General features: G+C 37.6%; 3 protein-coding genes across 3 annotated transcripts; 1 reads left to right on the top strand and 2 right to left on the bottom strand.

The window, feature by feature from the left end:
• Positions 1–23,968: 23,968 nt before the first annotated feature.
• Positions 23,969–29,233, top strand: LOC107819009 (uncharacterized). The gene is made up of 6 exons (XM_016645087.2): positions 23,969–25,060; positions 25,611–25,675; positions 25,748–25,870; positions 27,083–27,820; positions 27,985–28,201; positions 28,298–29,233. Exons 1-6 carry the CDS (start codon positions 24,766–24,768, stop codon positions 28,879–28,881), a joined length of 2,022 nt encoding a protein of 673 aa, XP_016500573.2. The 5' UTR covers positions 23,969–24,765; the 3' UTR covers positions 28,882–29,233.
• Positions 29,234–29,345: 112 nt separating this feature from the next.
• On the bottom strand, positions 29,346–31,906 carry LOC107819011 (pectinesterase QRT1-like). Its single transcript, XM_016645088.2, has 5 exons — positions 31,461–31,906; positions 30,208–30,403; positions 29,928–30,131; positions 29,611–29,846; positions 29,346–29,516 (listed from the first exon to the last, which is right to left on the bottom strand). The coding sequence occupies exons 1-5, from the start codon at positions 31,733–31,735 to the stop codon at positions 29,369–29,371; spliced, it is 1,059 nt and encodes a 352-aa protein (XP_016500574.1). The 5' UTR covers positions 31,736–31,906; the 3' UTR covers positions 29,346–29,368.
• Positions 31,907–34,015: 2,109 nt separating this feature from the next.
• On the bottom strand, positions 34,016–41,550 carry LOC107824925 (pectinesterase QRT1-like). The gene is made up of 5 exons (XM_075223120.1): positions 41,040–41,550; positions 40,356–40,452; positions 39,943–40,146; positions 39,607–39,854; positions 34,016–34,276 (listed from the first exon to the last, which is right to left on the bottom strand). The coding sequence occupies exons 1-5, from the start codon at positions 41,321–41,323 to the stop codon at positions 34,129–34,131; spliced, it is 981 nt and encodes a 326-aa protein (XP_075079221.1). The 5' UTR covers positions 41,324–41,550; the 3' UTR covers positions 34,016–34,128.
• Positions 41,551–72,089: the final 30,539 nt, after the last annotated feature.

Genomic DNA, 72,089 nt, shown 5'->3' on the forward strand with positions numbered 1-72,089 from the left:
AAGCCTGGAGAAATCCTTCAGGAGCATGCATGGTTTAGGCAACCAAGTCAGCATTGCATACAAAGATTTGTGCCCTTTCCCTGATGTTCAGTTGCCTGCGGGGTTTAAAATGCCGAAGTTTGACTTGTATGAGGGGCACGGTGACCCAGTAGCCCATCTGCGTGGCTTTTGTAGCAAAATGAGAGGTGCTGGGGGAAAGGATGAATTGTTGATAGCATATTTCGGTCAAAGCTTGAGCGGGTCCGCGCTAGAATGGTACACGAGACAGGACCCCGGCCGATGGTATACATGGGATGATTTGGCACAAGCATTCATTGGCCATTTTCAGTATAACCTTGAGATAGTCCCCGATCGTCTGTCATTGTTGAAGCTGGAAAAGAAGCCCGGGGAAAGTTTTAGAGAGTTTGGTTACTGCTGGAGGGAACAAGCAGCAAGGGTTGATCCTCCAATGAGGGAGAGTGAAATGGTAGATTACTTCTTGCAAACATTGGAGCCTACCTATTTTGGTCATCTAGTGACATCTGTCGGAAAGTCGTTTAATGAAGTGGTAAAGATGGGAGCCATGATTGAAGAGGGATTGAAGTCTAACAAAACCTTGAGCTACTCGGCATTGAAATAAACCACCGAGGCCATCCAAAGCGGTACTGGTGGTGTGCTCAGAAAGAAGAAGAAGGAAGAAGTTGCTATGGTTGAAACTAGTACTTGGTCCAGGCCCAATAACCCTTCACCCTACTACAACCAACCCAGACCCCACCATCTAAATTATCTATATACCCCATATGGCCCACCACAACATTACTACCCACCACAAGAACCACACTTTTCTGTTCACCACGCCCAGACGTATACTCAATCCCCGACGCACCCGCAATGGCGTGCACCGGTTCTCCAAAACACATATCCACCTCCACAAAACACCTACCCACCTCCCAGGGCTAGTAGACCAGGAACTGGCTTTCGCCCAAACCAAGCTTTTAGAAATGAGAAGGCCCCGAAACAAAAAACATTTACTCTGTTGGGAGAATCTTACACCTCTCTTTTCCACAGATTGAAACAGTTGGGAATGTTGACCCCAATTGAGCCCAAAGTACCAAATCCCCCTCCCAGAAACCTGGACCATTCTGTTAGCTGTGAGTATTGCTCAAGGATGTCGGGACATGATACTGAGAAGTGTTGGAAATTGAAGAACGCGGTGCAAGAACTTATTGATAATCGCCGTATTGAGGTACAGGCTCCGGAGGCGCCAAACATTAACCAAAACCCGTTGCCAGCACATCATGAGACTAACATGATTGAACTGATACATAAGGGAGCAGAGCCTAAAAAACCCTCACAGACGGTCATGGTGATCCATTCTACGGAAGCCAAGGTCAAAGAAAAGACAGTTAGCGCGAGGCCAGCGGTTCAGCTAAAAGCGATAAAAGATAAGCCAGTGTTGGTAATGGGAAAAGGACCATTTGTTGCTACAAAAAAGCCAGAGCCAGTCAAGTTAATGGTACCGGGGTCATCATCTGCACCCGTAGTTGTCGTGAAAGGGGCCTACATAGAACCAGTTGTCATAAAACCGGTAGTCCAATTACCCGTGGTTGATAGCAAAGCCATACCGTGGAAATATGACAAGGTAGTGGTGACATACAAAGGAAAGGAAATTGAGGAAGAGAGTTGTGAAGCACAAGGACTAACTCGGTCGGGACGTTGTTTTTCTCCCGAAGAGTTGAGAAAGGCTAGGGGTGCTAAAAACAATCCGGTGCTAGTCAAAAAGGCTGTGACGGAAGAAGAGGCAGAAGAATTTCTGAAAAAGATGAAAGTGCAAGATTATTCCATTGTTGAACAATTGAGAAAAACACCGGCCCAGATCTCGTTGTTGTCATTATTGATCCATTCTAACGAGCATTGCCGAGCTTTGATGAAGATATTGAATGAAGCTCATGTGCCCGACAAAATTTCAGTGAACCATCTAGAGACAATTGCCAACAAAATCTTTGAGGTAAACAGGGTAACAGTTTTTGATGATGAATTGCCTGTGGAAGGCACAGAACACAATAAAGCTCTCTACTTGATGGTCAAGTGTGGAGATTCAATGGTTACTCGGGCGTTGATCGATAACGGGTCAAGTGCTAATATTTGTACGTTTTCCACATTGAACAAGTTGAATATTGATGATGATAGAATCCGCAAAAATAGTATTTGTGTTCGAGGGTTCGACGGAGGGGGAACAAACACAGTGGGGGATATTATACTCGAATTGACTATTGGCCCAGTCGACTTCACTATGGAATTTCAGGTGTTGGATGCTACAGTGTCCTACAATCTTTTGTTGGGTCGACCATGGATCCACGGGGCCAAAGCAGTGCCTTCCACACTGCACCAAATGGTCAAGTTCGAGTGGGACAGACAAGAAATCGTGTTATATGGGGAAGATCCCACATGCGCCATGAATGATGCCATTGTGCCCTTTATAGAAACTGAAGATGATAAGGGACCATGGGTTTATCAGGTCTTCGACACGGTCCCGGTGAACAGAGTGTCCGAGGGTAAACATCCCATGTCCCAGGGTGGCAGCTGCGACCGTCATGGTAGTATCAGAAATGTTGAGTAATGGGTTCGTGCCAGGAAAAGGTCTGGGGGCTGAGCTTCAGGGCATTGTGCAACCTGTTTCTCTGCCCAAAAATCTGGATACCTTCAGACTGGGGTTCAAACCAACAGTGGCAGATATTAGAAAGGCTCGTAAATTGAAAAAGAAAGCTTGGGTTCTTCCCAAACCGATTCCACGCTTGTCCAGGTCCTTCGTCAGGCCGGGTAGCAAGAAGTAGTCATTGGCAAAGGTGTTGGGTCTACTGATTGGTGCATAGGGGAACTTGGATAAGGTGTTCGAGAGGGTATTTTTTGAAGTGAACATGGTTGAGGCCAGGGAAGGGTCAAGCAGAGCAGATATACAGTACATCGGACCACATGCTAACATCAACAATTGGGAAGCTACTCCTCTTCCAATTCGGAGGGAGTCGTGGTAGTGGGTTTTGTTTTCCTTTTGTCACCTGGATTATTCCAGGGTTTGTAATTCAGTTGCTATGTTCCGTCCGTTTGGATGAGTTAAAACCCTGTTATCTTTACATTCAATGAAATGCAATTTTCTTCTTTCTTCATTCCTAATGTTGTTTCCATTTTTTCTTTTCTTTTTGTACAATTCTTTTTATGCTGATATCAATGATATGACATGCATGAGGAATCTTCGGCCCAGTTTTAAAAGCCAATCTAGCTCAGAAATAATAATACAAGAAATCGAGTGTGATGATGGGGTGGATTGTAACGACGATGAGGCTTATGAGGAAATTAGTAAAGAATTAAGTCACTTTGAAGAAAAACCCAAACCTAACCTAAATGACACAGAAGCAGTTAATCTAGGGGACCAAGACAATGTGCGGGAAACTAAAATAAGTGTTCATTTGGAGCCACAACTCAAGGAGGAGATAATTAAAGTATTGTTCGAGTATAAGGATGTTTTTGCATGGTCGTATGATGATATGCCGAGACTAAGTACCGATTTAGTGGTTCATAAATTACCCACTGATCCGGCACTCCCTCCTGTCAAGCAGAAGTTGAGAAAGTTCAAAACGGACATAAGTGTGAAGATCAAAGAAGAGATTACCAAGCAGTTTGAGGCAAAGGTCATTCGGATTACACGGTATCCCACTTGGTTAGCTAATGTTGTGCCTGTGCCGAAGAAAGATGGCAAGACCAGAGTGTGTGTCGATTATCGAGATCTTAACAAGGCGAGTCCAAAAGACAATTTCCCACTGCCCAACATCCATATACTGATTGACAATTGTGCCAAACATGATATTGGTTCTTTTGTGGATTGTTACGCGGGTTATCATCAAATTCTAATGGACGAGGAAGATGCAGAAAAAACAGCATTCATCACGCCATGGGGAACGTATTGTTATCGGGTCATGCTGTTCGGTTTGAAAAATGCTGGGGCAACTTATATGAGGGCCATGACAACAATATTCCATGATATGATACACAAAGAAATCGAGGTGTACGTGGATGATGTGATCGTGAAGTCTAGACGGCAGTCCGACCATGTCAGAGATTTGAGAAAGTTCTTTCAAAGGCTTCGCAGGTACAATCTTAAGCTCAATCCTGCAAAGTGTGCTTTTGGGGTGCCATCTGGGAAGCTGTTGGGGTTTATAGTTAGCCGGCGGTGTATTGAATTAGACCCGTCGAAGATCAAAGCTATTCAGGAATTGCCACCTCCAAGAAACAAAACTGAGATGATGAGTTTGTTAGGAAGATTGAACTATATCAGTAGGTTCATTGCTTAGCTCACGACAACTTGTGAGTCGATTTTCAAACTGTTGAAGAAAGACGCTGCGGTCAAATGGACTGATGAATGTCAGGAGGCTTTTGATAAGATAAAGGGGTATTTGTCGAACCCACCCGTGTTGGTCCCGCCAGAACCAGGGAGGCCTTTGATTCTATATCTGACGGTTTTGGGTAATTCATTCGGCTGTGTACTGGGGCAGCATGATGTTACGGGTAGAAAGGAACAGGCTATCTACTATCTCAGCAAGAAGTTCACATTTTATGAGGTTAAGTATACTCATCTGGAGAGGACATGTTGCGCCCTAACTTGGGTAGCACAGAAGTTGAAACATTATTTGTCATCCTACAACACTTACCTCATATCTCGCTTGGACCTACTGAAGTATATTTTTTAGAAGCCTATGCCCACAGGGAGACTTGCAAAGTGGCAGATCCTGCTTACAGAGTTTGACATTATCTATGTGACACGGACTGCAATGAAAGCACAGGCACTAGCCGATCATTTGGCTGAGAACCCCATCGATAAAGATTACGAACCTTTGAAAACTTATTTCCCTGATGAAGAGGTGATGCACATTGACAAATTGGAACAAGTTGAGAAGCCGGGATGGAAACTTTTCTTTGATGGAGCTGCAAATATGAAAGGCGTGGGAATAGGAGCGATACTAATTTCTGAAACAGGTCAGCATTACCTTGTTACAGCTCGACTTCGTTTCTACTGTATGAACAACATGGCAGAATATGAGGCGTGTATATTGGGATTGAGATTAGCTGTAGATATGGGTGTACGGGAAATCTTGGTCATAGATGACTCGTACCTACTAGTACACCAAATTCAAGGAGAATGGGAAACACGAGATTTAAAGCTTATACCGTATCGGCAATGTCTGCATGAGCTTTGTCAGCGGTTTCAGGCTATAGAGTTTAGGCACATTCCAAGGATTCATAATGAGGTTGTCGACGCTTTGGCTACTTTGGCGTCAATGTTGCATCATCCAGACAGGGCTTATGTTGATCCATTGCAGATTCAGGTCCGTGATCAACATGCTTACTGTAATATGATAGAAGAGGAAATCGACGGTGAGCCGTGGTTCCATGATATCAAAGAGTACATCACGATGGGAGTATATCTGGTACAGGCCACCGGTGATCAGAAAAGAATAATTCGGCGATTGGCAGGCGGATTTTTCTTTAGTGGAGGAGTGTTGTACAAAAGAACTCCAGACCTCGGTTTGTTGAGATGCATGGACGCAAGACAGGCCACATCTATCATGACTGAGGTACATTCCGGAGTTTTTGGACCGTATATGAGTGGGTATGTTCTGGCAAAAAAGATTCTCCGAGTAGATTATTATTGGCTCACTATGGAGCGGGATTGTATCAGTTTTGTGCGTAAATGTCATCAGTGACAAGTGCATGGAGATTTGATTCATTCTCCACCATCAGAACTACATACGATGTCTGCACCATGACCTTTTGTTGCATAGGGCATGGATGTTATTGGGACAATTGATCCAGCAGCATCAAATGGACACAGGTTTATTCTGGTAGCTATAGACTATTTTACCAAATGGGTGGAAGCTAAGACGTTCAAGTCTGTGACTAAGAAAGTTGTGGTCGACTTCGTGCACTCAAATATCATCTGTCGGTTTGGGATTCCAAAGGTAATCATCACGGATAATGGGGATAATCTTAATAGTCATTTGATGAAGGAGACATGTGAGCAGTTTAAGATTACCCATAGGCATTCTACTCCATACCGTCCCAAGGCAAATGGTGCGGTTGAAGCAGCCAATAAGAATATAAAGAAAATACTCTGGAATATGGTTGAAGGGTCTAGACAGTGGCATGAGAAATTACCTTTTGCATTATTAGGGTACCGCACCACCGTTCGTACCTCGGTGGGGGCGACTCCTTATTCATTAGTGTATGGCACCGAGGCAGTAATACTTGCAGAGGTGGAAATCCCGTCTCTGCGAATCGTTGCGGAGGCTGAGATCGATGATGATGAATGGGTGAAAAGCCGTCTTGAGCAGTTGAGCTTGATTGACGAGAAGAGATTGGCATCAGTGTGTCATGGTCAACTGTACCAACGAAGAATGGCAAGAGCATACAACAAGAAAGTGCGTCCAAGGAAATTCGAAGTCGGACAGTTAGTACTGAGGCGGATTTTGCCTCATTGGGCTGAAGCAAAAGGAAAATTTGCCCCAAACTGGCAGGGACCATTTGTAGTAACCAGAGTGTTGTCTAACGGTGCATTGTATTTGACAGATGTAGAAGGGAAATGTATAGAAATGGCCATCAATTCCGATGCGGTCAAGAGATATTATGTATGATTTGTTTATTTTTGAATGTATCTGTTTGTATTTGTCATATCTTAAAGATCGAAATGACGAAGGCGTTTTGTTCTGCTATTCAAACACTTTTATCCCTTGTCATCCCCTTTGAGCCTTACTTATTTTTCATACCCCTCTTTCGGAATCAATGGCACTATCAAGGAACACAGGTGTCGAACATAAAAGAAAGAAAAGAAAAGCAAAGGAAAAAGAAAAGAAAAGGAAAAAAAAGGAAAAAAAAGAAAGAAGAAGGAAAAAAAAAGAAAAAAGAAAAAATGAAAAGTAAAGGAAAAGAGAAAGAGAAGAAAAGAAAAAGAAAGAAAGAAAAGGAAAGAAAAAACACACAACAACAAAGGTAATTATGATATAGTGAACTACGTTTGACTTGATCCCGAAAGGGTACGTAGGCAGCCTTACTCCGAGGTTCAGTCATACCAAAATAAAAATCCAAAAAAATCCCCAAGCAAGAAACTGGGGCAGAAGTTGTGATTGTTGTGAAAAGTTGGATTCCGAAAGTTGTAATTTGAATCCATTTGAATTGTTTTGAGCCTTTAATACCTTTCTTTCTAACCCAATCTAAAAGCCTACATTACGGTCCAATGAAAAACCTTCTGATCAATTTTTGAGAAATGTCAAGTCGAGCAGGTAGCGGTAATTCGTGGCAATGGAAACACTCTGGTTCAAGCAAGAAGAACAAAAGATAAAAATGAGAGAGTCTTATGGGTGAAAACCCTCACGGGCACCGTAAGGCGACGGGAGCTGAGAGAGAATAAAATAAGAGAGTCTTAGTGGTGAAAAACTCCACGGGCACCTCAAGGCGAAAGTGAGTTGAGAAATGGCAAACTGAGAAAGGTCTGTTGATGGAAACCGTTTCATGGTATCGCAGGAAAACAAGGTTAAGGTCTGGGTAATTCAAACACTTGATGGAAGTTTTGGGCAATGAGGTATGGCAACTGAGAGTTGTTTAGTTGGATCGGTTGGGCCGATTAGTCCGAAATGCATGTCATGACCATTGGTGTCAGCTGTTCCGGTCAGATAAGTTTCTTTTCTTTACTTCATTTTTAGTAGTCATCAGGCTTTGGATTCTTCTTATCCTTAACCCGTAAAACCATTGCATTTTATTTTCTTTTGGGGGTTTTGTTCGTCTAAATGTTCTAATGTCAGTTATGTTCAAAAGCTAGTGGGAAAGGACTTCAAGGCTCACTACCAGCTTCCAAAATTGTGAAGCACAACGTGGTCATAGCATGTCAAAAAAAACATGATGTCAAGTGGAATACAGGGAATTAACGGAAGTTTCATCGGTGGAATGATTGTGAAATGTTGTGGGAAATGCAAAGGTTCAAACAAAAGGGTCAGAAAAGTGAAATAACATCATGGGTGTAAAACATTTGGGTCGCCAGAGGTTGGGGAATTTAAAAGTTGGTCAGAAAGTCAAGCGGTTCAGGGTCAGTGCGTGGAAGTCAGTCAACACAAAGCAATGCAGGGAAGGATTTTTCAGCAAGAATGCCATCAACTAACCACCATTTTAAACTAACGGAATTTTCTTTGATTGAAACAGGGGCAGAAAGTTAGTTGTCGAGGAGGAATTCTCCGTGAGGGGAGAGCAGGTATTAACCCAGTTTAATCGCAAGTGTGACATGGTTAAAATACAAGAAAATGAAGAGTAGCATAGAGAGATGTAAGTTGTTTCAGGTCTGCATTTTAGAGCAAATTATACAGTGTTGAGGTGGGGAGCCCGCCCCTATAACAGAGGAATACATCTCAGTCTGTAACTTTTAAAAGCATGCAAGTTTTAGTTCTTAACCCTTGTTAGTAGGTGGTAACAAGCCCTAGTTTCTCCAAACTGGGGCAGAAAGTTTTCTTGGTTCGTTTATTTTTGTGAAATCAGGAACCCGCCTGGATAATAAAAGAATACATTTCAAGCTCAGAAGTTAGGAGTTCGCCTGGAGAATAGAGACATTTCAAATTCAGAAATCAGGAGTTCGCCTAGAGAATAGAGACATACAATTCAAATTTTAAGCAATCAGGAGCCCGCTTGAAGAACAGAGGTGATACAATTCGAATTTTAGTTATCAATCAATTTCTTGTCTAATTTGAAATCAGGAGTCTGCCTGGAGAACAGAGACATTCAATTTCAAAGTTCAGGAGTCAGGAGTCCGCCTGGAGAATAGAGACATACAATTCAAAATTTAAGCAATCAGGAGTCCGTCTGGAAAATAGAGACATACAATTCAAATTTTAAGCAATCAGGAGCCCGCATGAAAAACGGAGGTGATACAATTCAAGTTTTACTTTCCCATCAATCCCTTTGTTTATTTTGAAGTCAGGAACCCGCCTGGAGAACAGAGGTACAGAATTCAAAATTCAGAAGTCAGGAGTCCGCCTGGAGAACAGAGACATACAATTCAAATTTTAAGCAATCAGGAGCCCGCCTGAAGAACAGAGGTGATACAATTTGAATTTTAGTTTTCAATCAATCTCTTGTCTAATTTGAAATCAGGAGTCCGCCTGGAGAATAGGGACATACAGTTCAAGTTTCGAAAATCAGGAGTCCGCCTGTATAACAGAGAGGAATGCATTCAAATTCAAGTTCAGCAGTCAGGAGCCGGCCTGGATAACAGAGGAATACATTCAAGTCCAAGATTGTTCAAGTTCAGAAATTTGGAAGAGAGGGAACAACATCTCAGTTAACAGTTTGAAATGACAACAAGGAATTTCACCTGGAGAACACAAGACAACAAGGCAACAAGGAAGTACAAGAGCAAGTTTGAAGAATCTAGATAGGACTTTTGTAGTTCATAGAGCATAGCTAGTTTAGCTTCTTTTATCTTTAGCGTGGTGTAATAAGGGAGGTCAGCAAGCAGTAACAGCAGCAAGCGCAGTAAAATCACAGCTCCTGGTAGTCCCAGCTACCAGACATTCCCGAACTACACTAACCTGATTCCTGTTTAGCCCAGGATATGTAGGCAACCACTGAAGCATGGTGCGGTCAAACTTTTCCAAAATGCTTCACACGGAATTTTCAAACGGGCAAAATCGCTCGTATTTGCTCACTTGTCTTTGCACGAAAACTCTTCGTGTTTTCGAGCAAAGAGGGGCAGCTGTGAGCACGTGATATTTTTCCTATATATGAATAATTCCCAAAAATTCAAACAAAATAATTTTTCCTTTATTTTTACAATATTTGTGAATTTTGGTGTCATTTTGGGTTAATTGTTTGCATTTTATTTGTGCATTTTTATTCATATGAAAATACAAAAATACGCATTTGCATTGAGGATTTAATTTCATATTTTAGTGATTAATTGGTAATTTAAAGTTGTTTCATATAAAGAAAGTGTCAAAAAAAAATAATTTTTTGCGCACTTTTTAATTTGTAGAAATTGTTTTAATTTTAGTTTTACAAAATAGAATTTAGTTCATTTTGGAAAACCAAGTAATAATTTTAGTATTAATCTAGTCCATAAATTTTATTTGTCATTTTAAAACAAAAAATATAAAAATTACAAAGTAAGGAAAAGGGAAAAAATAAAGCAAGAGGGAACAATTGATTTAAAAGAAAGGACAAAGAAGAGGGTTGTCTCTATTAAAAGCCAATTGGGCTCAGTTGTGACCAAATTCCCAGCCCAAACCCACTCAGCCGGCCCAAGTCTCTTCCCTTTAACCCGGTCCGCCCTCGTCAGAACCCAAACGACGTCGTTTTGGGGAGTGATCTCAACCGTTGGTTTTTGATCAGACGGTTGAGATCATCCTATGATGTTTGGTATTAATATGTCCGAACGATCCTCCCCACCCCCTCAATCGTCTCTCTCACACGCTCTCACCTCAGAGACGAGGTCACCGACTCCGTCCTAAGTCGCCGCCGGAAATCGCCCTACGGCGGCGTTCGAGCTCCAAATACACCCAAAATTTCACCATATACACCTCTCCTCCTCCCCTTCCTATATCCAAGCTCAATTTCTTTCGAATCACAAATCATCTCCTCGAATCTTAGATCGAAATCCGGTCAAAAACCCTAACTCATCCAATCTGGCTCAAAATCATACCACACCATCCCCAGACTTCCCTCAACCCAAATCCATGACCATCTTCCTTCGAATCTCGGTGAAGCGGCTCGAATTTCAAATCTAAGAGTTTCCGGCCAAAACCTTAACCCCAAATCTTTGTGATTTTGGACCGTAATATCCTTAATCATGTGTTCTCTTGTAAAAACACATGGTTAGGGATGTTGCGTGTCAAAAATCTGGAAAGATTCAAACGGCAGTGGTTGACCGGAGTTTTCTCTCCGTCGGTGAGTTTCTCTCCAACTTTCTAAGCTCGATTTCCATTAGTGTAGCCTAACAGTCTCTTCTTCTTCTCTATTTGATTTGATCGATTGTGGAAATTGTCCATGGTTAATTCTGATTTTTACTTCTTTTAGTCTAATTTTATTAGGTTAAATTAGTTCGTGTTTCTATGCTTTATCAGTTTAGTCGTTTCAATTAACAGTAGGACCTAGGCTCTGAATCATCGTTAGTTTAATTAGTCAGTTGGATTAGTAGTTTATTGATCGTACTTTAGTGTCATTCATGAATAATAGGATTTATTAGTTGAATGCAGTGGTATTAATGTTAATTCAATGCTTGTATGGATTTTTGTTCTGATTTTTCCAGGCCTTTGTTCTGTTCTTCTCTTTTGTCTGTTTCTTGCTTATGGATTGATGATTCTGTGATTAGTTGTTAGCTTAGACTATTCTCATTATTGATGATTACTTTTGTGTGATTATTGGCTTGGTAGAGTGTGTATTAGGATTAATTGGTAGTATGATTCAGCTTGAATATTTTGCATTAGAGGTGAACCTGGTTGGTTATAGCTGAACAAAATCTTTTGTTTTGGCTAACTTTAATTAAATTCTAGCCAGGGTAAGGGATTGGGATCAATCGATTCCAGTCTGCAATTTTCGGACTATTGGAAGGGCATTTTAGGGATGGAAAAGGGTAGTTTCTTTAGGAATAGTAATTTCAAAACAGGGGTAAAGGTAGTAAAGGAATTGCCTAGCTAAAAGAGCACCTTAGGGCCTTCTAGAAGGGTAATTTAGTGTAGATGGTAGCACTATAGAGGTATTTGCTTGCTTAGCAAGTCAAAAATAGAGGGACTAAACTGAAAATAAGGAAGGGCTAATTTGTAAAGTCAAAAATCTGATAGAACCCCATTTGTGTCTATAAAAGGGCATGTTCAATGCCTTCATAAAAAAGTTTGGATCTCTAAAAATTCCTCCCAAAAATACTCCTCTAGCCTCACAGATCTGAAATTCAAAATTTCAGATCCAAAACCCCTTTAGCTTAGCTTTCTTCAAAGGAAAAAAAACAATAGAAACCCTTCAAAAATCCAAAAAAGGTACTGTTCCATTAGACAATTCAGGTTAATTTTGACTTTTAGTTGTTGATCTCCATTCTTCTAGTTCAATACTTGGATTTTGAAACTTCAAATGTTCTCTTGTTTGATTTCGAGCAATTTTGGGTCTGTTTAAACTGGTTTTGGATGAGTTTTGGATTTGCTGAAGTATTCTAGTGCATTTCGAGCTTGTTTGAGTGCATTTCAAGTGGTTTTTGGGTTAATTTGTTAATTTATGTCTGATTGTTGAATATTTCTGGATTTCTGAATCCATTCCTAGGCTGCTCGTCGTTCTATACTGCTATAAATTGTTATTGTTGTTGCTGCTCATCTATTTGCCTTAGCTTGACCTCTTCTCCTTCACTTTTTATTCGAATTCCAGGTAAAAACTCGAGACTGACTTAATGTAATTCCTTCATGAAATGGAAATGAAGTTGTTGTTGATCTTCATTGAAGCTTTCACTGAAAGTATCTGAGCCCTTTTCCCTTTTAGTTTAATTGATTTGAGGCCACAAATACCATAATGGGAGGCTTGGGCCCAAGGACAATATCAGAGGACCAAACTTGGACAAACGCGAAGGCCACACTCTTTTGTTGCCTAGACCAAATGCAGAAGCCTAAAAATGCTGAAGGTCTGAACTATGTGGAAGCCTGGGACCTTAAAAAAAATAGTAGCTTAAATAATACTAATCAATTAGGACTTTTATTTTATTATTAGAGACAAATAAAGTAGAGAATCATAGTTGCTTTTAGGTTTGCCCTTTAAATAATAAATGAGATAAGCCCCGTCAAACAAAATACATAAATTGTGGGGCCCTCAATAAATATTTGTGATAAAAACCTTAAATTTTGGGAGGGTTGTATAGAGAATTTCACAGCCTTCCCCAAAATAATAATACGTTAGAATCTTTAGGCACGATTTAATTAAATTACTTTCTTAAATTCGGGTGCGCATTGATGCGGCCCAAATCCAAATCTCGACGAAGTCGAAAGGTGTCGACAACCACGGGTGTATTGATTGCGACATGGTTCGAAACGTGTTTTCACGACGTCACAATTTTTTTAGAATAAACAATGATAAAAAGCGGTTTACGAATAAAAGGCACATAAGCTAGCATGTATTAAAGTCGGATAAAATCAAGTGCAACAGTTAAACGACCGTGCTAGAACCACGGAACCCGGGAATGCCTAACACCTTCTCCCAGGTTAACAGAATTCCTTACTCGGATTTCTGGTTCACAGACTGTAACAGAGTCATAAATTTCCTCGGTTCGGGATTCAACCGGTGACTTGGGACACCATCAATATCCCAAGTGGCGACTCTGAAATAATTAATAATTAAATCCCGATCCGATTGTCCTTTAATTGGAAAAACTCCTTTACGCGCCCTTATAGGGTGTAGTAATGAAAAGGAGGTGTGACAGTGTCTGTTTGGGATTCCGAGTCTGGGAATAGCTCCGTATGGTGATTCTGGAGTTGGGAGCGCGATCAGAAGTGAATTCGGATGTCCGGAAGTCATTTTGAAGTCATTTGACTAAATATAGAAATTTGAAGGTTTTTGAGAAAATTCGACCGGAAGTGAAAATTTTGATATCGGGGTCGGAATGCGATTCCAAAAGTTGGTGCAAGTCCGTAATGTCGAATGTGACCTATGTCCAAAATTTGAAGTCATTCGGACTAGTTTTGGTAAGGTTTGAGACACTTAGTCTCTTTTAAGGAAGCTTAAGTTGGAAAAGTCAACAAGATATTGACTTATGTGTTAGAGGGCTCGAAATGCGAATTTTATGGTTCGGATAGCTTCATTAGGTGATTTGGGACTTAGGAGTGTGTCCGGAATATTTTTGTGATGACCGGTGTAGAATGATGCTTGAATTGGCAAAGTTAGTATTTTGGAGAATTCCGGTTGATAGGTGAGATTTTTATCCGAGGGTCGGAATGAAATTCCGAGAGTTGTTGTAGCTTCGTTATGTCATTTTGGACTTGTCTGCAAAATTTGAGGTCATTCGGACGTGGTTTGGTTGGGTTTTTGATCAAAAATGGAATTTGGAAGTTCTTGAGATTCATAGGCTTGAATCCGATGATGATTTGATGTTTTGATGTTATTTTGGGTGTTCCAAAGGTTAGGACAAGTTTGAATGATATTGTGGGACATGTTGATATAATTGGTTTAGATCCCGAGGGTCTTGGGTGGATTTCGGAAGGTTAACGGAATGGAATTCGAACCCAAAAAGAAAAGAAAAAGCTGCTGCAATTTCTGTTGCTAAGCTGTCTTTGGACAGCAAATGTGCAGTCGTGGAGCGTACTTCGGAGGCCTATATATTTTGATCTACAAGGAATTTTGAGATGATTCAAAAAGAAAGTTGTAGTCCTTCATGTCTAGTTTTCAGAAAGCTAAGGAAATCGGAATTTGGACATCTGTAGAGAAAGTTATGATCGATTGAAGATGACTGGTGGAGCAGTTTCTCCAGAATTTTCTAATTTCATGGAGCCGACTTTAGAAGCTCATATCTCGGGATATATAAAGAGTTATATGGTGTACAACCTATCAAATTAAAGATCTTCGAGTCTAGTTTCTAAAACTTTAAACCGTTTGTAATTTGGATATTTATACAAAACGTTATGTGTGTTTAAACAGAAGGTGTCCGACAAGGAAAAATTTTAATAGGATGTACAACTTGTATAGCACAAGTGCAAGGTACAACTCGACGAAGCACGGGCAGATTCTTTAAACACAGATTTGGCTTATTTCTTTCATTTATTTCATTTGGCTTGGATGATTTTGGAGAGAATTTCAAGGGGGATTTTATCAAGCATCAAAGGTGAGTTGTTTCTACTTATTTCCAAGTTATATACAAGATTATATGTGAATTAGAACATGAAAATCAGTAGAAAAGTGGGGTTTTAGAGCTTGTGTTTTTGAGATTTTCTAGGGTCGATTTGAAGGGTCAAACGAGCTCCGATTTTTGTGTTCTTTATATGTACGGACTCGTGAGAGGACGAAGAACATTTTTGTATAAAAATTTCTGAGTTTTGAGACGTGGGCCCGGGGCTTGGGTTTTGTCAAATTCGTGAATTTTGATATTTTTTGATTGCTTTCGATTGGGTATTGTCCCTTTAGCATAATGCGATATATTCGTTGTGATTTTGGGCAGATTCGACGCACGTGGAGGCCAATTCGAGGGGCAAAGGTGTCACGAGCTAAAGAAGTATCCGGTTTGAGGTGAGTAATTGATGTAAATGATGTCCTGAGAGTTTGAAACCCCGGAATTTCACATCGTAACGCTATATTGAGGTGACTGGCACGCCGGATAACAGGCGTGGGGTAGAGCACCATTGGGAATTGTCACTTAGTCCGTCCCGAGAGATGTTTTTACCGTGTTTTCTACTTGAACTAAATTGAAAATCATCCTTACTTGGATTTAATTGTTACATTTGGGCTTCTTGCCAATTATTTGAATCCTTCAGAGATTGACATCACTATTTTTGCATACATGCATATCATTTGATTTCAATCTAATGTTTTAAATACTGTTCTGCAAACTCATCCATCTTTCTAAGATTTGATAACTTAAATGATATTTCGGGCTGAGAACTACTGTTTTACAAATGCCCAAGAGGCTTATTATGATTTCTGGACTGAGCATGGATCGGGCTGCGCGCCGCAGCAGTGATTTGAAACAGTGGTAACAATGACACTGTATGATGTGACTTGAAACAGTGGTAACAATGGCACTGTGTGATATAAATTGGTCAGGTAACAATGACTGACCAGGACTTGATTGATGCCACGAGATGGCTTGTTATTGCGCTTGGGCTGTAGGAGCCCCTCCGGAGTCTGTACACACCCCCAGTGAGCGCCGTCGATGATAAATAAATATGGATGGCTCGGGTTGCACGCCGTAGTGGGTACCAGAGGGTACCGTCATATGCATTGCATTGCACTCATGCATTTATTCCTCATCTGCATTATCCTCCATAATAATTATGTGCTCTTATTTCATTGACTGGTTGCTTCATACTGTTTTGAGCCTGAGGGGCTGATACTGTTCTGAGATACTGAGCTCGAGGGGCTGATACTGTTCTGAGATACTGAGCCCGAGGGGTAGATTTCTACTTATTATTTTGATACTGAGCCCGAGGGGCAGATTTCTACTTGTTGTTTTGATATTGAGCCTGATGCAGATTTCTACTCGTCATTGTACTGCCAAATTATCTTTTTTTTACTGGTTTAAAAGAAATTTCACATGATGTTTCACTGAATTGTTATTTTAAATGATTTCACTGCTTTTGTATAGAGTGTTGTGTGCCTTAACGTGTTTTCTTACCTTCAGTTATTATTTATATTTATTACTCACTGGGTCGGAGTACTCACATTACTCCCTGCACCATGTGTGCAGGTACAGGTATTCCTGAGGCATAGAGTGAGTTTTCTGTTGTTCAGTTTTCATCGGAGTTATCGAGGTAGCTGCATGGCGTTTGCAGACCCGTTTTCTCCCTTATCTTCTGTATTTATGATATCTTCAAATGTCGTTCCTAATTCCGTACTTTGTAGAATTTTAGTAAACTCTATAGTAGCTCATGACTTGTGACACCCCAGTTAGGGCTGAGTTGGGTTAGATTTCTGTATTTTATCTATATTTTCCGCTATTGGATATTATTAAACCATGTTTATACTATAATTGTGTTAATTAGTTATCTTAAAAGGATAAATTGGGTTGAATGGCTGGCCTTGCCTTCATGAGAGGCGCCATCATGACCAGGTTCGGGAATTGGGTCGTGACATCTCTTTTATAAGGATATAATTTACACAGATCCATATGGCTTCACATATTTGAAGTGTCATTTCTCCCTGAAGCAGCAAGTTCTTTTTTATAATAATTACGTGTAGCTTTAACTGGTTCATTTTCTTCAATTTTAGTAAAATGATACCAGCACTAACCCTTGATCACTATTTTTCTTTTGAGGAGCTTTTTGATTGGTTCTTTTTTGTTTTTGAGGTGGCCGAGGAGGTATACATGTCTTTGGGTTTATTTCTAATATCCTCTGTTCTGCCCTGATCATGGTCATTAATTTGAAAACTTTAACTCTTGCCCATAGCATTTGATTGATCCATGGATATAACTTGTTAAAACAAATAAAAATGAGAATCATTAGTGATTAAATAAAGACAAAGATATTTAGTAATTCTCGATAAATAGTTGAAATAAGAATAATTTAAAAGAATTATTTGATTATGAAGAATGTATTAAATGAATACTGAAAATATGATTGTTAAACTTAATGTTTATGAATTGTGTGATATCACATTTGTCACGACCCAAATTCTCCCTCCGTAAACTATCGTGACGGCACCTAGTCTCTACGACTAGGTAAGTCTATCATTTGCGAAAAATGAAACGAAAACATAAAATCTATCAACTAACAGGTAAATTTAAACAAGAAAATGAGATACCGCTCAACAAATACAATAATCACTTTCGATAGGTGCATGAACTCTCCCAAAATCCGGAATGTCATTAAGTCACAAGCTAAAGAAAGAAACAGTACTCTCATACCCCAGAGTCTAATAAAAGAAGAAAATACAAGAAGCGTTTGACATGGGGAAGAGTAGATAGGGACTCCGAGGTTCGAGGACGTGACAGATATACCTTGAAGTCTTTATAGTTGGCTCGCCTCACTATTAATGCGGCTGATAAGTGGTACCTGGATCTGCACCCGAAAAATATGTGCAGAGAAGGACATGAGTACACCAAAATGGTACCCAGTAAGTGCCAAGCCTAACATCGGTCGAGTAGTGACGAGATCAGGTCAGGGCCCTACTTGTATAAATATAATGAAATAAGACAGAATGAAATATCACAGTAAAATAAATACGAAAATCTAACAGGAATAGAATTAATGAAAGACAACAGCTTAGAACATAGAGATAACAACAGGGGATCTCCCGAGATACCGTTATGTTGTACTAAATGTAAATGTGCAAGGGGATCTCTTGGAATACCATTCCGTAGTTCCAAATTATATATGCAGAACAAGGGGATTTTCTAAAATACCGTTCCGTAGTCCCAAAGTAAATATGCAGTACAGGGGGATCTCCCTGAATAGCGTTCCGTAGTTTCAAAGGAAATACGCAGCTCAACCAATAGAAATAATAGTTATAGCAAGAAAACCTATAGTTTAGACTAAGTGCAAGTCAAGGAAAGCAGGAAATGTTCACTAAACATGTTGCATAGAGTTCAAATAGGCAGTTAAAACACGTAGGCATGCTATTGTAAACTAAACATGATAGTTACATATGCTAGTGTAGTTCAAATAAGGAGCAACAAATTTATGATTTAGTGAAAAAATGGAGTTTTACAATAAATAGCCCGTGTACTTACTCTTCACCTCACGTACACGACGCTCACATATCAAAACAGTACCAAATCCTAAGGGTAGTTCCCCCATACAAGGTTAGGCAAGCCACTTACCTCGAACCAAACTCAATTCAATCCGTCACAATGCTCTTTCCATGAATATCTGACTCCGAATGGCCCAAATCTAGCCAAAACCAATTACATAACATAAATACAACTACAAAAAACTAATCTAGCTATTAAAATCAAAGCTAAGGGAAGAAATTGGAAAATCGCCCAAAAAGCCTCCCCGGGCTCACGTCTCGAAATCGAGTAAAAGTCACAAATACAAATACCCATTCAATCACGAGTCTAACCATATCAAATTTGCTCAAATCCGATACTAAAATTTTGATCAAAGCCCCAAAATTCGGTCTAAGAACTCTTCTCAAAAATTTTCAATTTTCACCTCAAATCCAAAATTAAATGATAAAATTAATAATAGATTAGTGGGATATAACCAAAATCAAATTAAGAATCATTACCCAATTGATATCTCTAAAAATCCCTCAAAATCTTGTCCAAATCCGAGCCCCCAAACTCAAGTTTTGATAAAAGTGGTCAGCCCTCGTTTTTGAAATATTCAAGTACTGCCCAGTGATTCCTTCTTCGCGAACGCGGAAAGCCCCTCGCATTCGTGAAGCACAACTCACCTTGGCCTAGAAATTATTCATCGCGAACGTGATGACCCTGTCACACACACGAAGAATACTCATCTCACCCCTTTGCGAACGCGGGACCAACATCGCGAACGTGTAGGCATAAGGGCCTGGGGGGCCAGCTGGCCATTCCTTCTACGTGAATGCAGGATCTACATCGTGAATGTCTAGGCTAACCTTCCTAGTGCTTCGCGAACACAGGACCTCCTTCGCGAACGCGAAGCACAAAATCTCACCTGACACAAAGTCCTCTTCGCGAACGCGCGATGAAGGAATGGTCTGCAACAAAACACTAGAAAATCTGCCAACTCCCAAAATCCCAAAATGATCCGTTAAGCATCTGAAACTTACCCGAGGCCCCCGAGACCTCAACCAAACATGACAACCAATCCTAAAATACCATACGAACTTATTCGAGCCTTCAAATGACATCAAACAACGCTAAAATCACGAATTGCACTCTAATTCAAACTTAAAGAACTTAAAACTTCAAAATTCTACAACCGATGCCAAAGCCTATCAAACCACGTCTGATTGATCCCAAATTTTGCACAAAAGTTTTAATCAACACTGCGGACCTACTCCAACTTCCGGAATTAGAATTCGACCCCGATATCAAAATTTCCACTACCGATCCAAATCTCCAAAAATTCGACTTTCGCCATTTCAAGCCTAAATGAGCTACGGACCTCCAAAACACAATACGGCACGCCCCTAAGCCCAAAATCACCCAACTAAGCTAATGAAATTGATAAAACTCCATTCCAGAGTCGTCTTCACACGCTTCCGACCACGATTCAAATTTTAAGACTTAAGCCTTCGTTTAGGGACTAAGTGTCCCAAAATACTCCAAAAACCAAAACGAAACCTCCCGCCAAGTCACAATAGTAGAAAAAATATGGGGGAAGCAGTTAATAGGGGAATAGGGATCTAGCTCTCAAAACAATTGTTGGGTTGTTACAACATCTAGGTATTTCTCAAGTCAAAATCCAAGGAGAACTCATTATGAACATTTGCAAACCTTCCATGATTATTTTTGTTACAACCCATATTCACGTATGTTAGCTCATGCCATAAGGTAGTCAACGTAAATCCATGAAGAGATTATCTTTAAGATGATAAGAAGTTAATCCTATTGGTCTTAAATGATACAAAGGTGTATAAGGGTGGTTAACAAGTATTAAAAGTTAAACGAATCAAGGATGTTATCACCCGTATTTTCGGATAAACCTAGAGGTACTTAATACACTAAAGAGGTAGTATTTTAAGGTATTTGAATCATATAATATCCGTATTATAAGTCTTGAAGTCAAACGAGTTACGAGACAAAAGTCGACAAAAGTTGTCACAACTTAGGTTCATAATTTTACTTAAACATTAGGTCAAATGTTACTAAGCTTTTATCCCAATTTACTTAGAATTATGGGGTAATCTACCAACAAAATTAAAGATCTACGAGTCTAGTTTTCAACGCACTAAACCGTTCATCATTACGATCTCGAAGTAGAGAGATATTCGCATTTTCGTGAGACTGCGCCAAGCACCTCTCTATGGGGCCCACTTAGGCGGTTTAAGACATTTGGGTATATATATGATGCCTCCAACCCGTTTTAAGTCATTTTTTTCACGATATTCAGACCTTAGAACCCTAGGAACACTCTCTCAAGGTTCTCTCAAGATTCAAGACCCAAACAAAGGGCAAACAACACAAATCAAGTGTCGGGAATCCCGTGGCGCTAGTAAGTTTCTTTTTCTTCTTGTTGTTGCTCATTTTTTTGTTGTTCCAGCTCGTGTGGGAGGTTGTTTTAAAAGGTTTATATTCTGTAAATACTCCCTCAAGTTCTTAATATCAACCCTAAGAGATTTCAAGCCTTCTAAAGTGATTTTATTGCCGAAAAACACTAATTGATTGCTAGTTTTGCTTTCTTGTTGTTATGGCAGCATTGGAGGGATATTTCATGGAAAATTAAGGTCAAATTGGAGTTGTTCTTTCTGTATAAAGGTAAGGAACCTCTTACTCTATATGTATTTAAGATTATCCAAGTTACAGCTAAGTCATTGAAGCTAGAACTTGTGGAATATATATCGAAAGGCTTGGTAGTAATGTTATCGGTTGGTGGACTATTTTGGGAGGTTCAATATGATTAACATTGATGTTGTTTGGGCTGTTTGGTGATTGTTTTCACTTGTGGAAGTCATATAAATAGGGGAGGTGCTGTCCGTTTCATCATAAAATAGGTTGTGGTCGGTACATAATAGTTATGACGCTTAAACGTTAACGATAGTGTCATTTCTCCTATTATAGACTAAGGAGTTTTGACATTTGCATAGCTTGAGGTTGGGCAGTATATACAAGGTATGTGAGGCTATCTCTTTCCTTCTTTTTCACGACTCCGATTATACATAATGTAATGAACGAGCTTCCAAAGATACTCTACTCTTAGAAGCTAGCAGTACTTACATTATTTCCCCTCTTATGGAACGATTAATGTTGATGTTGCTTCTCTTATTCTTATATTATCAATGTTGTTGGTACTTCCTAATTCTTATAAGGTTCATAGTGAAGAGTTAGTCCTAATAACGTGTACATAGGATACCGACCTTACGTCACTCCGAAAGGTTTAAAACGTGATTCCATGAGTTGAGCATGCAGTATTATATATGTATCTATTTTACTCTACCGAGCCGCGCTATAGTCGGTCGGGTACGACACCTATTGTGCAACCACTGATCAATTGGGTTTTACCGAGATCCACCTAGCTGGGTACGATTCTACTGAGCCTTATGATGGTCGGGTACGTTTTTACCGAGCCTATTACGGCCGGGTATGATATAATGATGATGATACCTACAGAGGCATATGTTTTAAAAGTTTATGCATATATATATATGTATCATGCATTGCATGTCAGTAGCCCTCAGAGGTACCCAGATGTTACAGGTTGTATATTCTCTATCCTTGCTTACATTACTATTCGTACTTATGGTTCCCTGCCTCACATACTCAGTACTTTATTCGTACTGACGTCCTTTTATTTGTGGACGCTGCATGTCGTGCTACAGGTCCTGATAGACAGCCAGGCGCAGCTCCCCCACCACAGTAGGCGGTCCAATTCAGCGGTGATTAGCGAGATCCCTTCTTCGGACTTGCCGTGGTCTTGGTATGCATTTTTGTTATAGACATTATGGGTATGTCGGGGCCCTGTTCCGGCAATATTCCAGCACTTACGTTCCTTTAGAGGCTTATAGACAGGTGTCGACTCATGTATAGTTTGGTACGCTTTGTCGGCTGATTTTTGTTGTATAGTCTTTCATGGTAGCATGGTAGCTCGTACCTTATATATAGTTTCTTGATTGTCTGGTCATCCCATGTTATGTATGTTCATGTCATCATCTTTTGTTGTTAGTTGTCCATGATCCATGTCTACCCATTATATTGATCTCGTCGGCCCTAAAAGATAATAAAAAATGTTAGATAAAATTTACATTTGCGCTCGGCAAATATGGCCGGGTGCTAGTCATGGCCCTCCAGTTTGGGCCGTGACACTATGATTCAATGTATTAATATTTGTTGGAAACAAGACGATATCTGCCTTCTCAAATTTGGCTTTATTTATTAATTGTACTTTCTCTAAATTGTAGTTTACTATCATATATAAAGAAAACTAAGAGAATAGTTTACTTTCATGTATGATTCTGAGAAGAAAATTATGAAAATAGCTTCAATATCAAATTGGGAAAAGAAGAGGAGTAGAAGACATACCTTCGTCTTCGTGTGTGGAACGCGGGGGTTTATAGTTGTTTTGTTTCAATAGCAGCAGTCAATAGAGAAGCTCAAAGATGTATAATATTCTTGTTTCAATAGTAATAGTTAAGGATAGGTTTGGCGTTTGGGTATCTTGTAGTTACTTCTTTTCATCAGAATCCACCCAAAATCCAAGGCCCAAGGTAAATATTAAATGCCTTCTATTTTAGACTTAACATATAAATATATTTTATACATATAATAAATATTGGGTTCGCTTTGGCATTATTGAAACCTACGATTTTACTTTGAAACCTATGATTTTACTTTAAAAAACCTAATAATCGCTTCAGTTAGATTCGGTTTGATAGGATCGATCGGTTTTCAGAATTGTTTTGACACCCCTGATTGAGATTGTACTATTTGATCTTCTCCTATGATTTTGTCTTACTTCCCACTGTTTTCGCTCTTCAATCATATAGTAGCATCTCCGCTCTTTAAATGCTACAAACTCATTACGGCAAAATGAGAATTAAAATAGGAAATAAACAACATCTCCATTCTCCAACACAAGGCGAGCCATTTGGAAGCTCAAGACTCAAGCTGCTGATCTTGAGTTTTTTTTAGTTCTATCATTTGTCAAATTGCCCTAAAAACAGGCTCACATGAGACATGTACGTTGTACTCCATCAATAGAAATATAAATATGATAATTTTTAACGGGTTAGCAGTTTATTCTATAAGGAAATTGAGTAATACGCCTCCGAAACTATAAATCATTAATTATAAAAATTCATTCTATTCACCAACCGTTAATTCGAAAATTTGATACCAATAAGTCAATAAACTAATTTTGATAATCCGTTATCAGTTACAGTTTGATTTTGAATAACCCTAATATGTATTTTTGAATAACAAAAAAATTATTTATGGATAAACGAGTATTAGCAAATACAGAAAAGAAAAAGAAAGCTGCGTATAAAAGTCCAACGGAGGCCCTTTTAACAGAAAATCAAACTATGTTGGGCACACGTGTACATTTTGAATCCTGAAGGATCGAAGTATTAAAAGAAAATAAAGAAAAGGGTCGAAGTGACACCTATAATCAGAATCTGAAACTCCAAAAAAGATCTTACGGCCCACGATCCAGTTCAAGAATGTAAGCGGTTGCACAATAGAATTCCCCCAAGGAAAAGATCATTAATGTGTGAGAAGGTTTTACTTTCTTTTCTCCCAGCTACCAGCCCTGCCTCTGCCTCCCTCTCACCATCATCTCTATGGTATGTGAACTGTGCAACTCTCTCTTTTGCCATGTCTGCTATTTCCCAGGTACCAAAATCTTGTCTTTTTCACTCAGTACATCTCTTCATTGGACATTCCTTGTACAGTTCCAAACTAAACAAGAATCTTTTCCTCTCTAACATTTGACCAGAATCACCTAGAGACCCTCCAAGGAGTTTGGACCCAACTTCTTTTTCTAACTTTTCTCTCTTTTATTTTAAGAATTGATGCCTATTTCACTTGTTGGGTTGTTTTGTTCTTTCTTCAGCAAAAACCCCTTCAGGTCATATGGGGTTTTGTGACTCCAAACCCTTAAAGTTTTGATTTTTATGTCTAATTCATCCCAGATCTTTGTTGTGGGGTATTAGTTCAGAGCTTTGTTACATATCCAGTTTTTATTTGAGTTCCCACAAGCTAATTTATGCTGGGGTTGAGGCATAGTAGTAGATTATCAGGATTGTGCCTTTTTCTGAACTGATCATCCTTTTGAGGTAGCAATTGAGGGGTTTTGGGTTACTTTTTGACAATTTTGGGGGTTTAGTTTAGGCACGGAGCACAGTGTTTCAAGATTTTACGAATTAGGGTTTCTGTGAGCTTGTTATGGTGCTTTAGAGTTGCAAAGATCTGATTTCTTGGGTTGTATTCTAAAGATGGGTAGCAATGATCACTGCTTTGTTGAGTGGAAGGAGCAATTTGTTTCGAAAGAGAGGGGACACCGTGTGGTTCACTATTTCTTGAAGGATATTTCAGGGGAGTCCATTCTTGCTGTTGTGGGCACTGAAAGAAGTGTTAGGCACATGTTCTATGTCGTCTCTGACGAGTTCTTGAAAGCTTATGCTGGTGAGAACTCTGTCTGTGCTGGCTTCAGATGGAGGTCAAGGAGAGAAGTTGTTAATTGGCTCACCTCTATGCTATCAAAACAGCACTTACAAAGTGATTTTTTGAGTAAGTACTGTCAAATTCTATTTAGATTAATGAAGGACATATACCAACTAGCTATACATTATGTGGTGGATCTATTGTACAAGTTTGTCTAATTGATTTCTTATCATAAATAGTTTGCCTAAGAGGTAAGATCAATTTAGATTCATGAAATTAGGACTGAGAAAATGTTTTCTTTAGCACAAGAAGAAGATGGGGAAATGTTTCATTGCTTCATTGGTTTTGACTTTTTCTACAACAATCTCATCGCATAAGTTCCATAAGAATGTGACGAATGGAGTTCTTTGTGATATTTATTTTTATGCAGTAAAGTATTCGGATATCTATGATTTTCTATAATGTTTTCCTTCTCTGTGATGGATGCACTTTAGCACATTCTGCCATGTAGTCTGAATATTAATGGAGTATCCGCTGCATATGCTTTTCATTTGATATTAATGACTTTTAAGTTACTGAATTTTTAAAGAAAAACACATTTGCATACAATGCTGTCTTGTGAATATGGATTGTTAAGGGAAAACAGAAGCTTAACATACGCTCCATGTAATGGCAGAATCACCAAAAGATGATCATATGTCTGCATTCAGTGTCCAACCAACAGATATGGCAAGCAACAAGGTACACCTTTCTTGCAGCACTAACGCGTCTTCTCGTTGCTGTTTGAGATTTTTGACTGATCTTTTATGACAGGGTTCTATAACAAGAAACTTGAGAGTACATTCTTCCGACATTGTTTGGTCAGGTGAACCATGGATATGCAGTAAACAGCTCAAACACTACCCAACATTTTGCCGGAATGGGATTACTATTGCAGTAAGTTTCCTGGACTGACAATAAGAGGAATCACTTTTAGTGAGTTTTCCACTTGAAATGCTTTAGATTTTTCATCTGAAATTTCTTAGAAGCTGACCAAACTTATTCAAGTGAAAGACTTGAGACGAATGATAAAATATAGTATAAAATCAAAGATTCAAAGAGTATATATGCCTTCCAAACAAAGTTAATTTTGTTGTTCATGGACCAAGTATTAAGCTTGTTGAGAACATTGGCAGTTTCATACTTGAAAGGGACAGAAACAAGCTTTTATGCTGTTATCCCAAAGAGGCAATAAAATTTATTTTTTCCCTCTAATTTTAATGCTGACAAATTCTGAACACTGCACAAAAGCGTCAAAATGTATGGAGATGATGCAGGGCTAGCGCTTATACGGAGATTGTCATTTAGCTCTAAGTTCTGATCTAAGTTGCTCCGACACGACAGATTAGGTGCTGCACCCGGGTCGACACGACACTAGTATGGGTGTGGGTATGGAATCCGTACCGGATCTGGTCAAACAATTTTGGGTACTATGAGTCTTTGACCACGGCGGAAGAAAAAATTCGAGACGAGATACAATTTGATTACCAAAATCAGAATCAAAACTAGGGTAAATTTGAAGAAAATAACATACCTTATCTAGGAAATCAATCCTTTATTTACTTACAACTTGAGAATAAAAAAGAAATCCACACTTTACATGCTATACGTAAGTGTTCCACAAAATTTCTCATAATTTAGAGATATTTTTATTTTTTTATTTTTTTGAATTATTTTTAGCCGGATCTCTGCACCTTTATCCGTGCTAGGATCCATATCCCCAAATCTCAGAATTTTCGTTTCGAAGAATCCGACCTCTAGATCCGCACCCGTGTCGACACCCGCACCCATGTCCGAGCAACTTAGGTTCTGATACAAGTGGAAATATCAAATAGTAACTGATTTTGTGCTTCTACACTTCAAAATGTCCTCTTGACTGCCATAAGTCAAAGCTTTGCTTCGTCTGTTGTACCTTCCTATTCCTTCTCATGCATATTTGGTTTGAGCCTTGTACATAGATTGCAATCTAAGCTCCTGAAACAAGTAAAATACCAAATGAACCTTTTTCAAGTGTATGCCATTTGGTAATGCCGTAATGGTATGCCCTTTACCTTTGCATGCATATTTCTTAGTTTACAGCTGTTAGTCTGTTTCTTTTCCATGTTCCAGGTACACGCATTTGTCTTTGTCATGGCTGAAAAGGAAAATCACTACCTTGCATATCTTGAAGACATGTATGAGGACCGTAAGGGCCAGAAAAAAGTCAAAGTGAGATGGTTCCACTTTAATAGGGAAGTCAGAGGGGTTATCACTTTAAGAAATCCTCACCCTAGAGAGGTTTTCATCACTCCTTATGCCCAGGTCATTAGTGCAGAGTGTGTAGATGGTCCGGCAATTGTCTTAACTCGGGAACATTATGAGAAGTGTGTAGCTGTTTTCCCCAATGACTTGCTAACAAGAGTACATTTCTGCTTCAGACAATTTAAGGGAAACAGAGTAAAACCTTTTGAATTAGGTAAAATGCGCGGCTACCTTGATCAATCAATTTTCTCATGTTTCAGTCCAGATTTCTTTGAAGACGAGGATTTTAGTGCTAAGGATGATACGAAAATTGGAGCTAAAAGGCCAAGAAAGAAATATAAGGAGCATCAGATGACAACATATGAAGAGTCCTACAAGAAGTTAAGGAATGGTTTCTTAAGTAGGAGATTTAACTCTAATAAGCATGTTGGAGGCGAGCTTTGGTATACTCCTAATTTTGTGGTTAATGAGAAGATTGAATGTCTGAGCCAAGATAGTGGAATCCGAGGGTGCTGGTTCAGATGCACAGTTTTGGAAGTATCTCGGAGACAGATGAAGATAAGGTATGATGATATTAAGGATGAAGATGGATGCGGAAACCTTGAGGTATGACCCGGCATCTTTTCACAGCACTTTCATTACATGTTAAAAACTTTAACTAGGAGTAAAAATATTAATTATATCATTCTTGACCAAGATGAAACTACAAATTTTATTTTGTTACATTTTAAAAAACGAACATTAATTTTACACTTTCATCGACTTGATAGGAATGGATCCCCACATTTAGACTAGCGAGGCCTGATAAACTTGGGATGAGAAACTCAAGCCGTCCAACAATCAGGCCTTTCCGTTCTTGTGACCTGAGAGATGTTGCCTTTGACGTGGGAGCACCTGTTGATGCTTGGTGGAGTGATGGTTGGTGGGAAGGAATAATTGTTGACACAGTCAAATCAGAAAATGAAACCTATCGAGTTTATGTTCCCGGTGAGTTTTGCTCTTTGTTTTTCAATATTGTTGCTAAAGCTGTTTCACTGTGCGTATAGACCTTATTGATGCAGCTTTTCTCCTCTTTGATATCAGGTGAGAGGATGTTTTTGAATATTGACAAAAAGAATCTAAGAATTTCAAGGGATTGGGTGGGAGATCGATGGGTAGATATTGAGACAAATAATGATATTCTTTCAATGGTCTCTTTCATCCAAGAAACCAAGGTTTCTGTATTATCAAGTATTACTTCGGAGTGCCAGCACGCTAGTCCCATGGATCATAAAATTCATGCAACTAGTGTGGATGAAGAAGCCGGCCATGGTTTTGCAGAAGCAAGACCTATCGATGGCCATTCAAAAGATTCGGTGTGTGTCAATGATGAGAAGCAAGGAGATGATATTGCAGAAAAGAGACTAACTGATAACGGCTCTAGAGATATGGACTTGATCAAGGATGAAAAACATTCAACTGAAAATAACGAAAAGGAGAATGATAGTAATAACAACAGCAGCAGCAGCAATGACAAGCATGACACAGATTGCCACCTTAGCGATGATAATGATTCTTGCAACATGGACATTGACAATGAAATTAACGAGGACAGCAACGGGGAAAAATCATCAGAACCTGAGATTGATGGGAGAAAATGTGAAACGGAAGTCATGAATATGGCATGAGCGGATTATCACCGAAACGTATACCACTTTGTTTCAAGTGTACCTGGTGCTGTTTAATTGTACATAGAGATGGAGAGCGAATGAGATTTGCTTGTAGTGTTAGGATTGGGTGTCTTAGCTGTACAGGCGGTATGCTTATTTTTCTTTTTCCCGGTTAGAACCTGGAGATGCTCTAGTAATTAGAATCTCTCTAGTGACTAGGATCTTCAACTATCTCTGTAACATGGATCTTAGTGCCACGATTAAGTCGAATTATTCTGCAAGCGTGTTGCACACTGTAATAGTCGCTTACTTATTAAGAACCTTGCATTTGAAAAATGCGCAATGTTTAAAGGTAAAAGCACTGTGACAATTTGAGTGGCCTTTTCAAAATTGAGGGTGATGGATTCTGATCCACACCTATGAAAGTGGGAGGCTCATATCATAAGCCAGTCTAGTTCTGTTTTACATTTTGACATGACAGGAGAAAGAAAATTAGTAGTGAAATTCAGAGTCTGAGCCATTGCTGTCCACCAATGAACTTTACATCCAAAAAGGGCTCTGCTTCAGATTCATTGAGAGACTTGGACCATGGCACTCGACCTGCTCTATTGGCTCCATTTCCCCTGCACTCGTATTCTCCAAATACTGCATGCCTATAAACACAGATAAATACAAAGTTCAGGCCTGCTCAACTTTTCCAAACTGATTAGAATCTAAGGGTGTGTTTGGAGATTAAAGTGTTCTTACTGGCGCCTAGAAGGTAGATTCCAGTCGGTCCAACCTTTAGGATCTATAATACCATCAATATCACATTTGGAGTATATAACCCTTGAATACTCTCCCCAAGCCCTGCCCAAAAACACTCTGCCACTTCCACTTATTTTACAGTTGACAAAAGAGAAACCAGTATCCTGATATACTGAGTTTCTGTGCTGAGCTGCTATTGCTCCATATCCTTTGGCTACTGAATGAAGTGTACAATTCTGTTGAAACATTAAAGAAAAAAGACCTATCAGTCTAAGTAATAACCAGTCTTTGTAACATCTAGTAGGGAATAGTAGTACCTTATAAAGTGATCTGGCATTGCCACAAATGAAATCAACAGATCCTTGAATATAACACTGGTAAAAATAATGAGATCCAGCATCATCTAAAAGTGTGTCCTGTGATCCCAATATCCTTACTCTATACAACACTGCTCTATCACCCGTTAATCTCAGCGCTACTGCCTGCATTCCAACACCTTCTGGCTCTGGAACTATGGTGTTCTGAAATCGTAAAGTAACCGTGTCAAGTCAAACATTGTCATTTCATTCTCTGGTCAATTGTATAAGTAGCTAGTACCTCGATGGTGATACCCGTGGCGCAGAAGTAATCTGATTCTACTGTAACAGTTGCAGTTCTAGAAGTGCCTAACTTAGACCCAAATTGGTCCGTGTCAGAGGCTTTGTCATGCCCAGTAATAATGGTTCTGGCCGTTTGGTTTTGATCACCAACTAATGAAATGAATGGCTTCGACGCTGGTATATGCACCTTTTCTCTGCATGTCACAATATTAATTAGATAGCCAACGTTAACCAGACATCACAAGCTTGGCAAAGTGGTGTAAATTTATTATCTCAACTCCACTTGTATGAGAGTTTCTCTGGGGTTGTAATGGTTCTCAAAATTGTACTTCTTGTCTAAAATGATGTTTATTTCAAATAGTTCAGTTAATATTATTATTTTTCAATATATTACGAAGTGGTTCCAATGACACTCAGGGGCGGAGAGAGAGTTTTACCTAAGGGTTCGAACGAACACAATAGCTTTTTCCTTAGATATTGTATTTTTATTAGAAAATTTATTAAATATGTATAAATATTTAATCGCAAACCCATTAACTAATGAGCTATGGGTTCCATTGCAAATTCAGAACCTATAAACTTTAAATCCTGGCTCAACCTCTGATGACACCCGAATGCCTCCGCCATTCACACGTAAAACAAGATTTCAATAGAATGGATACTACTACCATTGCGTTATGGGCTGACAGAAATATAGAGTACTACGTTCTTGTAGATTAAATACGATTGTTTGTTCTTTTTTTTTTTTTTTTTTTTTGTGTGTGTGTGTTCTTTTTTTGTGGCTTTGTTAAGTGGGTTGGTGGGGATGACCCACTACCATTCTATTAACTGTCAACCTTCTCTACTACCCTCGTACTCAAGCTTAATTTGGCTTCAAACCAGTCAAAATAATACTGCAAAAACTGCATATAGGAATCAATACTTACACTTTCAAGATTTGTAAAAACAACAAAATTAAGGGTAATATTAATATCCTAACAAAAGCTCAAAGGAATTGATCACAAGAAAAAGTTGCAAATTTGAAGAGAGCCTTGCTTGAGCAACGTAAAGTTATGCATGTATGATCTATAGGTCACGGGTTCGAGCTGTGGAATTAGCTATTAATTCTTGCATATCAGGGTAGGGTGCATACACTACACCCCATTGGAGTATGGCCCTTTCCGAACCCTGCATAAATGAAAGATGCTTCGTACACTAGTCTGCTCTTTTAAAAGGTGCAAATATGATAAAATACGTAGGAAAAATAATTACCTGTAAGTTCCGGGATGAATGTAAATTATAACTCTTCGAGAATTATGAAAAGGCACCTTGTCAACTGCACCTTGTACAGTAATTGAATCTCCTTTACCTTTCTGATCAACCACTATGACTCTTTGAGAAGTACGTGATCGTTCATCCTTCAAACTCAAAGAACTAAAATCCAGTTTGATGTCATCCCACGTAATATAAGAATATTGAGCCAGACTTATATCAGCACAAATCAAGAAGAAAATCGCAACCCAAATGCTAAAATCACTTAAATTCATCACGATAGCCAGAAATTGTTGGTAAGAAAAAGAAATGAAGATGGTAAACAAGAGGTGTGGGCAGACAAGGAAGAAGTGAAGGCAATAAATATAAGAGCGTGGTTGGTTTTATAGTACTACAACGTAACTTTTTATAGTACAAAAATTCTTCCAAGAATGCATGTTATAATATGCATGTTACATAAAGTCCAAGAACCATACTAATATATAGAAATAGAATTTAAGAAAGATATAAGGAAAGGTGATTAAGTAAAATTACTGAGATGTAAAGAGTGATGGGGTAGTTTTTGTTAAGGAGTAGTTATGAAATTCCAAGATTCATCAAGAGGTGTGTTTTGCAGATTGTGTGTATATATATAACCGTTATGTTTCTAAAGCTAAAAGCACATTCTCTTTTTATTGTTTTTTTATTCCCAGTGGTTTAACTATACCTGGAAATAAAGAGTCTGTAGTGTTACAGATTGATTAGGCCGTGATTTTAGAATCACATGTTCTGTTCATAACTGGCGCCTTTGTTCCGAAACTAAATTCTTTTTCGGAAAAAGTATGTCTATTCACATTCCATTTCCATATTAATTAAGAGTGTAACTTTTATATACTGATGTTGTTAAACCATCATCTATGATAACCTAAAAAATAAAGCGAGTAACCGACTACACCATATTAAAATATATTGATAATTTATAACTTTACACCATATATAAGTGAAACAATTAACTAAGGAAAAATGTATAAATTCTTTTACATTGACCGTGCATACAAGTTAAATCAATCAATTAAGGAAAAAACTAACTTGGTGGATATTACAGTGCATCTTAATTATATACAGTGACAATGTTAAAATTTTTTACAACAATGATTGTTACTTATCATTTAATTCGAATTAGCAATCAATGATTGTAATATATATATATATATATATATATATATATATATATATATATATATATATATATATATATCTTTAAATTAAAACATAGAAGGTGTAGACGTCAATCTTCAACATTTTTTGAAGTACTAACATTTTAGGAATGCACATAAGGGAAGACAATTTGTCCTTGTATTTGTCTGGATTGTTCATAACTTCGCCAGAGCTCGCTCGTTCAGATAATCGGGTCCAAATCCGGATAGAGGAGGAGGGTCGGTAGATGACAGTTAGCATAAAACTAATCAATTCATGACGATATTGGTCAATGAGGATTCATATAGCTGACAAGTCTATTTGAGATCAAAGCGTTGTTGTTATATTTGTCTCGAGTGTTCATATAATTATAAAGAAATTTTGGTTTAATTCAAGGTTTGTCCCCAACCTGTCTTTTCTTCGTAAGATCATGTATACCCGTGGCTAGCTAACTGATAGCTCCTCTGCTTCAATTAATGGTACCCTGGAGCTATTTATCAGAAAAATTTGAGATGAGATCACGTGATGGTGTTAGGATTTGGTGTTTTTAGGTGAACCACTCTAGTGTTCAGTTCTTTGCTTTTGAGAGGGACTCAGAAGCTCATGCAACTTGTACGTTCTTATAAAATGGATATTTCTGTAACGGTACAATGAATTATTTATTTTAGCCGGCTAAATTTATTTCTAGCTGGTATACATAAATTATATATTTATCACATACAATTGTATACTTATTATACATTGATTACACATATATTACATATCTTAGTTTAAACGGTTGGATGTACGGCAATTTAGGCAAATAAGTTTGATTTTCTTCTGCATGGATCTTTTAATTTGTTGTGTTACATGACTACAACCACCAAAAGATGTGGTGGAGTGGATGAGACTGTTCTTCCCTTAACCAGAGGTCTCGAGTTCGAGCCCTGAGTATGAAAAAAATCTTTGGTAGGGAGCGCTTCCTCCCGAATGGGGCCCTACGCGGCACGAATTCGGATATAGTCGGGCTCCAATGAGGGTACCGGATACCGAATGGAAACCAAAAAAAAAGACTATAAACCTAGTTGCGGTCACTTGAGATTGCAGTCTAGCTTAAAGTGAATGATATTTTACGCAAGGATTTACCATATACTAAACACTAATAGCATGAAAAATTGTACACTAACAGATTACTTAAGGGTAACTAAAGGTTTTGTCAACTGAAAAATAAGGCAGGTAAATCTACTACAATTGCTTAAAACACACCGAAATTCTTTTATATTGTCCGTGTATACAAGTTAATTAAATTCTTTTGCATAAATGCAGCACACAATGTTCTAGTTAAAAGACACTTAATCATGAGTAAAACCTGAGTCTTTTCACTACTGTGAGTGCATATAAGTTAATCCTTCGTATAAATGTAGCACATGTTCTCGTTAATAGACATTTAAACTAAAGTAAAACCTCACAATGTTTGTTCAAAATTGTTGCACTTCTCAATGTCATTATGAAACTAGACTCTGAGCCATTGCTCTCCGCCAATGAATTTGGTATTGAAGAAGGGCTGAGCTTGGGTTTTATTTAAAGATTTAGACCATTCCACTCGACCTTTTCTATTGGCTCCTCTGCCCCTGAACTTGTACTCTCCAAACACTGCATGCCTACAAACCACAAAATAAGGCTCAGATTTGAATTTAGTTTTCTTTTTACAGCAACTATCTAAATTAAAAAGGGTTCAATATATACATTGACAAATAATGACTTGCCAATTGCAAATATCAGTAGTTATCTTTTAGATGACCTTCCAAGGTGGAGATTTGTTGAAGTTTGGCAAAATGCCAAAGTCCCACATCGGTTGGGAGTTAAGTTTGGGGGGATTTTCCCCCTATAAAAGAAGGCCTAATATTTAGGATTGAAACACACCTCTCATTTGCCTTCTCATCTGTTTAAGGCATTTGTATTTTCTCTCTTTAGTATTATTTCACTTGTATTTTTGGAGTGAAATAAAATATTGGTTGTGTCCGAGGAGTAGGCAAATTAGCCGAACCTCATAAATTCTGGTGTTTCCTTTATTGTTGCTTTATTGTCTTATTTATTATTTGGTGGCTGTCATAATTTTTGGTATAGTAGTTGTGACTTATTCACACTATATACATTTGGCTTCCGCAACAATTGGTATCAGAGCCAAGGTACTGTCTAAGTATGCTCTGTGGTTGCAGCATAGTCTGATCTTCCACATCAGAAAAGATTTATCTTGGTAACTGAGTCAAGGTTCTGTCTGAGTATGCTCTGTGGTTGCAACTTAGTCTGATCTTCCACACCAGAAAGGAAATAATCTTGATTTGTGTCGTCAGCTATTAAATAATATTTGTGTCAAAGATGGGAGACAATAAACAAGAAGAATCTACATCAAGTGACAACAATACGTCATCATTGGCATCTTCGCTTATGACAAGAATTGTGTCAAATGCGAAATTTGCGGTAGAAATTTTTGACGGGTCCGGACATTTTGGGATGTGGCAAGGCGAGGTTCTAGATGTCCTTTTTCAACAAGGGCTAGATCTGGCCATTGAAGAAAAGAAACCAGATGTTATTGGAGAAGAAGATTGGAGAATTATCAACCGTGTTGCTTGCGGTACCATTCGATCCTATCTTGCTAGAGAGCAGAAATATCCATACACAAAGGAAACTTCTGCAAGTAAATTATGGAAAGCACTGGAGGATAAATTTTTGAAGAAAAACAGTCAAAATAAATTGTACATGAAGAAGAGACTGTTTCACTTCACCTATGTTCCTGGTACCACGATGAATGAACATATCACCAGTTTCAATAAGTTGGTCACAGATTTGCAAAATATGGATACAACTTATGATGATGGTGACTTGGCCTTGATGTTGTTGGCGTCACTTCCTGATGAGTACGAGCACCTTGAAACTACTCTACTCCATGGAAATGACGAAATTTCTCTCAGAGAAGTTTGTTCGGCTTTGTACAACTATGAACAAAGAAAGCGAGAAAAACAGAAGGGCGGAGAAGGAGAAGCACTATTTGTGAGGGGTCGTCCTCAAAGTCAAATGAGGACAAAGAAGGGAAGATCCAAGTCAAGATCCAGACCCAGCAAAGATGAATGTGCCTTTTGTCGAGAAAAGGGGCACTGGAAGAAAGACTGTCCGAAGTTGAAGAATAAGGCCAAACATAACAATGGAAAGGCCATTATGGATTCAAATGTAGCTGATTGTGATGATTCAGACTTCTCATTAGTTACAACAGAGTCATTAACATCATCAGACATATGGTTGATGGACTCGGCTTGTAGCCATCATATGTGTCCCAACAGGGACTGGTTTGTGGAATTTCAAGAAGGAGAATATGGAGTCATCCACACAGCGGATAACAGCCCTCTTACCTCATATGGCATTGGTTCAATACGATTAAGGAACCATGATGGAATGATCAGAACATTAACAGATGTTCGATATGTACCGGATTTGAAGAAGAATCTCATCTCTGTGGGAGACCTGGAATCAAAAGGGTTTAAAATCATTGCAGAAAATGGAGTGATGAGAGTATGTTCCGGTGCACTAGTGGTAATGAAGGCTAATCGGAAGAATAATAATATGTACCGCTATTGTGGCAGTACAGTTATTGGGACAGCGACAGTGACATCCAGTGACGACAAAGAGGCAGAAGCAACCAAGCTATGACACATGCGCTTGGGACATGCTGGAGGAAAATCCTTGAAAACTCTATCAGATCAAGGATTGTTAAAAGGAGTCAAGGCTTGCAACTTGGAGTTTTGTGAGCATTGTGTTAAAGGGAAACAGACAAGGGTTAAATTTGGTACAGTGATCCATAATACTAAAGGCATTTTGGATTATGTACACTCTGATGTTTGGGGTCCTTCCAAAACACCTTCATTGGGTGGGAAGCACTATTTTGTAACCTTTGTTGATGATTTTTCTCGAAGAGTGTGGGTGTATACAATGAAAAACAAAGATGAAGTGCTGGGAATTTTTCTCAAATGGAAGACGATGGTGGAGAATCAAACAGGCAGGAGGATCAAGTGTATTCGCACAGACAATGGAGGTGAATACAAAAATGATCATTTCAATAAGGTCTGTCAAAATGATGGCATCGTCCGACACTTCACTGTCAGACATACACCACAACAGAATGGAGTGGCTGAACGTATGAACCGGACCTTGCTGGAGAAGGTACGGTGTATGTTGTCCAATGCTGGCTTGGGCAAAGAATTTTGGGCTGAGGCAATTACATATGCATGCCACCTCATTAATCGTCTACCACCTGCTGCTATTGATGGCAAGACACCATTTGAAAAATGGTATGGAAAACCTGCTGTAGATTATAACTCTTTGCACGTGTTTGGCTCAACTGCATATTATCATGTGACGGAGTCAAAATTGGATCCAAGGGCAAAAAAGGCTATTTTTATGGGAATTACTTCTGGAATTAAAGGATATCGCTTATGGTGTCATATGACAAAGAAAGTAATATTCAGCAGGGATGTTACCTTTGATGAATCTGCTATGGTAAATAAGGTAACAGAAGATACCAAACAAAATAAAGGTGCTTCTAAGCAGGTGGAGTTTGAGGGAAAATTTATTTTTCCTACACAAGAAGCAGAGGAGGAAACAAATGAAGATTACCCTCTGGAAGGAGAGCCAGTAGAGGAGATTGCAACTCAGGAACCTCAACAACAACTTGAATCAATAGCAACCAGCAGGCCAAAAAGAACAATAACGAAACCTGTTCGTCTCATAGAGACGGTTGCTTGTGCAACCTCAATTGTAGCTGATGATGTTCCTACCACTTATAAAGATGTTGTCCAAAGTTCAGAAGAAGATAAGTGGAGGATTGCCATGAATGATGAAATACAGTCCCTTCATCAGAATCATACATGGAGATTGGCCAATCTCCCGAAGGGAAAGAAAGCAATTGGGTGCAAATGGGTATTTGCAAAGAAGGAAGGATTTCCTAACCAAGTAGATGTTCGCTACAAAGCAAGATTGGTGGCCAAAGGATATGCTCAAAAGGAGGAATTGATTACAATGAAGTATTTTCTCCAGTTGTAAAACATTCCTCCATTAGAATTATGTTGGCTTTGGTAGCACAATTGGATTTGGAACTAGTTCAGATGGATGTAAAAACTGCGTTTTTACATGGAAACTTGGAGGAGGAAATCTACATGACTCAGCCAGAAGGATTCAAAGTTGCTGGAAAAGAAAATATGGTGTGCAAACTTGAAAAATCGTTGTATGGATTGAAACAATCTTCTAGACAATGGTACAAGCGATTTGACGAGTTTATGTTGCGGCAAGGGTACAAGAGAAGCAAATACGATCATTGTGTGTATTTGCACAAGCTTAAAGATGGTTCCTTTGTATATCTTCTCATATATGTTGATGATATGTTGATAGCTTCCAAGAATTCGGAAGAAATTGATAAGTTGAAGATTCAACTGAAGAAGGAGTTCGAGATGAAGGATTTGGGTGAGGCAAAGAAAATTCTTGGCATGGAGATAATTAGAGATAGACGTTCAAAGAAACTCTGTTTATCTCAAAAGGAATATTTGAAGAGAGTACTTTAACGTTTTGGCATAGATGACAAGACTAAGCCAGTTAGTACTCCACTTGCTTCCCATTTTAAGCTAAGTACTATTATGTCGCCAATGGATGAAGCTGAACGAGAGTATATGTCAAAGGTACCATACGCAAATGCTGTTGGTAGCTTGATGTATGCAATGGTTTGCACAAGGCCTGACATTTCACAAGTTGTTGGAGTTATTAGCAGATATATGCACAATCCAGGGAAGGAGCATTGGCAAGCTGTGAAGTGGATTCTACGGTATATTCATAATACTGTAGATGTCGGGTTAGTTTTTGAGCAGGAAGACAATCAGTCTGTAGTTGGATATTGTGACTCAGATTTTGCGGGTGATATGGACAAACGAAGATCAACTACTGGTTATGTGTTTACTTTTGCAAAGGCACCAGTTAGTTGGAAGTCTACTTTGCAGTCAACAGTTGCTTTGTCTAAAACAGAGGCAGAGTACATGGCTATTACAGAGGCTGTGAAAGAGGCAATTTGGCTTCAAGGATTGCTAAAGGAGCTTGGTGTTGAACAAAAAGGTATCACAATTTTTTGTGATAGTCAAAGTGCTATTCAATTAGCGAAGAACCAAGTTTATCATGCAAGGACGAAACACATTGATGTTCGGTATCATTTCGTATGAGAAATCATAGAAGAAGGTGGAGTCACGGTGAAGAAAATTCATACTACGGAGAATCCTGCTGATATGCTAACTAAGGTGGTGACTGCGATCAAGTTTCAACATTGTTTGGATTTGATCAACATTGTTGAACACTGAAGATTGAAGATGAAGACACAACCAAAATTTGTTATTGAGAGAGAATTGAAAATGTGGAATTTTGCCAAGGTGGAGATTTGTTGAAGTTTGGCAAAATGCCAAAGTCCCACATCGGTTGGGAGTTAAGTTTGGGGGGGATTTCCCCCCTATAAAAGAAGGCCTAATGTTTAGGATTGAAACACACCTCTCATTTGCCTTCTCATCTGTTTAAGGCATTTGTATTTTCTCTCTTTAGTATTATTTCACTTGTATTTTTGGAGTGAAATAAAATATTGGTTGTGTCCGAGGAGTAGGCAAAATTAGCCGAACCTCGTAAATTCTGGTGTTCCCTTTATTGTTGCTTTATTGTCTTATTTATTATTTGGTGGCTGTCATAATTTTTGGTATAGTAGTTGTGACTTATTCACACTATATACATTTGGCTTCCGCAACAAGAAGTTCTCGAGGATTAAAATATCAACCTTTCGTTTATGTTGTACTCTAATTGATCGGCGTAGTCTGCATTTCTACGAGAAGTTGTTTCCGCGGCTAAGACGCGTGACCTCCTGGTAATGTAGTAAGTAAGTTTTGGTTAAACTCAATTAAAAGTTGATTTATCTTACTTCCGTCTAGATAATTGGTTCCAATCAAACCATCCCTCTGGAGATATAAGCCTATCAAAATAGCAATTTGAGTATATAATCCGTGAATATTCTCCCCACGCTCTGCCTAAAAGGATACTGCCACTTCCACTGATTTTACAGTCAACAAATGAAAATCCAGTATCTTCATCAGCTGAGTTTCTTTGGTGTGCTGCAATTGCTCCGGATATTCCTATATTGTCTTCGGCTACAGAATAAAGATCACAACCCTGTTACAACAAATAACAAAAGTCGCAATCAAATCTTGAAAATCTCCACCATCAATAAATAGATTAATCGGAGTCTCAAATCAAGAACCTGATATAGTGATCTAGCATTGCCACAGATGAATTCAACAGATCCTTGAATGTAACATTTGTAAAAATAGTGAGAACCAGACTCATCTAAAAGGGTGTCCTGTGATCCCAACATCCTAACTTTGTACAACATTGCTCTCTCTCCTGCTAATCTTAATGCCACTGCTTGCATGTCATTGTATTGAGGCAACGCGACCACAGTGTTCTGAAAAAGAAAAGAAAAAGAAAACGCGATTGTCCTAATCAGAGGCAAAACTAAAGTGTTTTCTATAGATTCAACCGAACATATTGCTTTCTGCTCAAGTTATATACAGATGCCTAAAGAATTTAAAATATGTACTCATAACAAGATCATGCGACTCATTCTGAACCCGTTGACTCTAAATCTTAAACATCAAAGTCTTTTAGTAGTACCTCAATGGTGATACCAGTTGCACAAAAGTAATCTGATTCAACGGCAACTGTGGCTGTATTGTAAGTGCCCAACACATTCCCATTTTTGTCCTTGTCTCTGCATATATCAAAATTTTCACAAAAACAGACAGCTAAATCTTATATAATGGGACCAAGATATTGGACTGAAAGAGTGAAAGTAGGATTCTAAGTAAAAATATGAACTCACCCGTATATCATGGGCTGAGAAAAAAATCAACATGGGAAGAAGAGGCATACGAAAATTGTAACTGTTCATTTTTCTAACTATATTGTACCTTATAACTACACTGTTTGACTTTATTATGGACTTTTGAGTCCTATAACTATCATATCTTTTAGGGTCCGAAAAATCCTGCTTCACTAATTTCTCAAACAACTAATGCTAAAAATAGTGAAGAAAACAACAAATACAATATTTTGGTCGGGGAACATACTTGTATAAACAATTTATTAAAATCTAACCAAAATTGAATATATATCCCACAAATATCACAGTTGAGTTTTACACCTTTATTGCTTATTTGCATAATTTATATGTTGTTAAGCATATGCATAAATAGTTTTAAAAAAAATTCAAGAAATGACAATGGCGGTCCAATTTGTTTTACATAATATTAGTGTATAATTAAGTTTAATTTTTATTAGTAAAGTAGTAGGAAATACCTGTACGTTCCGGGACGTATGAAAATTCTAACCCTTTGAGAATTATGGAGAGGGACCATGTCAACTGCACCTTGAGCTGTAATAGAGTCTCCATTACCATGCTGATCAACTACGATCACTCCCTGAGACTTGCGTGATCTTTCATTTGTCAAATCTAAGGAATTATAATCCACTTTAATATCATCCCACGTAATGTAACGTTGAGCAAAAATTACTCTTGTATTTGCCAAAAATAGGAAGAATATTATCAAACTCCAAATGTCGATGAAGTTTCTTAAGTTCATGCTGAAATTAAGCCAAGATTTGATGGTGGGTATTATGAAAAATATGAAAAACAGAAGACGACGTAAAGAGGCGTGGGCAGGTAAAGAAAAGGTGATTGTAATAAATACCAAGAGCGTGGTATGTTTTATGTTTTTATAGTGTTACAGTTTATTAAGAGTGAAAGTAGTAATTTGCATGTTAATGGAGTGACTGAAGTTTGATATAAGTGAAGGGAAACTTGTAGAGACAAAAGAGAAGCAGAAGGAAAATGAGATATGTGAAGAATTTACTAGTAGAATAAGAACGAGGTGAAATTAAGTAAAAGGAGGACACTTAACGAAGTTGAGAAGTAAAAGGAAACGGTAATTGATAAGAGACAGATGTAAACACTATGTCTCAATCTTAGTCAAGTATCAGCGTTCACATAGGGTTCCGAAAACGGCCGCATGGCAGTCTACCCTATATGGCTAATTCCACTGCTCGAACTCATGATCTATATATCACACAGAGACAACATGCCCGTTGCTTGAAAGATCCCCTTCAATCTTAATAAGCAAAAAAAAAAAAACAGATTTAACCTCAGAATTATAAGGTATTATTACAAATTCACTAGTAGTTCTCAAACTCATTCAAGCATAAGATTCCTACCACTCCGAATTTATTAGTAAACCGATAATGGATTGCCAAAATATTACAGAACTGCAGCTTTAAATCCCCAATAAATTAGCGATTGATGAATGTACTCAAACTTTGTGGAGGAAATTTTAAAATATATAACCAATTAAACAACATTAATTATGATCACACTACCATGCAGCATAAAACAAATTTTATATGATATTCACTATAAGGTATTTGACTAAGTAATAGAAGGGAAAAAAAGAGTATTTTGATTAGAAGCAGAAGTGGTTTTTGAGAAGTCAAAAAATTTAGCTTCTCCTCAAAAATATCTTTTGAAAAAATACTTTTGAGAAAAATATATTTAAAAGTATTTTTTAAAAGTATACCCAACATTAATTGCTGCTCAAAAGAGCTTTTCAAATTAATTAGTCAAATACAATTTTTTTAAAAATTATTTTTGAGAAAAATATTTTGATAAGCTGATTTTAGAAGCTTGGCCAAACAAAGTTATTCGTTTGTGTCCATTAGTGGTTAGAAACCTACTTGAGAACTCCAAATATTAACCTTCACTTTGTCAGGTTTAGCTACTATCAAATGTGTAAGAATTTTTTACAATATTAATGTTTATAAGTTAAATGATCAGTTGAAAAAGAAAAACTATAAATTTCGAGAGTAAAGAATAGTTTGAGGGCTCATTAAAATGGGCTTCATCTTAAGTGGCCGAAATTTCCAGCCCTAACTCAATCAAAGTTGGCAGTGATATGGCAGAATTGATTTATTTGTGAAAAACTAAAAATAATACGGGCTAGCCAGTTTTCGGATGGGTAATTGAAAATAGCCAGTATTTTTAAAGTAGTTGAAACATACCACTATTTTACTGGAACATAGAAAGTTCCCGCATAATATGCTGGATTATGGAGCTCATGTATATAAAGTTTCAGTATATTATGTTGGAACAACAGCTGATCACGCCCAACTATGCCGTATAAAAAGAATTAAGCAGTCGTTGCAAATAAAATTCGGTTTACCAGTTCGGAGTCGAATCCCACAGATAACTAAGGCTTAGCTAAAGTTGTTCAATATCGCTCAGAAACACAAGTCCAAACAATTTTCTAATTATAAAGATTATAATATTTATTTTTATCTAATTACCTAACAAATACTAGAAAGCAATAAAACCATCAATTAACAGGACAAGAATTGGAGACAAGATTACAGATGTCTAGAGTTATGATTTTCCCTATTGTCGAATTCCTTTCCGCTACGTTATTTATAAATTTGCCTAAGTCTTCTCTACCAATCATGAGCACTCTGACCGTTGTAACTCTCTCTCGAGTAATTACCACAATTTACTAGACATATTCTCCCGAATTACGCTAGCTGACATTAAGTATGGCTCACTCGGATCGCACCAAAGGTTTCGTTATCCCAAATCCCATCTTTAAACCCTTTGTATTGATCCCTCATATACGTTAGAAGTGATGTTGTTCAACAACTAACTAAATATGCACTCTCTCCCGAGTAATACACACAAAATAGGCACAGTCGATTGAGAGCTCTTCAACTAACCACAATATAAACGTAGTTGAACAAATAGAGAAAAAGCTACAGCAAATCTATATTAACGTAACAGGAAAATCATCCTCCAATAGGTTCCATCAAAACCCTAGATAACAAATTAGCTATTCATAATAGTATGCATAACTACAATACTAGAATTCATAACCAATAATGAAAATAGGAAGAAGGAAGTGAAAAACTCGTAGAAGAATTCTCCGCCTTGCTCCTAGTGTGTTCTTGCCTCCTTAGGTCGAATCTCGAGTCTAATGTCGGTCTCTTTGTCCAATCTCTTGTCTGTCTCTACCGTCTGTCTAAAGTATCTCAAAAGTGACGTTTTTAGGTCTATTTATATGTGTAGAAAGACCTAAACATTTAGGCCAAGTCCTAGTCAAACCAGGAGACGAATTAAGTTTTCAAAACTCGGATTGGCTCTGGCCCCAGGCCTGGCGTTGCCAGCCTCAGCCTGGCTTTGGCTGGCCTCGCTAGGCTAAAGACTGGTTTCGCCTGGCCTTTGGCTGGACTCGCCAGCCTAAAGCCTGGTTGAGCTGGCCTTTGTCTGGCCTCTCCTTTTTACTGTTCTCGAGCACACTTTCGACGTTAAGTATCCCTTTTGCTCTACTTTCATTTCCAATTCACCGACACATAAAATAGACTCCATTACGTACAAATAAAGCGTAATTTATCATTAAAGCATGTAAAATACAAGGTAAATCATGTACGAAACTATGGAATTATAGCCACACATCAATACCCCACACTTAAACATTGCTCGTCCTCGAGCAATCGAACTACACTTATTTATTTATTTATTTATTTAAGCAAAAAGCAACTATATGAGATAAATGAATGGGTGAAGGGAAAAGATTCCCACCTAACATTTCATTTCTTCAGCTGTTATGCCATGTTGACAGTGATTTAGGTGCTCCATCTTACAATAACCCACACCAAAACCGCAATGATAACACTCAACAACATTTGATCTGGAAACTAGGACCTGTCTTATGCTAATTCATCTTGGAGATCAATTCATTGATGTGATCCTCACGATTTCCTGAATCGCCGCCATCCTTGTATCGCCTCTTCTTTCCCTGCAAAGCTTTCTCTGGCTTGGTGAGAGCAAAGCGGCATAGAAAGCTAGAGAACTACACTTATAGACACAACCTTCAGCACTTTATTTTTATACAATTGAGGCACTCAACACCAATGACCATGGTTTATAGCAACAATTAAACTCTAGTATATGCAATCACATACACTTCCCTTTTCTTATGCCTTACTTCACAAATATTCATAACAAAGACAACATGCTCCTAACAATCCTAGCCTCAAAAACCAACTCAATGTCACAATGCATTCATGGCTTGAATACCCAACATCATAGAGAGAAGTCTAATAACGTTACCTATCCCTCGTGGAACCATGTGCGCTCACCACAAGAATAAGAGAGTAAGTTGAATTCACATATTCAAATCAAATGCTCAAATATATTTTAAGGACTCATATATAGGATATCGTTCACTCTCACAAAAGAAGTCACATGCATGCAATTAGTACCATAGGCTTGCTCATAATGTAAATCTCTACAAATGTAAGCTCACTCGATCTAAAATCAATTAGGACTTTTTCAAGGTTGTAATGTGGGCTAAGGAGCGGGTAGTATATATTTAGGAATAGTGATTCACCCTCCTAAGCACTTTACACATCACTTAATAATCTTTGTGCGCAAATTCCTCAATCCCCTTCAATTTCACAAACTAAATCATCCCTAACAATGTACCCTTCTTCTTTAAGCACTACTTTAATTCATACCCACTAACAAGAACAAGACAACAATTAATCTCTTTTTTCTTTTTTTTTTCCTTCAGATTTTCTCTCTTTTTTTAATTTCCGCTAGTGAGGTATTATTTTACAAAACAAGTGCACATTTCTTCCTTTCATTGGTTTTACTCGAAAGCCACCCCACACTTGCCCTTACTTCTTCTAGTGCTCATTTTACAATTAAAGTGCTTTAAGAGGTAAAAGCATCAAAAATATCAATTAAGAACAAAAAGGGTATAGGTTTGTAATGTGGGTGCCAAATAAAAGTCTATAGGCTCAAAAAGGTTAGCTAGGGACAAATTTTATTTGTGATAGCGATAATGCTCGAAAAGACATCAAAGAAAGCCTAAAAATAATTTTTCACACTGAGCTTCACCTAAACTTTCGCTTCAACTCACATACCGGGTAAGTTCTAGACACAAGTACAATACATGAACTACACAAAATCTCACCACACGTGGCACATGATTCACTAAGGACGGTCTCATTCCGATTCTCAAACTAATGCAAGTATTCATATAGCCACAAGATATTAAATATTAAGCACAAAGTGAACATAAGTCAAGAAAATGAGACGTAGGCGTCATAAAACATGCTATCCAAATAACCAAGGCATCATAAGCAACTTTAGCTCATAGGGAAGATACTACACATGCCAAAGCCTAAATATGCTACTATCAAACAAGTCAAAGGATCCTAGGAATCTCATCTTTCTTCCTCTATTTATTTCCTAATTCTAATATACTCTAAAAATAAAAAAAATAAAAGGAAAAACTACTACCCGGTTCTACCCGGTTCAAGCAGAACCCTTGAAAAAGAACCACAATACAAAAAGATCAAGGGGGAATTACTACACTACCTACCAAGAAAATCTTTTTTTAGACTTAAATCCCTCAAAGTATTGTCTAATAGATCCATCGTCGGCAAAGTCCAATAATTTTTTTAAAAAGCATTATTCAATTAAACTAACACAGCTAAAGTAGCATAGAAAGTCACTCAGACAATCTCCTCACCCCACGCTTAAAATTGTGCATTGTCCCCAATGCACACCATACTAATAAGAGGGTAAAAGGAACTCCCTGGAAGGCTAAAGGCCGAAGCACTAGCAGCTCATGTCGCGGTACGACGTGAATCACTTTCTGACTCTACTTCGAACTTATAAATTGGACCCCAAGTTTTAATTCTACTCTATGATCATGCTCTTGGGGCAATACAAATTGTTGTGAGCCAAAAATTAAATGATACTTTATGAACTTTTTGGCTTTCAACCAAGGAGTGTCACTTTGCCCAGTCGGCCTTGAAACAGAATATAGGGCTCATCTACATCTTCCTTTGACTCTTGCATTGGCTCATACAGATCAGTTTCCATTTTACCATATCAACATAATGTAGAGAAGTATTTGGAATGATGTCCAACGTGCTCAAATACCTGAACTTCAAGATTTTTAACCTCCTCAATACCAATCACACTAGAGTCAACTAAATTTGTATCTTCAACGTCCCTGGTTGACTCTAGTATTACTTCTTCAACATCGGCATCCTCAAATTCTAGCTGGATAGATTGTTGGTGTTCTACTCTAACCACCTCCATTAGTACCTCCTCGTATTTTTTTAAATCCTCCAATATAATGGCAATTTATGCAGTCAATTCATGCTCATATTGGCTACTATCCATAATGTCAACTTGTTGCGCTTTACAAGGTTCAATTAATTTATTCGCTTGAGCCTCCAAGTTGTGAATAGTTGCCTCTTGCATTTTTATCTGCAGTGGTTTCTTATCATATAGTTCCATGAAACACTTTAATATATCTTTGATCTTTTTTAGGTCAGCTTCCCAGGGTCCTTTGTTCCTATTAACTTCACCAGAAAAAGTAGAACCATCATAGTAAGGGGTTGGAGGACGATAAGAAATTTAAACACAAGCATAAAAGTGACCATCTTGACCACCACACATATCGCACACATTCCACACATAATGTAACGACCCGACTGGTCGTTTTGAGTATCTGCACTTTGCTCAGTATTTGAGGACTTGAGTATCTCTACATGATGTATTATGACTTGCGTAAATTGTCGGTATTGGTTTTTGAGTTATCCGGAATTGATTTGGAAGAATGAACTTCAAGATTTGAGTACTAAGTTGGAAGAGTTGACAAAATTTGGCCTTTTAGAATTTGACCTCAAAATGAAGTTTCATCAGTTCCGTTAGCTTTGTTTGGTGATTTTGGACTTAGGAGTGCGTCCGGATTGTGATTTGGAGGTCCGTAGTTGAATTTGGCTCGAAATGGCAAAAGTTGTATCTTTGGGTAGTTTGATCGAAAGTGGACTTTTTGATATCGGGGTCAGATTTCAATTCTGAAAGTTGGAATAGGTTCGTAATGTCAAATGTGACTTGTGTGCAAAATTTGAGGTCAATCGGAGGCGATTTGATAGGTTTCGGCATCTGTTGTGGAAGTTGAAGTTTTAAAGTTCATTGATTTTTACTTGAGGTATTATTCGTCGTTTCGAGGTTGTTCTGTGTGATTTGAAGCTTCGAGTAGGTTCGTTTTATCATATGGAACTTGTTTGCAAAGTTTGGCACCATTCGGAGTTGATTTGGTATGGTTCAGACGCTCAGTTGCGATCCTAGAAGTTCTTGAAGTTTAGTTTGATTTTCATGCATTTTGGCGCCCGATTTGTGGTTTTAGAAGTTATTTTGATGCTTTGAGAGCGTAAGCAAGTTCGTTTTGTGTTTTTAGACTTGTGTGCGTATTTAGTTTAGAGCCTCGAGGGCTCGGGTGAGTTTCAGATTGGTTTCGAAATGTTCTTTCATAGTTTTTGATTTCTGGTTCTGGTTTCTTCGCATTTGCGATGTTCTGGTCGCAAATGAAGTCCATTGCATTTGCGAAGAAACCTCGCATTTGCGAAACCTGGGCGGTTGGGAAGCTTTTTGCATTTGCGATGAATCAGCCGCATTTGCGAAGTTTTTGTCGCAAATGCGACCTCAGCAGAAATTCTTCAGGTTCGCAATTGCAATGAATTTTTCGCAATTGCGGGGATCGCATTAGAAAACCTCCCGTCGCAAATGCGACATCTGCAACCTGTTTAGTGCTGAGAATTCTGAGTTTTTGCTTCATTTTTCATATTTTTGAACCCTAGCTTCGAGGTGAGGTGATTTTGATAGGGAATTTTCATACCAAAACATTGGGTAAATGTCTTTAATCAACTTCAAAATATATTTCATGATTTTATACAAGATTTAACATCAAATTCATGGGAAATCTATGGAAAAAATTGGGGATTTTGTCGAAGTTTTGAAAAATAAAAATTTGAGATTTAAGAGTCGAATAAGACTCGGATTTAAAAACAAAATACATATTTGTACTCGTGAGACCTACCTTTGGACCCGGGTTTTGACCGGGCGGGCCCGGAGTTTGACTTTTGTTGACTTTTTAGAAACTAAATAAAAATTATAGTTTTATTAATTGAAATTGTTTTCTCTTGCATTGTGTGTTGTATTCAAGTCATCATTGGCTAGATTGAGTTGAGCGGAGGCGAATTTGTAGAGGAAAAGGCTAAATTGAGTGTTGAGTTAGCCGAATTGAGGTAAGTGTTTTGCCTAACTTTGTTGAGGGAATTTTTTCTCCTATTTTTCATGGTTTGCCACATGCGGGGGTGATACATCTATGAGGTGACGAGCGTATATGTATGTGTCAGGGTTAATCATGCCCGGGGTGGATTATGTTACATTTATGTTTGTAGAAATTTGTGACCTCTTGCTTCATGCCTTACTTGACTCTTAGATACCAAGAACATGATATTAAATGATTGAAATCAAGACTTAGCTTATTATAACTTGATCAAAATTGACGGAAATTCTGAGAATACATTGATGTGTCTAATTCGGTTATCTCTGTGCGAAATCATCACTACATTACTACGACCGATATTTTTGAGATACTAGACTATATAATTGTGTTGTGGATCATTTGTGAGATTTTTGAAAGTATTTGAATAATACGGTTTTTGAGGGTTGTTGAATCATTGTTGACTTGGAAGAGTGTGATTGGAAATTATTTGGAATATCTGTTAAAACACTCTCCTTGATGTCATTTATGCTTCCTGCTTGTTTGTCATTATTATACATATGCTTGGTAAGGAAGAGTGTAAAGCATGAATGGTGATGCCGTGCCACATTATTGAGAGTAAAAGCTCGAAGGATGATGACGTGCCATATCATTTGAGAGTAAAAGTACGAAGGGTGATGCCGTGTTATTTCATTTATATTGTTATGCTCTTAATATCGTGAAGTCATGGCACGAAGGGTGTTTCCTTGCAGGTGAGGACGAGAGACATGCATTATGATGTGATATCTATTTCTCGTGTATACGTTTGTGCCCTTACCTTGAGCTGTTATTGTCGTATTTACATATTTCGTGTGACTTGTTGTGACTGTCCGTACTTGACCTTTATCTCAATCGTTGTTGCACTGTCCATATCTTTTACTTGCTTAAATTGCAAATACCATGCCTATTTCCTCCTTTTATAATTATACTCATGTTGTATCTATTCTGTTGCACTTTAGTATAAGCCTTCCACTATGCTAGTCATTCATGCCCTTACTTGTTAACGTGTAAAGATCATGTGTTTCCTTCTTAATTGTTATATTTGTACTTAGGCCTCCAGTATGCTAATTAATTGAACTTGATATTCCTTATTTTCTAATTATTTTTATTACTCACGTGCTTTCCGCTTAGTCCTTTAATGTCACCCATATGTGTATCATTGTCCACTGTTGTTACTTGCGTATTTTCTACTTTATAATTCCTATTATTATGTTCCTGTCATATAGTTGGTTCTGTTATACGTTTATTTGGAAAGATGAGTTGAACGCACGAAGGATGTTGCCGTGCTAATTGAATTGCCATATAAATTTCTTTATACATGGTGGGGATGAGATAAAAGCACGAAAGGTGTTACCGTGCCATGTGATTTGACATTTTGACATTTTGGACATACTTCTCATACCGGGAAATATCGTATATATTTTACTATGGACCCTTTTTAGTAATTATTGACTGTCTCGCCGAGTTGTATATGATACTTTTATCCGTTATACTTTGAACTGCCTTACTGTTAATCTATTGTACAGGTTATAGCAATAAGCATATCTTTAACTAAAAGCCTTGTCACTACTTCGACGAGGTTAGGAAAAATACTTACCAGTACATGGGGTCAGCTGTATTGATACTGCATTTCTGCATGTTCAGTGCAGATTTTGGAGCGGAGTTACTGGTGACGTCGGGTGCTGATTCAGAAGATGTTCGTGCGTTTGGTTATAGCTGCCACTTGTCCTTCGTAGTCTAGATTATTGCTAATTTATTTAAGTAGCCTTCAAACAGAACGTGTATTTATTCGTATCAGTTTTGAAATTCCAAATCTTAGAAGCTTGTGATTCGTACTACCAGGTCTTAGGTGAATTTGTAAATGCTCAGTTATCTATTCTCTTTTCTATTATAACCTTAGTTGAGTTGTGTTTCTGTTAGTTGGCTTACCTAGCGGGTGGAGTTAGGTGCCATCACGACTTGTGATTTTTGGGTCGTAACACATAAGATTGAGTTGGTGCACATAACTCGCTCTCGAAAATATTTTGATAATTTTTCCATGGGTGATTTTCTTCACAATATGCATAAGGAGAATTAAAAGTAGAATTACCAACATCAAAACTCTCATAATTCCCAGATGCCATATTTTTAAAATCAATAAGTAAAACAAAATCAAAAACAAATCAATTATAAAAAATAAAAATAAAATTTCAAACTTGAAACCTAGCAATATATACACCTACAGCTACACCGTAAGTTCCCCAGCAACGACGCCAAAGTTTGATCACGCTCAACTATGCCTTATAAAAAGGACTTGTCACGACCCGGATTTTTCATCCTCAGGAGTCGTGATGACGCCTACTAGTAAAAGCTAGGCAAGACGACCATTTGAACAAATTACCTTTTTCCCATTTCAATTCTTTAATAAATGTGGATCAACAGTTTTAAACAGCGGAAATTTAAAACAAGCGGAAGAAATAATTAACCCATTTAAATAATTCCAACATGGTTTCTTAAACAAAAACAAACTACCCAAGACTAGTATCACAACTCTACAAACAGTCTAAGAATTCTACAAATAAGGTCCGAAAAATAAATGCAATATTGTTTCTGAATTACATGAGTGAAACAGGAAGAAAAGATAGAGGGAGACGGCAAGGCCTGCAGGACTACCTTGGATCTCCGTGTGGACTGAAGGCAACCACCCAAGCTAAGGTCCAAAAGCTGCTGCTCCGGGATATGCACATAGTGCAGAGTATAGTATCAGCACAACCGACCCCATGTGCTGGTAAGTGCCTAGCCTAACCCCGGCGAAGTAGTGACGAGGCTAGGACAAGACTACCAACTAAACATGTATAGTTAAAGCATATATATATATATGTAGCAAGTAATAATAAAGGAATCTAGTTGTTAGAGATAGGAGGGGACATGATGTAGGGGATATCATTTACCAACAGTAACTCTGAAGAAAAGCATAAAGAACAATCTAAAAGTCGCAGCATAAAGAATAAGGAAAACAATAATAAATCAATATCCACTTTTATCCATTACTTTTGCGGCGCGCAACCCGATCCAAATTATAAAAACACTATTGCGGCGTGTAACCCGATCCATATCATATATCACTGTTGTGGTGTGCAACCCGATCCAAACATAATATTGTTGCGGCGTGCAACCCGATCCAAATAAAATATTGTTACGGCGTGCAACCCGATCCAAATATAATATTATTGCGGCGTGCAACCCGATCCCAATATACAATTCAACATCAATCATAAAAGAGTCCAAGCAAGGGAACAATAAGGAAACAACACTATCCCGGCAAGGGAATCGACAGTATAAGTAAATACGTTCCGGCAAGGGAATTAGCTATAACCAAACTTATTCCAACATTTAACTTCACAAAGGAAACCTCAACTAGCACCAATACTCAACCATAAGCAATTTCCACGAGAATAATCATAATTCTTTCCCAACACAGAGAATCAACAACTTAGGCATTCGTAGTACTTATTAAGAACACAACGATTTCAATTAAGACTCACGGGCATGCTTGACACCAAGATATAGATACTCATCACCATGCCTATACGTCGTACTCAACAAATAACATATAGCAAATAGGACACAACTCCTAATCCCTCAAGCTAAGATTAGACCAAACACTTACCTCAAGCTTTCACGGCCAACTCAAGCCTCAAACACCACTTTTCCTTTAGAATTCGCCTCCAAATAACTCGTATCTAGTCTAAAATTGATTTAACAACATCAATAAATGCTAAAGATTTCATACCCAATGCTTAGTTATAGGTTTTCTATCATTTTCCCCAAAAAGTCAAAAATTGACTCCGGGCCCGCTTGGTCAAAACTCGAGGTTCGGATCAAAACCCAATCACTCATTCACCCACGAGCCTGAATATGGAATTAGTCTCGGAATCAGACCCCAAAATGAGGTCTAAATCCCAATTAATCAAAAGCCGTAACTCCACCCAAATTTCCTAATTTCTACCTTGAAAACCCTAAATTTTAGGATGAAAATTGATGAAATGCAATGGGAAATCGAAAGAAAAAGGTTTAGAATCATATATCATTGTTTTGGGGAAGAAATTGTTCTTTGAAAATCGCTTCAAGGCTCCCAAATTTTGAAAATATGAAATAAATGGGTTCTGCCCGTTTTTGGGTCCATTTGTTTATTTTGCTTTACTTTCCGCTGTATATTATATCACTGCACAAGTATATTCTGTAGTCTGGTCCTAGCCTCGTCACTTCTTCGCCGAGGTTAGGCTAGACACTTACCAACACATGGGGTCGGTTGTGTTGATACTACACTCTACACTATATGTAGATCCCGGAGCAACTTTTGGACCGTAGTGTGGAGGCTACCTTCAATCCACGCGGAGATCCAAAGTAGACCTGCAGGCCTCCGCAGGCCCTGGCGTCTCTTCCATTCCTATTTCCTGTTTCCTTTTCCTTTTATTTAGAAATAGCGTATTGTCATTTTCTTCAGACTTTGTATATAGTAATCTCTTAGACAGTCTGTGACACTGTGACACCAGGTTTTGGGTGGTTGAGACTTAAGTAATTGTAATAGATGCAGATTTCAGATGTTTAATTGTTATCTTCCGCTTAATTATTTAAAGTTCTGCAGTTTTTCCTGTTATTGCCTTATATTTGTTAAAAGGAAGTAATTTGATAATGAAGTAAGTAGTTAAGGATTGGCTTACCTAGCTCTTATTAGTAGGCACCATCACGACTCTCGAGGGTGGAAAATTCGGGTCGTGATAAAATCTGATAATCTTGAACACAATCATCATTATCCATAGTTGTTTCAGATATTGAAGAATTAGTTGAAGGAATATTTGCAGCTCCAACTGAATAAGCATCAACAATGTTAGCATAATAATTATATAAAGTTTGTAAATGTGTGTGTAGCTCAGAAATACAAGTGTTAATATCAGGAGTTTCAATTGGGCCAATATCCATATAAGTATATAAAACTCTAATTAATTGGCGACACTTTATCATTTTGACAGTATGGTTTAAAATAGCACCAGTTAGGTAAATATAGGGAATTGGGTAGAAATACTTTTTAAACTTACCTAACATAGATTCAACAACAGTATCATATCCTTCTTTCTGCTTCAAATTATGTAGTAAAAGAGAAATTTTAGCAATATGAACTAAACCATTTGAAATGGTAGATAATATGCTCCAGAAAACTCAAGTGTAGCCACATAAAAATTTTGTAAAAATTGTACAACATCATGAATGACTTCCCAAGTTCTATATGTTAAGAAACGGTTAGGATCGATACAATGAGAATTAGCAACTTCAGTTATAGGCATCTATATTTATAACAACATCTTAAGAACAAATAAGTATAATTCCACCTAGTAACTATTTCTTCAGGCATGAGTCTTGGTTTTAGTCCATAGTGTACACAATTTTTCTTAAATGTATTTAATCTAGCACTTCTATTATTTCCTTGAATTACACCAACAGCTCTCCTAACTAAAGTAATTTCATTTCTAAATAATTCAAGGCCACTCTTCACAATCAAGTTATAAATATGACATGCACATCTAACATGAAATATTTCAGGAAGTGGTGAGTGTAGATGCAATTTTAATATTGTAATAGCAGCATTGTTGTTAGAAGCATTATCAAATGACATACACAAAACTTTTTCTGCAAGATTATAAAATATAGCAATTTCATGTATAGTATTACTTATAAATGCACCGGTATGACTTTGATCTTCATCATATTTAAAAGCAATAATATGTTTTTGCATACAAAAAATATCATCTATCCAATGACATGTAACAGTAAAATAATCATTTCCATTCACAGCACGACCAATATCAGAAGTAAGAGAAACTTTACAAGGAAGACTTGCGAACAAATAACGTATATATGACTGATATTGTCCAAAACGCCTAAAGATATCAGCTCTACAAGTACTTCTAGGAATACCTTTAAACATAGGGTTATAAATTCATTGAATATAAGTAACAAGATACGGTGAAGAAGCAAAACTAAAAGGTAAACAACCTAATTATTTTAGCTAATTCTTCCCGAGCTTTCTTAATATCGTATTTTCCAACTAACCCCCAGTACTCGGGTTAAGTCTTTGTTGTCTAGATGACTCATCTACTCCCCAATCAAGAGGGTGTTTCTCTTCCATATGCCTACAAAGTTGACCCGTTTCCCTCTTTTACCGGGCTCATGTTTATAATGTTCACTATTTTACATTTTACATAATTTTTTTGATCTTCTAGTCTTTCAGAAAACATCCAACACTTACTTCTTAATCGTCGATTCTTCTTAATAGAGAGATGAGGCCTACTTGTTGCACCCCTAACATTTTGAGCTTGACTAGCATTATCAGGTGTAGGTGGTGGTGTTTCAAGATTATCGGGTAATTGAATATCATCTAACAAAGCATCTAAATCATCATCTACACCATAATTTTCTTGCATTCGCTCATAATCTACATTTAAATTTTCAGGTGAACTTTCAGAAATATGTGCAAAGCTACTAGATGAACCAACACCACCTCTTGTTCTTTTTGAAGTTTTCTTACTACCACCTCTACTAGTGCACGCTTTTTTGGCCGCTCTAAGTAAATTCATTATATAAATTAAACTATTAAAGTAAGAAATTAAATTAAAAAATTAAATTAAGAAACTAAATTAATAATTCTAAATAATAAAATAAGTGTACACCAAATAAGAGAAAGAGATGGAACGAGTGTACTGGGATTCCTTATGCCACACTAATTTTGAATTTTTGATATCAAAATTCAAACTTCAATTGATAGACCGAAACTTGATAGTTGATAATACTTGAATACTTGATACCATGCTTCACTTGAATAATTGATATTTGATAATAATAATCTAAACTAAATAATTGATGAAACTTGAAATAATAAATAATTGAGAATTTGAGATTTGAGAATTTAAGAACTATAATATCAAGAGAGAATTGAGACTTGGGAGAGAATTAGAGTAGTAAGAGAGTGAATTGTGAGAAAAAATGAAGAAGAATGGGGGCTATTTATAGATTTTAAAAGGTTAAAAAAGTAATTTTGCAATTATTAGGGGTGGGAGGGCTATATTTTTAATGGGGGGCCGAAATTGGCCATTTTTGCAAAATCTGGCCGTTCCCCAACGGCCATTTCTCAATTTGACCATTGGAAACGGTCCAATTAAAAAAAAAATCCAACGGTAACCGGGCTGCAGCCCGTGTTCAACCCGTTAAGAAATATCGGGTTATGTAGGTTAGGTGCACCGTTAAGCTAAACGTGAACGTCCACAACCCGCCCCCCTAAACAACCCGTCCCAACCTATCCCAACCCGTCCAATAATGAACAGTAGCGGGTTGAACCGGGTCGACCCAGGTTGAAGCGGGCTGAAAACGGGTCAGCCCGGCCCGATTAACAGGCTTAGCTAGGACAAGACTATCAACTAAACCTGTACAGTTAAAACATATATTTATATATACGTAGCAAGTAATAATAAAGGAAACTAACAGTTAGACATGTGAGGGGACATGATGTGTGAGATATCATTTACCAACAGTAACTCAGAAAAAAAGCATAAAGAACAATCTTAAAGTCGCAGCAGAAAGAATAAGTAAAACAGTAATAAATCAATATCCACTTTTATCCTTTACTATTGCGGCGCGCAACCCGATCCAAATCATAAAAATACTATTGCAGCGTGCAATCCCATCCATATCATATATCACTATTGTGGCGTGTAACCCGATCCAAATATAATATTATTGCGGCATGCAACCCGATCCCAATATACAATTCAACACCAATCATAAAAGAGTCCCAGCAAGGGAACAATAAGGAAACAACACTATCCCGACAAGGGAATCGACAGTACAAGTAAATACGTCCCGGCAAGGGAATCGACAGTACAAGTAAATACGTCCCGACAAGGGAATCAGCTATAACCAAACTTATTCCAACATTTAACTTCACAAAAGAAACCTCAACTAGCACCAATACTCAACCATAAGCAATTTCCACGAGAACAATCATAATTATTGCCCAACACAAAGAATCAACAACTTAGGCATTCATAGTACTTATTAAGAACACAACGATTTCAATTTAAAACTCACGGGCATGCTTGATACCAACGTATAGATACTCGTCACCATGCCTATACGTCATACTCAACAAATAACACATAGCAAAGATGACACAACTCATAATCCCTCAAGCTAAGGTTAGACCAAACACTTACCTCAAACTTTCATGGCTAACTCAAGCCTCAAACACCGCTTTTCCTTTAGAATTCGCCTCCAAATAACTCGTATCTAGTCCAAATTGATTTAACAACATTAATAAATACTAAAGAATTCATACTCAATGCTTAATTATAGGTTTTCTATCATTTTCCCCAAAAAGTCAAAAATTGACCCCGGGCCCGCTTGGTCAAAACTCGAGGTTCGGACCAAAACCCTATCACTCATTCACCCAAGAGCCCGAATATGCAATTAGTTTCGGAATCCGACCCCAAAACAAGGTCTTAATCCCAATTAATCAAAAAGCCCTAACTCTACCCAAATTTCCTAATTTCTACCATGAAAACCCTATATTTTACGATGAAAATTGATGAAATGCAATGGGAAATCGAAAGAAAAAGGCTTAGAATCATATACCAATATTTTGGGGAAGAAATTATTCTTTGAAAATCGCCTCAATGCTTCCAAATTTCGAAAGTATGAAGTAAATGGGTTCTGCCCGTCTTTGCTTCTGTTTTAAAATCACTGGGCAGGCCTTCATCGCGTTCGCGATGGGTCAGGCCCAGATGGCCATCACATTCGCGTTCAAGGGCTCGCGTTCGCGGAGCTTCAGCTCCTCGATCCTTCGTGTTCGCGGTTAGGTGGCCGTGTTCGCGTAGAGTAAAATCCTCCTCCCCCTGCCCAGGCCTTCGCGTTCGCGATAGCAGGTCCGCGTTCGCAAAAGGGAGCACCCCAAAGCTTCGCGTTCGCGGCCTGTTTCTCGCGTTTGCGTAGAAGGAAAATTCCTTCAGCCTAACTTACCCTTCGCGTTTGCGAGAGTCCTTCCGCGAACGTGAAGAACAAAACTCCAGAACACCAGAAACCGAAAACCTGCAACTTTTTCTAAGTTTAAGACCTTCTGAAACCTATCCGAAACTCACCCGAGCCCTCGGGGCTCCAAACCAAACATGCATACTAACTCAAACATATCATATGAACTTATCCGTGCGATCAAATCGCCAAAATAACACTTAAACAATAAATTTAGCTTAGAAATCTAAGAAAAATCTCAAAACTTTCAAAGTATCAATTTTCACAACTACGGGTCCGAATCACATCAAACGACTTCCATTTCTTACCAAATTTTACAGGCTCGACTTAAATCACATATAAGACCTGTACCGGGCTTCGAAACCAAAATACGGGCCGGTACCAACAACCTCCAAATATTTTTCATTTCTAAAAACTCATATATATTCCAGAAAATAATTTTCTTTAAAAAATTATTTATCGGGCTTGGGACCTCGGAATTCTATTTCAGGCATACGCCTAAGCCCCATATTTTTCTACGGACCCTCCGAGACCGTCAAATCATGAGTCCGAGTTTGTTTACCCAAAATATTGACCGAAGTCAACTTAAATTTATTTTAAACGAAAATTTTATCATTTTTCACAGATTTTCACATAATGGTTTTTTTGCTATGCGCCCGGATTGCACACATAAATTGAGGTGATATAGAAAGAGGTTTTTAAGGCCTCGAAACACAGAATTTATTTCTAAAACAAGTGATGACCTTTTGGGTCATAACTGGACTAAGCGGTCGTTGAAAATATAATCCGGTTTACAAGTCCGAAGTCGAATCCCGCAGATAACTAAAACTTAGATACAGTTGTTCAATATCGCTCAGAAACACAAGTCCAAACAATTTTCTAACTATAAAAATTATAATTAACTAACAAATACTAGAAAGTAGTAAAACTATCAATTAACATGATAAGGATTGGAGACAAAATTACGGATGTCTAGAGTTATGATTTCCCCTATAGTCGAAATCCTTTCCGCTACGTTATCTATAAATTTGCCTAAGTCTTCTCTACAGATCATGAGCACTCTAACTGTTGTAACTCTCTCCCGAGTAATTACCATAATTTACTAGACATATTTTCCCGAATTACGCTAGTTGGCATTAAGTACGGCTCACTCTCATCGCACCAAAGTTTCGTTATCCCCAATCCCACGTTTAAACCATTCGTATTGATCCCTCATATACGCTAGGAGTGATGTTGTTCAACAACTACCTAAATATGCATTCTCTCCCGAGTAATATACACTAAATAGGCACAGTCGATTGAGAGCTCTTCAACCAACCACAATATAAACGTAGTTGAACAAATAGAGAAAATACTACGGCAAATCTATATTAACGTAATAGGAAAATCATCCTTCAAGAGGTTCCATCAAAACCCTAGATAACAAATTAGCTATTCATAATAGTATGCATAATTACAATACTAGAAATCATAACCAATAATAGAAATAGGAAGAAAGAATTGAAAAACTCGTAGAAGAATTCTCCGCATTGCTCCTAGTGTTCTTGCCTCCTTAGGTTGAATCTCCGGTCTAATATCGGTCTCTTTGTCCAATCTCTCGTCTGTCTCTACCGTCTATCTAAAGTATCTCAAAAGTGACGTTTTTAGGTCTATTTATATGTGTATGAAAAGACCTAAACCTTAGGCCAAGTCCTACTCAAACCAGGAGATGAATTAAGTCTTCAAAACTCGGACAGGACCTGGCCCCAGGCCTGGCGTCGCCAGGCTAAAGCCTGGTTGAGCTGGCATTTTCCTGGCCTCCTTTTCACTGTTCTCGAGCACACTTTTAACGCTTAAGTATCCTTTTTGCTCTACTTTCTTCTCCAATTCACCTACACATAAAATAGACTCCATTACGCGCAAATAAAGTGTAATTTATCATTAAAGCATGTAAAATGCAAGGCAAATCATGTACGAAACTATGGAATTATAGCCACACATCAACAGCACACGGAAAATTCCACCATAATATACTGGATTATGGAGCTCCTGCGTATAAACTTTCAGCATATTATGTTGGAACTCCAACACATTATGAAATTTCATCACATTATGTTGGAATCTCATATGTGAAAAATTCGAACTCCGGCATATTATGCTTGAATTTTTTCGAACTTTTAAGGGTGTTTTTGTTCATATTTATCTTTACATGAAAAAATAGCTAAATTTCGATTATTTTTGAAACTATGACTATTTTTCAACTAACGGTCGTAAAATCTGGTTATTTCTGATTATTTTTTCCCGATTTATTTTGTTATCCAAATCCTTCATAAATTTATCTGCTTTCAGGGATTTATGCATCTTGAAAAGTTTAATCCTATTTCATTATCAATGACCAATTTTATTTATCCCTGATACCAAAATCTAAAATTCATTTCACAAATCAAACTTAAGCTTAAATTTTAGTCATTGCTCATTACTTTGAGCATTCTTTTTAAACTCAGTTTTACTGAAGAGCGTTCACAAAAATTTGCACTATGGATATAAAGACACAGTAATTAGGGATGTTCATGGTTCGGTTTGGATCGGTTTTTCCCTAAAAAAAATTAAACCAAGTAAGTCGGTTTTTTAAATATTAGAACCAAACCAAACCAAACCAATTAAGTCGGTTTTTTCTCGATTCGGTTTATAGCGGTTTTTCGATTTTTTCGGTTATTTGCCGGTTTTTTCGGTTATTTAAGGCATACATTGCCAAACACATATTCCGGCGATCACGTTTTCAACGTAACACTATCAAATCAATTGCCCTTTGAGAAATCTATTATTTACTAAAATATATTGATGATAATTGAATGAAATAGTGATGAATAATTTAAGGACTCAATTAAAAATATATATATTTTTTAACATGAAATGAATTCTTACACTTAACAAAAGAAAACTACCAATCAAACTAGAATATAAAGGTAAAAAACTGTACTAAAAGTGCAAATGATTAACATTCACCATAATTTTTTTGAAGCTTTGTATAAAAATATACATATGTATAGGTGTAATAATAAATTTAAAATAGTTACTCATATAGTTAGTTTGGTTCGATTTTTTCGGTTATTTTTTGATTAAAACCAAAACCAAACCAAATTTGTTCGGTTTTTAAAATTCAAAACCAAAACCATACCAAACCAAAAAGTATCGGTTTTTTTGGTCGGTTTGGTTTAGTTTTCGATTTGGTTTGGTTTTTCGGGTTTTTATGAACACCCCTAACAGTAATAATGGATGTCTGGGCGGAGCAAGATGGGCGGAAGGGGTTCAACCAAACCTTTTTCGCCTGAAAATTATATTGTATATATAAGGTTAATTTTTTCATGTACATATATTAGATGTTGATCAATCCCTTTAACTACTTCGCATATTTATTTTTACTTTTTTATTTTTTGAATCTTCTTTATAAAAATTCTACTTTTATCACTAATAGATGTAGTGGTTTTTACTCTCACTATCCCATTTGGCCATAATAATATATAAGTAATATTTTTTTTTGAAATAATAATAAATGTTAGAAAATCATATTTGAGGAGTATTCAAGTGAAATAATGATCAAACCTTCAGTTTTTCTTTTCGAGCACGCCCAATTACAATTGAACCTTCAAAATTAATTATTTTTAACTTTAACTTCGAATACTCTACTTTCCAATTTCAATCAAATATTATCTAGACACACCTATTTAATTATAAATCCACTTTCGCTTAGTGTGTGATGTTAAGATGAAGAGGAATCTTGAAAATTTATGTAAAGGACTAAGGGCCTGTTTGGCCATAATTTTTTTTTTACTTTTATCGAACTTTTTTTTTAGAATCAGTGTTTGGGCATGACAATTTTAAATTTCTCTTGAAGTTGAATTTCAGAAATTTTCAGAGATTTAAAAAACCGTTTTTCACTCAAATTACTCACAAAAATTCAAAAACAGCTTCAAAAAGTATTCATGTCCAAACATAACTCAAATTTTCAAATACCAATTTCATTTGAAATTTTTTGTTTTCACTTTTTTCTGGAATTTCATAATTCTTATGTCCAAACACCCACTAAGCTTGCGTTTTGCATAGACTTGGTTAAAACTTGAAAAAATAGAGTTTTTACAGTTTTATTGAAAAATAGATTTTGTAAGTTAAGAGTTGTGTTTAGACATGCATTTTACTTAGAAAAAATTAAAGTTTTGTGAGTGGAAAAAAAATTCCACCAAACTAGCACAAATCAGTTTTTGGAACTTGAAAATTTTGCTTGAAGATTTTTTAAAAACAGATCAAATTTCTTAAACAAATAATATTTTTATTTTTTTTTGCAATAAAGTAAAAAAAAATGTCCAAAGAGGAGTTAAAAGGAGAGTTAATTATGAAGTGGCTAGGACGCGGCCCCTAAAGAAGCTGAGAAGGCAATAGCATTTGCCCTCTGCAGCTGAAAGGGACGAGTGGTTCTCCCTTGTAAGTTTTAAGTACTCCCATCCCATGGTTCAGATTGAGCACCCACCACCACCATAGAAAGTGTGTTCAAGTTTCCACGACCATAAAGAAATGAACCCACCATTATAATATCCGTTGTTTGTTGACTATGTGTTCTATTTCTGATGCCATATTCGGATGTCCCTTTGTCCTCTTCTAGTTCTATTGGATTTAGTGAAAAGATCGTTGAGGAAATGGGTCGTTATTTGTTTTTGCCTCATTAAAGACAAGCATAATGTATAAAATATACTGTTCAGAAAACTACAGCTTATTGTGTTTACCTCGAAAAATAAGAATAATAATTAAATATGATTTGTGATTTAGATATGTGAGTTATTCGAAATATATTGGGCTATGATCAAGTCTTCGAAATCGAGCTCTCCGATTTCGACCGTATACATATAGCTATTAAGATTTCTATAATCTATGGGCACTCAAGCTAGTAGCTTCTATTGAGTATTTGCACAAAATCATATCAATTATCCTTAAGTGATAAATTGACGTGACAAGGTATAATTCAATTATGATTTAGTAATAACAGTATATGTGAAAAATACATCTTATGTATTCATGGTGTGCGTGTGAACATAAAATGTGTGTAAGTTTTAATTTTCTATACCAACTTTGTGGTCATTATTATTTTTCTGTCACTATCGTGTGATAATCCATCATTTCTTTTACGGAAAAGGTCTGACCTATCCCTCTACTATAGTAAATTATTTAAAATTATTTCTCGTTATACTATTGGGCCATAAAAATTTTTGTAGTCTTATTATCCTAACAAATTTGCTCTTATTTAGTTAGACGGAGGTGTCATGTGATATCCATCCGTACTCTTTTTACATTTGGGCACATATGAGACGACCCGCTCCATGAAACCCACCAAATCCATAACTCGCGACCTGCCATTTATAAACCAAATAATACTCATTTCTAATAATTGCATTGGGGAAGTAATTGTTTTAGGTAATCTAATTTCCTATGGTGATTTTAGTTTCCATTTTTTTAAGCCAAAAACTTTCAGATTTCAAATTCAAAATCAGAAATCTGAGTTTGTTGGTTACCAATTGTTAGAATCGTTTGGAAAAATTATTTGTTGTGCTTAAGTTTTGATTCACTTATGAGAAAATATAGTTGAAGGGAAACTAAAACCATCGTTGGACTATTTGGAAAAGCTTGAAGAACACCCAAGTAGGTCTGTTGTGAATCTGTAATTGCTTAAAAAAGCTTTTGCGGATGAACTTTAGTTTCTGATGGCTCCTTCTACACTTCTTATCATTTTCTTAAATTTTAATTAACTGTTTTTGATTGGCATCTGATTTCTAATCTTCCTTTATTTTATAATGGATGGAAAAACAGACACGAACGAACCATTTTCTTCCACACAATTCAGTAATTTCTTGGGAATATAGTGATGAAAAGTAAGGAGAAGAAGAGGATGGGAACGATGATGTATCAATTGGACACCGGATTTAAAATTTTGGAAGAGTTGAGCTGTCTGTGTTTCTTGTTGAAAGTATTTTTTAGAACATTGTTAGAAAGCTGGTACGTGAAGCAAGAGCTAAAAACTCCATTAATGAAAGCTCTGAAGCTTAGCTCGAAAATTGGGTTTTTGAAAATGTGAACTATTTTCAGTTGGTGTTATCGTGTTTTGTTAGGGCTCTCTTGGGGAGCTTAAATCTGAAATTATAACAAATTTGATGAAGATTCAAAGAAGTTGGGTTGGAAATTTTGAGCAAATATCAATAAAGATGAAGAACAATGTTGGTTTTTCAGATTTTTAAGTTATGTCTCTCTTTTTGCCTTTAGGTTATGGGTCTTAACTTGGGCGGGTCAGTATTGGATGTATTTTTTAAAATTGGGGGTGGGTCGTTTAATAGGAGAAGCCACGTGACACCTCTGTCTAACTAAGGGCAGATTTGTTAGGATAGTAAGACGACATGGACTTTTATAGCACAATAATATAACAGGGGATAATTTTAAACAGTTTACCATAATAAAGGGACAAATCAGACTCTTTTCCGTTTCTTTTAAGGAAAAAGATCCAAAATTGTCCTTGTGGTTTACAAAAATGATCTACTTTTGCCATATTCATTTTTCAAAACTATGTCCCACTGTTACAAAACTGGCACACGTATATCGTTATTTTGCAACTCTGCTAACAAAATCATTTTCTTATTATTTGCTCTTATTTATGTTAGTTGAGTTGGAAAATAAGAGCAAATGTGTGCTAATTTGGTAACGACGAAAGTATATTTAAACCCAACTTTAAATGGAAGACAAAAATAAACCATTTCGCAAAATACTGGGACAATATATAGGAAGTGTCACACCTCCTTTTTCAGCTACACCCTCCAAAGGGGCGTAAAAGGGAGTTTTTCTAATTAAAGGACAATCGAAACAGAATTTTATTTAAAGATTCAGAGTCGTCACTTGAGAGATTTGTGGTGTCCCAAGTCACCGGTTGAATCCCGAATCGAGGAAAAGAATGACTCTGTTTAACAGTCTGTGCACCAGAAATCTGGATAAGGAATTCTGTTAACCCGGAAGAAGATATGAGGCATTCCCGAGTTCCGTGGTTCTAGCACGGTCGCTCAACTGTCATATTCGGCTTATATATCTGATTTTTGATACATGTTGAATCTATGTGCAAATTTTAACAGTGTACCACTTTTATTATTATTATTTTTACCGAGAATTTGCAACATCGTGAAAATACATCTTGAACCACGTCACATCAATGCATCCGTGGTTATTGACATATTTCAACTCTGTTGAGATTTGGATTTGGGTCACATAAATGTGCATCCAAGTTTAAGAAGATAACATTATTAAATACGCGCCTAAAGCGACTAGCGTGTCATTATTTTGGGTAGGGCCGTGAAATTTTGATAAACGGCCCATCCTGAAGTCTAAGTAACTTTACCAACACGTATAGAGGGCCCCACAACTTGTGTATTTTTGTTTGTCGAGGCTCGTCTTATTCATTATTTTTAAAAGGAATTTGCAACGTCGTGGAAATGCATCTCGAACCACGTCACAATCAATGTACCCGTGATTAGCGACATATTCGACTTTGTTGAGATTTGGATTTGGGTCACATAAATGCGCACCCAAATTTACGAAAATAATTTTATTAAAATATTGCCCTTAAAAGCCACTACGCATTTTTAACTTTGCAAGGCCATGGAAAATTCACTAAATGGCACACCTCGATTTCTAAAGGATTAAAGTTAATTAAGTGAGGGCCATAATTGTTGGCTTGGCTAATATGTCACATCTCAAACCAATCGCAAGAGCCTAATTAATTAAGGAGAGCTTAAAGGAATTCTAATTATTTTAGCCTAATGTTCAAGCTAACTTAATAACTATTGGGCTTGTGTTAAATTGAAGCTAAGCGTTCAGCTGAAATGGCATTGGGCTGGCAGCTAGCCCAAATGAGTTGCAAGGCTATACATTCCTTATTTCACAATGGCCTTATGGCTTAAACAATTATCGAAACGGCTCATTAACAGAATAATTCAGAACCAAAATCAGCGCAACCAAACAAATATTATATGACATCATTCAAAATCTCAAGTTCGTTCGCCTCTGTTTTCGTCGCTTATTAGACATGAGCTTCTTTTTTTTAACAATAACCAACTAGTATTCAAGCATAAAGAAGTGAGTTGTTATATTTCCTTTTTAATGGATTTTGTTACCTGGACTTCTGGAAAGAACATGGTATAGAAATAGAAGCAATAGATCGTACCCTTTGTCAATTAGCAGTAAGCAATAAATCACAAACATATTTCAATCAGTCACCAAGGTGGAGCCATAATAGGAATCAAACTTCCAACTAATCAAGAAGGTCAACAAAACCTTATAACAATTGAGTTCTACCTTAAGATCACCAACAAACAGATACGCTAAACAATGGCTGAATACGTTCTAATGCCAACAATTACAAAATCATCCTTTAAGTAAACTCACTCCTAAAATACTGGTGCAGCAGTGATAACCACAAACTCTAGCTCAAATCATGTTTAGGTAAGGCTAACCTAGCAGTTCAAAGTTGTAAACTAATAGCATGTCAACATGAACATAGCAGTTCAAATTTGTAAATTAAAAGCATGTCAACATGAACATAGCAGTTTAGTTAGCTCTTAATTACAATCCGTATGTCTCCACTGTTCACATAATACAAAACACACAACCAATATTGACTAGGTATAACTGACTAACAATTCATCCAACAACAGACAGCCTACTACTAAACCCAAATCTGTGAATATTTCCATTTTTTGTGAGCTTCAAGGAATATCAAGGGAGTTCAAAATATGCACCTGGTATTGACAATACAAGAAGAAGAAGAAGAGAGTCAGCAACAGCAGTAGTAGCAAACAGAAGTGGCAACAGCAGTACAAAAACAAATAACCAGCAACTATAAACTTCCTCAAGTATAAAGCAGAAGTAAAAGGAAGAAAGTTCTAGCTATTTCAGATCCTAAACCAGGCAATAAAAGAATAGCTATTCTTTTTCAACTTTTTTTTTCAGCTTTCAGAATTCAATTCCCGTCCTCCTCTACAGACATCTCTCTGCCCTCTTATACAGACCTGCCCTCCTTTCCAATTTACTGCCCGACCCCCTTCTTCCACTAAAAATCTGAATTTTTTCACTTTAAATCCCACTAAGGAAAACTTTTTCTTATTTTCAGCCCCCATTCCCTTTTGTTCCCCATTACCATATTAATTTAAAGACACTAATATCCCACTAATCAAAACACTAACATTAAAATATTATCCTAACTGTTTTATTCCCAAATCACCCCTGAAATCCCTTAATATTACTGCCCCTAATACAATTATTCAACTGTATTAAAACTTTTAATTCTGAAATCTGTTCAAGCTAACAAAGATTTAAAAACTAAATCTGACTAACAACTATAACCAAACTTATTGACAGCTAAATGACTAAGGTTGAATTCCAATTGAAACAAATGAACTAAATTTAAACCACCACACAGAACTCGACAAAATCATTTAAACTGAAATTGAAAATTGAATCAAAATGCACATGAATGCAGGTAACATGAATGCAGGTTCATTGTCAGCCTATTGACAATGCCCTGAAGCTAAGTGTCCCAGATCAAGCATACACAACAACCATTTGACGAGCTTATTGGTTTACAAACAAGAATGAACTAATCGACGAAACTATTTATAACCTATGTTATTAATCGACAGAACATAAACTGATGGAGAAGAGAGAAATTAACGGACAATAGACGAATTACGATGAACCTAATTTAGGTAAACCAAGAGTTGATTGAACTACTCAAACAACATTGGAATATTTAATCTAACCAAAATCAGAAAAAGAAACAGAATATACATACTGGATTAACTTAAACTAAAAACCCTCAAGAAACGACTAATCACACAGACAAACAAACACATAGAAAAAGAAAAAGAATTTAAGAAGAACTCACTGTTCTTTTTTCGGATTTCAACCATATGCCCTTTCGAACTTGATTTCCAGTTAGTATTATACGTCTATTTCATCAAAAATAGATTTATAATACTAACCAGAAACCGTTCGACCCTGACAGCTTCGAAACAATCTCGAACTGTCGAGCCCTAGATCCGCCATTCGATGAGTTTTTACTCGGATTCGAGCCAATCTGGTTAGGGATTAGTGACGAGGGAAGTCAGGTGGACGTTGGGTGTTGATTTGGGGGCGATTGGGTGAACTAAGGTTTTGGTCCGATTTTTCAGATGAAGATTCGAGACGTTTGGTAATGATTCGCCGAGAAAGGGTTGTGGATTCATAGAGGGGAGGGTCTGGGGGTTCAGGGGTGTGTTTTTGGTGGTCACCGGCATCGTTGCCGCCGGGTTTACGGCGAAGGGGAGGGGTAGCGGCTGCTAGGGTTCCTCGTCTCTGAAAGAGACGAGGTTTGGGAGAGAGTGAGAGGGGGAAGGCTTGGTTTGGGGGCGGGGTTCGTTTGGACAAATATATACTCAAGGTGAGGTTAAATCCAGGCCGTTCGATCAAACGAGATCAACGGCTTGGATTGTTTGATTGGTTTGAACGGTGTCGTTTGTTAAGGTTAGAGGCCAGATCGGGTTCAGGGGGAAACGGTTCAGGGTCGGGTTAAACGGGTAATGGGTTAAGTCCTGGCCGTTGGATGTGGGGAATGGACGGTTGAGATTGGTTGATGCTGAAACGACCTCGTTTGAGTCGCCTCTGAGGTCTGAACTGAATGGACCAGGTATGGCATGGGTTTGGGCCGATTTGGGTTGGGTATTAGGTGTGTTTGATTTGGGTTTGAGGATTAGATTGGATTGGTCCAAGAATTCTTTTCCCTTTTATTTTCTTCCCCTTTTCAAAATTTGAAATAAAAATCCTAATTAAATTATAAAAGACCTAAATTAGCTTGAAAATAGTAATTAACTTTAAATAATACCTATCACAAATAATTAAACACTAAATTAAAAGAAAATCACACAATTTGACAAAAATGCAAAAAATATGTTATTTTTTTGTGAATTTTTATTTTTGTAAAACACCTAATTATTAATTAATTCCAAAAATATAAAAACTCAATCCTAAATGCAAATGCTATATTTTTTCTATTTTTAATGCATTAATAAAATTAAACATGCACACAGATCCATGCAAACAAACAGGAAAATCGTACAATATTTCCTAAAAATAACACATAATTAAAGAAAAGACCTAACTTTGGGAATTATTTTCGAGTAATTCGTATGAGGCAAAAATCACGTGCTCACAGCTGCCCCTCTTTATCCGGAAACACGAAGAGTTTTTGTGCAAAGATAAAGTGAGCGGATATGAGCGATTTTTTGCCCGTTGGAATACTCCGTGCGAAGCATTTTTTGAAAAGAATTAACCGAACCTTTGCTTCAAAGGTTTCCTACATATCCCTGGCTAAAAGGGAATCAGGTTAATGTAGTTCGGGTAATTTTGGTAGCTGAGACTACCATGGGACCGCAATTTTGTTGTTACTGCTGTTGCTGCTGATGTTACCGCTTACCGACCTCCTTATTACACCATTGCTGAAAGATAAAGAAGTTATACTAAGCTATGATCTATGCATTACAAAATTTTATTCTCAAACTTGGTCATGTGACTGGTGTTGCCTCGTTGGCTTGTGTTTCCTCTGATGTTGCTTTTACTTCTGACTTGACTTGTATTCTCCCTTGATCACCGATCTCGAACTGTTTATTTTCCTTCGAATCTTGAACTGCCTTCCTCTGCTGGGGATTTTGTTGTTTCCTGCTGCTTTACTGACTTCAACAACAATTACTTCTCAAATTATAACACCTCCATTCTCCAGGCGGGCTCCTGACTTAAATAACTTCTTAAATGTAACACCTCCATTCTCCAGGTGGGCTCCTGACTTCAACAACTTCTTCAAAATATAACACCTCCATTCTCCATGCGGGCTCCTGACTTCGACTACTTCTTAAAAATATAACACCTCCATTCTCCAGGCGGGCTCCTGACTTCAACAACTTCTTAAAAATAATTCAGCCTTCATTCTCCAGGCGGGCTCCTGACTTCAATAACTTCTTAAAATGTAACACCTCCATTCTCCAGGCGGGCTCCTGACTTTAACAACTTCTTAAAAATAATTCAGCCTCCGTTCTCCAGGCAGGCTCCTGACTTCAACAACTTCTTAAAAATAATTCAGCCTCCATTCTCCAGGCGGGCTCCTGACTTCAACAACTTCTTAAAAATAATTCCGCCTCCATTCTCCAGGCGGGATCCTGACTTCAACAACTTCTTAAAAATAATTCAGCCTCCATTCTCCAGGCGGGCTCCTGACTTCAACTACCTCTTAAAAATATAACACCTCCATTCTCCAGGCGGGCTCCTGACTTCGAATACTTGAATCATCTTCTTTCAGAACTGCTTCCCTCAAAACTGGTGTTTTATTCCTCTGAAAACTGCTGGGGATAACACCGATATTTTATTCGCAAATATGTTATTTTCCTTCTTCACAGACTACTTCCTTTAAAGCTGGTGCCTTCCTTCCACTTGGAGCTACTTTCCTCAAGCTGGTGTTTTCACTTCTCTGAAACCTGCCGGGGATAACACTGCTGGGGAATTATCTTCCTTCTTTAAGACTAGTTACTTTCCTCCCTTTAAAAATGGTGGGGATGATACTGATTCAAAGACCACTACCCTTAAAACTTGGGTTATCTTGCTTCTTCCAAGATTGTTTTCTTTAAAACTTGTATTCTTTCTCCCGTAAACTGCGGGGAATTCCACTTCCTTCAAAACTTGTGTTATCTTCCATCTTCCCCAAGTGGGTATCTGATTTCAAGAAAATTTTCGCAATGAGAGAAAATTTTCTGCCCTAGTTTGATAATCTTCTTTGTGGCCATGTCTTCCTACTGTCAATAATATTTCCTTTCCCTGCTTGAAATCAAAGAAAAATTTGTTAGTTTAAAACGTGGTGAGTTGTCGTGCCACTTCTACTGGGGATGGTTTCTCCCTTTTTCCTTTCCCTGCTTTGCTACAGAACTTGCTGGGGACGATATTATTTGCTGGGGATGATATTCCTCCTGGAGATGGTTTTTTTTTTCTCTTCCTTCCCCGCTCTGTGTATTGCAGAAATTGGTCGAGAATCTATCGGAGTTGTTCCTGTATCTCGCAAATCTGCTAGGGATCCTCATAACCTTTTAACTGTTGCTTTTCCATTTTTTTCCAACTTCACCTGGAAATTTGGTCCGCTTGGGATCTATACCCATTCATCATTTGGTCTTGCGACCAACTTCTTTTCTCTTTGTCGCCTTATCTTTGGCCTGTCCTATTCGCATTTTGTTTTACACCATTTTGGCAACTGGTAGTAAGCTCTGAAAATCCTTTTCAAAAACAAACTGCTGGGGAGGTAAAGTCTTTAAACCAAGAAATGAAAAAGTGATGATTTCAGAAAATAGAAAAAGAAGAAGTCTTTCTGAACAAATGCTGGGGAAAAAGAAAGAAAAGAACTTATCTGAATGATATAACCGATCACAACGATCATGTCGTGCATTCTGGATTAATCAACCCAGTCTATTTGTATCAATCAATCTTTCGGACGGCCTCATCCTGCTGGGGATAAACATGCATTCAACTCTTTGCCAACTGCGGATCCTTCCCGCCAATCTTGTCTTGTCGCCTCATAGTGCCCTTCGAGGGGTTTTCACTAATAAGACTCTCTCATTTCTCTCAACTCCCGTTGCTTTATGGTGCCTGTGAAGGTTTTCACCGATAAGACTCTTCTCGTTTTATTTCTCAACTTACGTCGCCTTATGGTGCCTGTGGAGGTTTTCACCGATAAGACTCTCTCATTTTTTTTTCAGCTAGGGATCGGAGTGTTACCGATTTGACTCTCTCTGCTGGGGATTCTTTTTGGCTATCAATTCATTTCCAGTTCATGCTCCTCTTCTCTGCTGGGGATCGGGGTGTTATCCCCGACTTCTGTTTGCATGACTTGGCACCTCTCGGATACTGATCGGGAGGTCTTTTTGGACATCAACATGGGTTTCGTGTATGGCTAAAGAAACGGGGTATCAAGAGTTCAAAATAATTTTGATGGGTAAAACAGTACAACTCTTGGAATCACACTTTCTTTCCAAAATTACAAACACAAACATCT

This window comes from Nicotiana tabacum, chromosome 10 (genome assembly GCF_000715075.1).
Source record: "Nicotiana tabacum cultivar K326 chromosome 10, ASM71507v2, whole genome shotgun sequence".
NCBI lineage: Eukaryota > Viridiplantae > Streptophyta > Magnoliopsida > Solanales > Solanaceae > Nicotiana > Nicotiana tabacum.

Excerpts from the sequence above, each read along its gene's own strand:
- LOC107819009 (XM_016645087.2), top strand. The coding sequence starts at position 24,766 with ATGGGTAGCAATGATCACTGCTTTGTTGAGTGGAAGGAGCAATTTGTT. Across the intron at positions 25,061-25,610 it reads CTTACAAAGTGATTTTTTGA|AATCACCAAAAGATGATCAT; the intron begins GTAAGTACTGTC and ends ATGTAATGGCAG. Across the intron at positions 25,871-27,082 it reads GGAATGGGATTACTATTGCA|GTACACGCATTTGTCTTTGT; the intron begins GTAAGTTTCCTG and ends TCCATGTTCCAG.
- LOC107819011 (XM_016645088.2), bottom strand. The coding sequence starts at position 31,735 with ATGAATTTAAGTGATTTTAGCATTTGGGTTGCGATTTTCTTCTTGATT. Across the intron at positions 30,404-31,460 it reads ATTCATCCCGGAACTTACAG|AGAAAAGGTGCATATACCAG; the intron begins GTAATTATTTTT and ends TGTGACATGCAG. Across the intron at positions 29,847-29,927 it reads ATGCCAGATCACTTTATAAG|AATTGTACACTTCATTCAGT; the intron begins GTACTACTATTC and ends ATGTTTCAACAG.
- LOC107824925 (XM_075223120.1), bottom strand. The coding sequence starts at position 41,323 with ATGAACTTAAGAAACTTCATCGACATTTGGAGTTTGATAATATTCTTC. Across the intron at positions 40,453-41,039 it reads ATACGTCCCGGAACGTACAG|AGACAAGGACAAAAATGGGA; the intron begins GTATTTCCTACT and ends TGATATATGCAG. Across the intron at positions 40,147-40,355 it reads CAACTGGTATCACCATTGAG|AACACTGTGGTCGCGTTGCC; the intron begins GTACTACTAAAA and ends TTTCTTTTTCAG.